Source organism: Palaemon carinicauda, unplaced genomic scaffold, assembly GCF_036898095.1.
Source record: "Palaemon carinicauda isolate YSFRI2023 unplaced genomic scaffold, ASM3689809v2 scaffold272, whole genome shotgun sequence".
Lineage (NCBI taxonomy): Eukaryota > Metazoa > Arthropoda > Malacostraca > Decapoda > Palaemonidae > Palaemon > Palaemon carinicauda.
Genome location: NW_027170373.1, coordinates 25,664 through 97,752, shown reverse-complemented (window position 1 = coordinate 97,752; position 72,089 = coordinate 25,664). Strand labels below are relative to the sequence as shown.

Here is a 72,089-nt window from a genome sequence, read left to right as displayed (position 1 = left end):
ATTGTAAAACCCTGCCAATGAAACTCTCCATCAAGGCCTTTCCCAGCACACACAGAAATCTAATGACTGAACAACCTTGATACATACAGGGGAATTCAAGTACTGTATGTCAGATTCCAAGAACAATCCTCTCTAGGGAATATCGTCTCTGCATACACCCCTCAACAAGGGTGTAGTGAAGAGGAGAAGGAGGAGGAACTCAGAGGGAATTTAGAAGTATGTACAGAAAGAGTTTCGAGAAGTGAACTGCTAGGGATTAAACATGTACAGTGGATCTTTTTGGGCTCAGAATTGTTATTTCTTTTGCATATATTGCATCTTTTGACATTACTTTTTTTAGAATGATTTATTGTTAATTTGTTCTCTTCAGTTATTTATTTCCTTATTTCCTTTCCTCACTGGGCTATTTTTCCCTATTGGAGCCCCTGGGCTTATAGCATCTTGCTTTTCCAATTAGGGTTGTAGCTTGGATAGTAATAATAATAATAATAATCCGTTTCTTATTCTCAAGTCTCTGTCCTTTTAATTAAAAACATATTGTACTTAGCAGTTCTTTTAAAAAATTATGCATTACGGTATAATACTGTTTCTATGATCATTATCAGCTTCTTGCTGAGGTTATAAGGATGGAGGTCCTCTCTTGTGATATGAAATAAGACTACACTCTTTTATAGTACAGTATTATATTGCCTTTTTACTCCAGTATCTACAGCTAATTGAATATTTATGCGTGATGCGCTGATCACCAGGTTATGTTTATGACATTTTCCTTGCTGTGCAATTTACTCTTTAGAAGCCTTGGGTTAGTTATAGACTTAAGAGTATATGGTACTGCACCATCTCTAGCCAAGAAAAGCATTATATGATTCTACCTAATTTTATCCTATTCATTCCTTAATGTGAGCATTTTTATACTTATGATTATAAATCTCATGTACAGTAATGTATACCACAATATATTGTATTTTTCAATATTAAACTTAGCCGGTGATCATATAAGCTGTCAGCTCTGCTGCCCGACAGAAAAACCTAAGGACAAAATACGCCAGCGATCGCTATACAGGTGGGGGTGTACATCAACAGCGCCATCTGTCGAGCAGGTACTCAAGTACTCCATGTAAACACAGAACCAATTTTCTCTCTGTCGTGCCACCGGCAAGACCTACTAAATACGCTGTTGCTTACTGGATTGATTTTCACAGATTTTGGTGAAGTACTCATTTCTAGTTATTAGCTTTCGCTTTGCAGAGGTTATCTTCAATACTTCCTTGCATTCTTTGATTGAATTTTGGATTATTTGTTGACGACTTGGATAGATTTTGAATTCTCCTTTGACTAATTCAAGATGGCTGACCCTTCTCAAGTCCCTAAATACAGGAAGTGTAGTGCTAGGGACTGTTCAAGGCGTCTTCCGAAGGCCTCTATCGATCCGCACACCATTTGTTCCAATTGTCGGGGTAAATCCTGTCAATGGGAAGATCGGTGTGAGGAATGCGTTGGGCTTTCGGAATTCGATTTTCTCGAATTCCTGAAATATTCACGTAGGCTAGAGAGAGATAGAGTCAGGAGGAGTTCATCTCGCTCAGTTGATTTTTCCTCTCCCCATGCCCTACAACCTATTCCTTCCCCTGTAGTGGTTGCTCCTGATCCCCCTTCTAGCACTCAACAACCTTCGATGGCAGATATGATGCGTGCCATCCAGGCTCTGGGTGAGAGAGTCGAGTCATTGGCGAGTGACCGTAACCAACTCATGGCAGACGTCAGGGAGTTGAAGGGTAAGAGTGCAGTGGGTAGTGACCTAGTGAGTGGAAGTGTTGTGAAAAGTGTTAGTGTTGCGCTTGAGGGTGCGTCTGTTCGTGCCTGTCGTCCTCCCAGTCCGGGACCTCTTGCAAGCTCCCAAGCCCAGGGGAGAAGCAATGTCGTACGACCAAAGGGTTCGAGAGGCTTTAATCAGCGGACAGACGTTCCCTCCGTGGTTTCGGACGTATCTTGCCAAGATCGCCCCACCCACAAGAAGACGAGAGAGCCCATTTATTCCTCGTCTGCGGAAGATGTTTCTCGGAAGAAACAATGGACCAAGGTCTCACGACCTCTCAAACGCAAGGTCCCTTCCGCGCAAGTCCAACGGCCCAGTTGTAGCCACTGGGTCAGTTCGGACTCGCTGCAGTCTTCAGATGACTTCACACCTCCTAAGAGAGGCAAAGCGGTACCGCAACAGGCAGTAACACCGTCTGTTGCCGCACCTGCTACTGTAGACCCTAAGTGGGCTTTGCTGCAGACCATGCAGACACAGTTGTCATCGTTAATGCAGGACTTTCGTGCGGAGAAGGTTGACGCTGCACCCGTTAGCCTACAACCAACCACGGTTGTGCGTCCAGTTGACGCTGAGGCTACCTTCTCCCGCACTCCAGCTGTGAGAGTCCCGCCACCCATGCGCACTGCACCCTGCCAGCCGCATGTTGACGTTCGCCGACGCACGGAACCCTCCGTTGACGTTCGCGAGTTACAACAACAACAACCTAAGTTGTTTTGTTTTGACGCGGTGCGTCAACCTCCGCAACCCACTGTGGTTACCCCTACTCGCCCACAGCAGACTAGACAGTCGGGAGTAGACGCTTTGCGCCCCCGCGCAGCTATGGTTGTTGCCTGCTCTCAGACTGACCAACAGTTCCACGAGGTTGCGTCCAGTGCAGTCACGCATGCACCCGTGCTGCCGGACTCAGCTGACCAGCCAATGCCTACTCCTTTGCCGCTTCCTCTTCAGCATTCAGACGATGGACTCTCTGATGATGACGACGCTGCACTCCTTGACGACCCGCACACGGACATCGACGAACCCAAGACCACGCCTCCCTCCTTGGACTTTAGAAAAGTACTTGCACTGTTCAAGGACTTGTATCCAGATCAGTTTGTTTCTGCGGCCTCACGCTCACCTCCATCTGAGTTCGCTTTAGGCACGCAGTCATCCGCGCCTGCCTTTACGAAGCTCGTCCTCGCCCGCTCGTCCAAGAGAGCTTTAAGGGTGTTGGGAGATTGGATGCAGTCCAAAAAGCACCTGGGGAAGACAGCATTCTTGTTTCCCCCTGCGAAACTCGCTTCCAGATCGAGCGTCTGGTATGCCATGGGAGAAGTTCTCGGCTTGGGAGTTCCTGCCTCTGCCCAGGGCGACTTCTCAAGTCTAGTAGACTCTCCCCGCAGGCTGGCCATGAGACGCTCCAAGATTTGTTGGACTCCTTCAGATTTAGATCATCTGATGAAAGGAGTGTTCAGAGCGTTCGAAGTGTTTAACTTTTTGGACTGGTGTTTGGGAGCGTTGAGCAGGAAGACCTCCCCTTCTGACAAGGAAACTTCCATGCTCATTATGTCCTGCATGGACAAGGCCATACGGGACGGTTCCAGTGAGCTTGCGGCTTCGTTCGTTTCCGGGGTCCTCAAGAAACGAGAAAACCTTTGCTCCTTCTTGTCACCTGGAGTAACACAATGTCAGAGGTCGGAGCTTATGTTTGCTCCTCTCTCGAAGTGCCTTTTCCCAGAGAAGTTGATCAAGGAGATTGCTGCCTCCTTGATTCAAAAAGACACGCATGACCTAGTTGCGTCATCTGCACGCAAAGCCACCCCTTTGCCTTCCGTGTCTAGACCCAGGATGGATACTCCAGCGTCAAGATTTATTCCACCCTTTCGTGGCAGAGCCTCCAGCAGAGGAAGTGCTCGTGCCGAAGGGAAACGTGGGAGCAAGAAGAAAGGTACCAAGTCCTTTAGAGGCAGAGTCTGACTGCCACCTTCTTCAGACAGCAGTGGGAGCCAGACTCAAGAACTACTGGCAGTCCTGGGAGAACAGGGGCGCAGATGCACGATCTGTGAAGTTGCTCAGAGAGGGGTACAAGATCCCATTCTTGCGCAAGCCCCCTCTAGCAATGACTCCCATCGACCTCTCTCCCAGGTACAGAGAGGAGGACAAGCGACTAGCTTTGAAGCAAGAGGTGTCTCTCTTACTAGAAAAGGGAGCGGTAGTCAAAGTCCGGGACCATCAATCCCCGGGCTTCTACAACCGTCTCTTCTTAGTGGTAAAGAAGACAGGAGGGTGGAGACCGGTGCTAGACGTCAGTGCTCTGAATGTCTTTGTCACCAAATGTGTAGGCAAAAAAAAAAAAATGAACCATAAACAGAGAGGAATCCAATGTAGTACTCTAGTGTTAGTATTTCAATGGGTGGCTGGTGCCCTGGCCAACCTACTACCTTCGATTCAGTTATTAGCAATTCTTCCCTACTATGTAGGGGCCTATAGCTTCAATTACTCAAAACAACTGGTTAGTGCTTCGAGAACACAAAAACCAGTTGATTACGTCTTTCCTAACGATAAAGCCTATGCAATTGTCAGGCCCAGGTTAAGACCTTCCTGGTGATACAACCCAAGTGATTGTAAGGCCAATGACAGGACACAGCAATTGAGGATAAAAGTAAACTCTGATGAAATATGTTTACTATCTCCATAATGACTTCATGCAGTGGTAAAAGAAGCTATCCTGGATTTAACAATGGCCCCAAACACATAGAGAGTATGAGACCTAGATTAGTTAGTCAAGATTGCTGATTGCCTGGACCAGTTGGTAAGTCATCCACAGTATTAAATGGAATAGGGGATCTGCTGGGGCCTTCTAGATTCTCCAGTTATCCAGGACGGGGAATATACAAAGGAGAAGGCTGACCATAATCCTATGCCAGAGGTCTATAGGTCCTTTAGAATCTTGTCCAACCCCAGGATACAATTCTGGACAAATTTGAGTAAATATACATAATTTCGTATTGGAGTAAGTCATAATAACGATTAAAATACCCCTAAGTAACTTCAAAACTGACCTATTTTTAATCAAACTTAATTTGGCAAGAAGAAGAAGAACTGTGTTATTGTTTTGTTTACATTTAAATTCACTCCAAGTCATCTTATAATCAGTGGAACTGCTCACATTTCCTCAGGCAATAAAGGCTTTGGTTGGGGACTCAGAGTCAGTGTCGCCAAGGCTTTCAAGGAAGTAAGACGTGTTCTGTGATAGCAGATCTACATTGATAAAGTAGCCAGTTTAAAGACTGGAAATTTGTGTGAAATATTTTATCAGTTCTGTGATATAAAATGTCACTTATGCAGATGTAATGAAGTTAATAAAAAAGAATAATTAAAAGGGATGAAATAAGCATCAACAAAAAATATCGAAAGGGTAACTTATTTTACTATTTTGTGATGACACCAAGAACATTAAGAATTCTGAAATGAAAGGTAGGCTAGGCAGTTTTATTTACACACACACACACACACACACACACACATATATATATATATATATATATATATATTTATATATATATATATATATATATATATATATATATATATATATATATATATATATATATATGATAAAGAGATCAAGTATGGGGAGAGAAGTAGTCATACCCTGGTGCGAGAGGTTATAGGGGAGGGGATGGGAAAGGTTGAATCTGTGTGTATGCATATCTATCTAAATATTTACCATCTCTCTCTCTCTCTCTCTCTCTCTCTCTCTCTCTCTCTCTCTCTCTCTCTCTCTCTCTCTCATGACACAGCTGGTTACATAATTACAAAAAAAAATGTCCAATCAATCTTCAAGTTGAGTCCTTTATGATAAATGCTTCTAAATTAAAACCATCCCAACAGGAGACTCTACCAGTGAACATCTTCATCAGTCACTTCATACACACACACACACACAGAAACCTCACCAGCAGCACATCAAATCCATGTAAACTTCCACATCACCTCTCTCTTGCATGTGCCATTGATGTTCCTGACGTCTAGGTCCTTAATTCAATTATGTGGCTCAGTGTTATCTCTCCAGTCCTTTGAAGGAACTCCTCTGCTACTACATCCAAGAATATCTGGATAAAAAGTGTTTTAACCCATTCTTTCCACATGACCATACCACTTCAAAATGCTCTGATTAAATCCTCCAGTTTCGCTGAACTTTTCACTCTTTTCTCGTATGTGGCTCTCCACAGTTTAAGCTCTTTTCGTTCTTCAAACCTTGTATATATTGAGGCAGAATTCATCTTAACAGCTCTACTCTGATTTAGTTCCACACTTCCTGCGAACATATTCCTGCCTTGCCTTCCTCGTGCAACTTGAGTTCCCTGCCAATCGTTTGCTCTCATCTTCCTACCTTCCTCACTTCAACCATTCTTATGTTACCTCTTCTCTCATCTTCCTATCATCAGCTGTACTTACTCCCATATACTTAAATCAATCAACCAATTCCTCTATCATCTATTCTGGTAATCATGACTCCATTTTCATGGAGTCAATTTACCCTTTCTCAAACTTCATCTAAAACAGCTCCTCTTGCAAATGCTTCAAGACTATTTCACCGTCTTTCTCAGTTGATTTTTTCTATCACCAAGCAACAATATAATTTTCTAGTGCCATATCTCTGCTCCAATACATCTTGTTATTTCCCAGACCTCCTCTTGCATCCATAAAGATGTTTGACATATAACACATCCTTTTCTAATGTCCACATTCCTACCAAACTAGCCAGTTTCCTTTCTACAAAGTCCAATACACACACATCTTTCAATTGCTATTTTCTATTTCCTATATCCCCAACACTCCTAATTAAGTCTATAGATTATTCAATAAATCTTAAAACTATATCCATAGATTAGGCAATAAATTCTTAATTTATGTCCATGTATTCCAAAATACATTTCATACTTTCAAACATTTCCGCTCACTGTTCAATGATAAGAACTTGAACCACAGTCTCTAATTAGTCTAAACTTAGCTGTTTCTTCTTTACCAGTCACTTTAAATCACCTATTTTACCATATACGATCCTAACCGGTATGCTATATCATGTCATATACCCAAATCTCTCACTATCCCCCTATTTCTCTTTATGTGTCTGGATAATCTGTATTTCAGTACAAAACTCCAACAAACTTCAAATTAATTGATGGACACAAATAGGCCTATCAGATAATGCAAAGAAATTCCTCATGAGAAATATATCATTTTCTAAATATTCAATGTTGTTTTGTGTATGCAATGTTGCAAACTCTTGGGATAAGACTCTTATTCTTACTTCAAGAAAGGTTTTTGTTGGTAACTTTTGCTAAATCTAGCCGAATTATAGAGGTGATATTTCGTGTTTATTGATAATTTTAGTTTATTAAAGTTTTCTTTTATCTATTTGGTGTTGATTTATTCGTTATATATATTTTAATATCATATGGGATCTTTTATTTAAAGATTTAAAGGAAAATAGATAATTTTGTCACATTAAAATCTCTAAATCAGTCGTATTTTATAAAGCTGGTGCCTTGAAAATTTGATAATAGATAGAATTACGATATTTTTATAATATATTCAACAGATTTTATATAATTTTGTAGTTTAAATCAGTTGAAAATTTGAATTTAGGCATTAAAAAGTAAAATTCAGATTTATCGAAGTCTCCCATAACCCGTTTTCTTTGAAGGACAATACAAGAGAGAAATGACGAAAACTGAAATCTCACAACTAGAGTTTTATTTCAAAGAAAAATCATCTTATTTCGAATATGCTAGAATCTATAGTAAGTTTAATTGCTCCCTTAATACTTGTTTGATATATTAAAGGCATTAGTGTCATCATATAATAAGTTACTTGCTTGAATGAAGCAATTATCCATGGTATACTGGGCACTTGTGTTAGACGTATATATGGTCCCCCTATAACTATATCTTATGGTTATTTAAGTTATTGGGACTTATTAATCCTATATACATGTATGAAATATAACATCTAAAGTGTGTATGTGGGCCAATGTTAGCCATTTAACCTTTATTAAGGACGCTGTCCAAGGTGTATGGGTACAGAGTAGCCTATTGAAGGAAAAGGAGGTAAAATTATAGCTTAGGACAACACAACATTTCTAAAAGAAAAAAAAAGTTTTTCCTTCAGTATCTAATTTGCCTTTAATGAATTTAACCTTTATTTCCACTGCAAATAAACAAAACCGATTTCTTCGTTAGGAAAAGCTTCTGTCCTAAACTATAGTTATAACAAGAGGGTGAATATGTGTCCAAATCCAGACTAACCCCAGCTTAGGCCTTATAGCAATGTTTCAAGCATTATCCCACTCCCGCACTGAAGCCTATAGCATGTTTCTGTAAGCCAATGATCTTGGCCATACATGGGGTATTGTTCGACACAGCCAGACGTAGGTCTGATTAAGAATTGGATTAAATGTTATCAGTTGATGTACTGTTTCACCTGACTCATTTTGCATTGTCTTGACCCAAAATTAAACCTTTTTCATTTGCTGTCCTATACTCGACATCCCTAGGGTGGTGTGAGCGTTGGTTGTGGCGTGCGCTCACAACAAGTTTGCAGCGTTTGATGTATTTAATTGTATTGTTGTATTTCAATTTATAAAATAGAAAGAAACACGATAGTACAGTAATAGAGACAAATAATGGATTTTGCCATAGGAAAAATCTATAATAAGATAAATAAGAATTTTAATGGAATGTTTTCTAACACAAACTACCTTGGAAATGTCGGCAAGGCTTGAAGGGGAAATATATTTCTCATAATTTGCTTTTTGATTTTGCGAGACGGACAAGAGATTTTTTACCATTGGCGGCATTGAAGTTTCCTCCCAGACTCTTAAGGACTTGTCAGGAAACCCATCGCGTCGATGTGCTTATAATGTTTCCTGTCGTACACACAAATCTGTCTTGGATTGGATACCGTTTAATATTATCATTATCTCATTGTTCTTCTAAGGATGGAATCTCTGATGTAGGTTAGTTAGGGTTTGGCAAATATCAAGAACAGTTTCTTTTGGGAGACATCGGTTTCAGCATACCGTGCTTAGCGCAAGTAGGCTATATGTCCTTGGGGCTATTTTACTTAGTTTATCATACAGTGATGCCCCTCTTTACGTCTGTTCGACATAAGTCAGTTCCGACAGATTGCCGCTCATTTTAAATATTTATACAAACATATAATCCAAGTTATGTCGTTTTACCGATCTTACATCGATCTCTTGATTCTTAAAATTATAATTAAGTACTGTACTATACAGTATTGTATTAACTTGGAAGCTTTTTATGGCTGACTACTGTATTACTGTACCTTAAATCAGTCCCCTTTGCTTTCATCCTATTTTGCCCTCCGTCTTTCTCAATTATTTTATACTTCGAGTCTTACCCAATATTCAAGAACAAATCTGATTGATTTAGCAGTTTCTTTATCAATAATTTATAGTTGTATAATACTGGACTGTAAGGTATATATATCCATTATCATTTGATCAATTGGGATTTATGATGTTGAATCCACGTGCACCGAGACTCCATGCTCACCTGGAATCTATTCCACCGAAAATTCTAGAGCATCTGGAATCCATTGCACCTGGGATGCTTACAACACTTGGTCTCCACGATACATGTACGTGAGCATCATTACGTCAACAAGGAGCAGAATGATGCAAGCAGAACAACCGTCTGGTCGGACTTTGTTCTCACCTGTCTTCAGCTGACCGACTTCCATGCGATAGGAACCCTCGCGCCTACACTTCAGGGACTGTAATGTTCAAGTCACAGGGCACCTGCTTTCATTTGTTTGAGTCAAGGCAGGTAATTTCATACAATCTCTCTGAGTCATAGAGATTCGACATCGTTATTCACTTTGGGAAAAAGTGTCGAACAATTTCTGCTCCGTCCAGTTCAGTTCTGAGGCAGAACATATCCTCTCGGGAATAAATCCTTGTACTGTACCTTCTCAAGAGGTTCCGTATCAGGATCGTTTCTTTCCCCAAGATCACGTTTTGGCACGTGTTTGTAACCAAGACATTTCCAGCCACCCTGTCACTCTCCTGCCCCGGAATATTCCCGTTACGTTGCACTGATGCCAATGTGTGGAAAAATGTTTAGGGTAATTGCCTGTATCTATCGGGAATGCATCCTCATGGGAAGACTCTCTTGGTACAAAGAAGTTTCGTATAGTAAAAATTTCCTTCCCAGACCGATTCTCTTCCTCCTATATCAGACCAGTTTTCACTATAGTTTCCTCCGAGAATTGTAAAACCCTGCCAATGAAACTCTCCATCAAGGCCTTTCCCAGCACACACAGAAATCTAATGACTGAACAACCTTGATACATACAGGGGAATTCAAGTACTGTATGTCAGATTCCAAGAACAATCCTCTCTAGGGAATATCGTCTCTGCATACACCCCTCAACAAGGGTGTAGTGAAGAGGAGAAGGAGGAGGAACTCAGAGGGAATTTAGAAGTATGTACAGAAAGAGTTTCGAGAAGTGAACTGCTAGGGATTAAACATGTACAGTGGATCTTTTTGGGCTCAGAATTGTTATTTCTTTTGCATATATTGCATCCGTTTCTTATTCTCAAGTTTCTGTCCTTTTAATTAAAAACATATTGTACTTAGCAGTTCTTTTAAAAAATTATGCATTACGGTATAATACTGTTTCTATGATCATTATCAGCTTCTTGCTGAGGTTATAAGGATGGGGGTCCTCTCTTGTGATATGAAATAAGACTACACTCTTTTATAGTACAGTATTATATTGCCTTTTTACTCCAGTATCTACAGCTAATTGAATATTTATGCGTGATGCACTGATCACCAGGTTATGTTTATGACATTTTCCTTGCTGTGCAATTTACTCTTTAGAAGCCTTGGGTTAGTTATAGACTTAAGAGTATATGGTACTGCACCATCTCTAGCCAAGAAAAGCATTATATGATTCTACCTAATTTTATCCTATTCATTCCTTAATGTGAGCATTTTTATACTTATGATTATAAATCTCATGTACAGTAATGTATACCACAATATATTGTATTTTACGATTATTAATATTTTGTTTATTTGTTATTGTATTTCTAAAGTCAACTTTTTTTTTCCAGGAAGGCCCTACATTCATCCTCACATTAGTCGTCCATCCCGTCCGAGGCAATGCAAAGAGACTGGAATGGGCATATTGACAGCGTACGCTGTGCTACTTCTTCAAGAGGGATGTTGGATTTAAGTCTCTTGTCAGCCATTCCAGTCTTCTCTTTCTTCTTCTTCTGTATTGGACCCAAAGCCCAGCTGTTCTTTTACCTCTTCACTGTTGACTGAGCCGTACTTTTCACAGGAGTTGCATCTTTTATCTCTGATTCCAGCATCATCTCTTGTTCCCATCTTATATCAGTCTCGGCATGATACGTTATCAACGCTGTTGATCAAAATCAGCAAACTTCCCTGGAACGACCCTAAAAGGCCAGCCGCTTTCAAAGCTAGCTTGTTCAGAATAGTATTCCTTGAAAAGAAATGGAGAAAATGGTAAAAAATTGCCAACAAAATTATTTAGTCTTAATCAGGAATACACATCAGAAAAGCGAAGGTATTGTTGAATGGCCCTTTACACCCAAAGAAGCTTCAGTATCAGCATCGCAGTTCAGCAGGGATGGGAGGATGAAAGCCTTCAGGCGGCAAGTAACCTGATTATATGTTGCATCCTGCAGAAGGTGATGTGATGCAAAGAGGGAATCGCTAGTTGAATATTACCAATGGAAGTTGCAATAGTGTGCTAAAGAGATGCCCAAATGGGATACCTTGCTTGGAAAAAGGTTCGTATCTCATGGATGAAGATTTTGGAAACTCTTTTGACCTACCAGAGAGAAGATCAGTTATCCAGAAATGGTGTAACAGAAGATCTTCGGCATGTACCATCATCTCCTGGGATATGGGAAGCAGTAGGAACAAGACCCAACTCTTTGGCTTGGTTTCCAGTGATATGGAAAAAGAAAAAAAAAAAGAATAGTATTATCAGATAGATACTGAATTCAATTCTGTAAGCACAGTACATGCAGTGAATCTTGCAATTAAAATTTTGTTGTAGGAATGTTACTGATTTTGTTGCTGCCATTATCACAATCTCTTTTTAAGCTTACAATTATTCAGTTTCTTTATTTAAGAAGCTGTTTTGCTGTACTATAGAGTACAGTATATACTGTTATCTTATGAAAGCCTTGCTGTTGAGAAAATCAAAGACAATGCATAAATTGATCTCTTCCCAACTAAACTTATCCTTTTATTTCATCAGATCTAAAATGGGCATTTGAAACTCCTTTTTTCAATATTAAACTTAGCCGGTGATCATATAGCTGTCAGCTCTGCTGCCCGACAGAAAAACCTAAGGACAAAATACGCCAGCGATCGCTATACAGGTGGGGGTGTACATCAACAGCGCCATCTGTCGAGCAGGTACTCAAGTACTCCATGTCAACACAGAACCAATTTTCTCTCTGTCGTGCCACTGGCAAGACCTACTAAATACGCTGTTACTAACTGGATTTGTTTTCACAACTATTTGGTGAAGTACACTATTCTAGTTTTGAGCTTTCGCTATGCAGGGGTTTTATCTTCATCTCAAAATCTTGAACTCGTTTTGGATAGATTTAATTATGGTGACAAAGAGAGTATGGACTCTCTTTCACTTTTAAATGGCCGACCCTTCCCTTAGACGGAAGTGTGTTTAGGTTTTTAGTAATTTTGCTTAACACGTTATAGATCTATATATTTTATATCTCTCCGCCTTTATTAGGCCTCTTCGATTAACTTTCCATTTATTATAAACATATAAAAATAAATTTTTATGTTTTGTTTATATGCGACCTTTCCTAATAGTAGGCGGTCCTAACTTGGAACCGAAGTTAATCAACGTTGAGCCCGTTATATCGTATTTAGCCTTTAAAGAATTTAAATTTAATGTTTTATGAAAGAATTTCTTTGATAGTCTTCGTACTGTTTTCAAAGATGAACTAACGTTTAGTTTATTTAACTACGCAGTTGTTGACGTTCAGGACGTTCAACATGCGCTCTATCGTTACGATAGAGAGAGAGTGTATCACGGTTTCACTTTGCAGTAAGAGTAAATCGATTCTGACGTTTCGTTCATTCTTTCTTAACTTAAATGGTTTAAATTCTAAATTAAAGGAACTTTTTATTTGGAAAACCTTTCAGTTTTTTCCTTTAGCCAAATAACATGTTTTTTTGACGATATATAATTGGGCTCTTCTCTCAGGTGCGAAATCAAGAGAGAAAGAGAGAGAGAGATAGAGACGGAGGGAGAGAGAGGAGAAAAAAACGTTCCGTTCAAGCGGGTAACGTTGTTCTCGTGTTACTCTCCTCCCTAGTCGCTGTACGGGGAAGAAGGTAAAACGTTTCTAGGGTTTTATTCTTGTCCCCAGGCTATGTGCGGTGAGAGATTGTAAACGTAGTTTATTTGAACTAGTGTTTAGTCTCTTTCCCAGCCACTGAATTCTTTATCTTTATATGTTTTCTGTTTTTGCTAGTATTAATGAGCTGCATTATACGACTGTTTTCGCAATTACTACCTTTTAATGAAGGGTAGAATTGCGTGTTTCAGGTAGAAATCAGTAAAAGTTTCGATTTCAGTGAAATAAGTGCAAAACAGAAAATCGAAGTGATAAAGTGATATGCGCAAAGTGTTACAGTGTTGCGTCCGAGGGTTCGTCTGTTCGTGCCTGTCGTTCACCTAGTCCGGGACCTCTTGCAAGCTCCCAAGCCCAGGGGAGAAGTAATGTCGAACGACTTATGGGTTCGTCAGGCCTTGATCAACGAACAGACGTTTCCCTCCGTGGTTTCGGGCGTATCTACCCAAGATCGCCCCACCCACACAAAGACGAGAGAGCCCATTTACTTCTCGTCTGCGGAAGAGGTTTCTCGTAAGAAACCATGGACCAAGGTCTCGCAGCTTATTAAGCGCAAGTCGGTCCCTTCCGCGCAAGTCCAACGGCCCAGTTGTAGCCACTGGGTCAGTTCGGACTTGCTGCAGTCTTCCGACGACTGCTTACCTCCTAAGAGAGGCAAAGCGGTACCGCAACAGGCAGTAACACCGTCTGTTGCCGCACCTGCTACTGTAGACCCTAAGTGGTCTTTGCTACAGTCTATGCAGACACAGTTAGCATCTTTTATGCAGGAGTATCGTGCGGAGAAGGTTGACGCTGCACCCGTTAGCCTACAACCAACCAAGGTTGTGCGTACAGTAGACACTGACGCTACCTGCTCCCGCACTCCGCCTGTGAGAGTTCCACCACCCATGCGCAGTGTACCCTGCCAGCCGCACGTTGACGTTCACAGACGCACGCTACCCTCCGTTGACGTTTGCGAGTTACCACAACAACAGGAGGGTGGAGTTAAGTTGCTTTGTTTTGACGCTGTGCGTCAACCTCCGCATTCTAGAGTTGTTTTGACTGCTCAGTATAGACAGTCAAAGCAGTTTCGAGTGAACACTGTATGTCCTCACGCACCTGTTGTGGTTGACAGTTTAGTTGTTGACAGTTCACAGTCTATCAAGCAGTTACATGACGTTACCTTCTGGTCTGCTACTAATGCACCAGTGCTGTATGTCCTCACGCACCTGTTGTGGTTGACAGTTCAGTTGTTGACAGTTCACAGACTGTCAAGCAGTTACATGACGTTGCCTTCTGGTCTGCTACTAATGCACCAGTGAGAGACTCACTGAGATAACCTAGCTTTTATCGGACAAGGTTCCTGTAGATGAGAAAGTGCTGTTCTCCCTCCTTCTGATATTCCTTTGAGGACTCTGTCATTTGGAGAGGAGCCTTAAGCTGCTTAGCCTCCTATGGACTTTAATTAAATCATGATGATTTTTTAAGGATCTTCGTCCGGATCTTGTAACTGCTGCTCCTCGTTCGCCTAAACGTCAGAACTTACACTAGGCCTAGCTACTTCGAAGCCGTTGTTGTTAAGCTAGTGCTCTCTCGCTCTCCTAGAGAGCGTTACGTTGGCTAGGCGACTGGTTTTTGCACCAGGAGGAGTTTTAGGGATACAGCCTTTGATTTCCCTTCTTTTAAACTGGCTTATAGAGCGAGAGTCTGATAGGACACGAGAGAAGTTCTCGGCTTGGAAGTTCATGCCTCTGCCCAAATAGACTTCTCAATTCTGGTAGACTCGCCCTGGCGCCTAGCCAGGAGACGCTCCAAGTTGTTTACAGGTCAACTTCTCAACTTTTGTCGAGCCTTTAAAGTTTTGCTGTACTATTATGTCACACATAACAAGGCTTCCAGGGATGGTAAATGGTTCCGCCTCAGTCGCTAACCCCGTCTGTTGCCACACCTGCTCCCGTAGACCCTTAATGGGCTTTGCTGCAAGACATGCAGTCCAAGCTTGTGTCCTTGATAGAGGACTTAAATGCGGAGAAGAACCTTCTGGCCAACAACCTTCCAACCGGTTGGTTGTGCGCCCTGTTGCGCTGAGGTATCCTACTCGCGTCTGCCAGTTGAGGTGGTTCCTCCACCGATGCGACCCAGTGTGGGTTGCCAGTCGCACGTTGACGTTAAGCGATGCTCGGAGGTGGTTGTTGACGTTCAGTGTGTCACTAGGAAGACGTTCAACAACCAGGAGAGGTGACTTGTTGTGACGCAGTGCGTCAACCTCAGCAACCCGGTAGGGTGTTGACTGCACAACCAGCAGTCTAGACAGTTTCGGGTTGACGCTGTACTTCCTCGCGCACCCATGGTTGTTGACAGTTCACAGACTGTGCAGCAGTGCCATGATATTGCGTCCGGCTCCGTCACGCATCCACCAGTGCGACCGGATTCAGCGAGTCAGACGTTGCCCACTCCGTTGCCGTTTCCTCATCAGTTTTGGATGAGGAACCCTCTGATGAGGACGTTGCTGAACAAGACGATCAGCCCCCAGCCCTGCTATCCATCCAGAAGATGCTGAAGAAGGAACGCTGCCCAGTCAGGCTGTGGATGAGTCTGGTAGGGACACTGTCATCCGTGGATCAATTTGTGTCACTAGGAAGACTACACCTCCGTCCTCTTCTATACAATCTAGCTTTTCACTGGAAAAAGGACAAGACGCTAGAAGCGGTCTCGATCCTGGTTTCCGGAAAGTTAAAGTCTTGTCTGACTTGGTGAAAGGACTATATTAACCTTAGAGAGGGTCTTCCCCTGACTGTTCAGACTACCAACCACGTTCTCTTCTCGGACGCATCGGACGTAGGCTGGGGTGCGACATTAGACGGTAGGGAATGCTCGGGATTATGGAACTCGAGTCAAAGGACAATGCATTTCAACTGCAAGGAGCTACTGGCAGTACGTCTGACCTGGAAAAGCTTCAGGTCTCTCCTTCAAGGCAAAGTGGTGGAGGTGACCTCGGACAACACCACGGCTTTGGCGTACATCTCCAAGCAAGGAGGGACCTACTCTCTGACATTGTACGAGATCGCAAGGGACCTCCTCACCTGGTCAAAAGGTCTAGACATTTCAATAGTAACGAGGTTCATCCAAGGCAACTTGAATGTCATGGCAGATTGTCTCAGTCGGAAGGGACAAATAATTCCAACAGAATGGACCCTCCACAAGGATGTATGCAAGAGACTTTGGGCCACCTGGGGCCAGCCAACCATAGATCTCTTCGCAACCTCGATGACCAAGAGGCTCCCAATATTTTGCTCACCAATCCCTGACCCAGCAGCAGTTCATATAGATGCCTTTCTACTAGATTGGTCACATCTAGATCTATATGCATTCCCTCCGTTCAAGATTGTCAACAAGGTACTGCAGAAGTTCGCCTCTCACGAAGGGACAAGGTTGACGCTAGTTGCTTCCCTCTGGCCCGCGAGAGAATGGCTCACCGAGGTACTTCGATGGCTAGTAGACGTTCCCAGAACTCTTCCCCTAAGGGTGGACCTTCTACGTCAGCCACGCGTAAAGAAGGTACACCAAGGCCTCCACGCTCTTCGTCTGACTGCCTTCAGACTATCGAAAGACTCTCGAGAGCTAGAGACTTTTTGAAGGAGGCAGCCAGAGCGATTGCTAGAGCAAGGAGAACATCCACCCTTAGAGTCTACCAATCGAAGTGGGAAATCTTCCGAAACTGGTGCAAGTCAGTATCCGTATCCTCGACCAGTACCTCTGTAACTCAAATAGGTGACTTTCTCTTATATCTGAGGAAAGAACGATCTCTTTCAGCTCCCACTATCAAGGGTTACAGAAGCATGTTGGCATCAGTCTTCCGTCACAGAGGCTTAGATCTTTCCAACAATAAAGATCTACAGGACCTCCTTAAGTCTTTTGAGACCACGAAGGAGCGTCGTTTGGTTACACCTGGTTGGAATTTAGACGTGGTACTAAGATTCCTTATGTCAGACAGGTTCGAACCGCAACAATCAGCCTCCCTGAAAGATCTCACCTTAAAGACTCTTTTCCTGATATGCTTAGCCACAGCTAAAAGAGTCAGTGAGATTCATGCCTTCAGCAAGAACATCGGATTCTCATCCGAAACGGCTACATGTTCTACAACTTGGTTTTCTAGCCAAACACGAGCTGCCTTCTCGGCCTTGACCAATATCGTTCGATATTCCAAACTTATCGCATGGTTGGAAATGAACTAGAAAGAGTCTTATGTCCTGTAAGAGCTCTTGAGTTCTATTTAAAAACCTTTACGAGGCCCGTCTGAAGCTTTATGGTGTTCAGTTAAGAATCCATCTTTGCCTATTTCAAAGAATGCTTTATCCTATTTTATCAGACTGTTATTACGAGAAGCTCATTCCCATCTGAATGAGGAAGACCAAGCTTTGCTAAAGGTAAGGACACACGAAGTTAGAGCTGTCGCAACTTCCGTGGCCTTTAAACAAAATAGATCTCTGCAAAGTATAATCGACGCAACCTATTGGAAAAGCAAATCAGTGTTCGCGTCTTTTTATCTTAAGAATGTCCAGTCTCTTTACGAGAACTGCTACACTCTGGGACCATTCGTAGCAACGAGTGCAGTAGTGGGTGAGGGCTCAACCACTACAATTCCCTAATTCCATAACCTTTTTAATCTTTCTCTTGAAATGTTTTATTATTGTTTTTGGGTTGTCCGGAAGGCTAAGAAGCCTTTCGCATCCTACTTGATTTGGCGGGTGGTCAAAGTCATTTCTTGAGAAGCGCCTAGATTAGAGGTTTTAATGAGGTCCTTTAGTATGGGTTGCAACCCTTCATACTTCAGCTCCTAGGAGTCGCTCAGCATCCTATGAGGATCGCGAGGCTCAGTAAGGAAGACGTACTTAAAAAGGCAGAGTAATTGTTCAAGTCGACTTCCTTACCAGGTACTTATTGATTTTATGTTTGTTATTTTGAATAACTGCTAAAATGAAATACAAAATACTTAGCTCTTAATGTAACACATAATGCTGGTCTCTACCCACCCCCCTGGGTGTGAATCAGCTATATGATCACCGGCTAAGTTTAATATTGAAAAATGTTATTTTCAATATTAAACTTACCCGATAATCATGTAGCTGTCAACTCCGTTGCCCGACAGAATTCTACGGGAGGGATACGCCAGCTATCACTATACTAGAAGGGGGTGTACTCACCAGCGCCACCTGTGGCCAGGTACTGCAGTACTTCTTGTTGACACCACCTCATTTTTCCTCTGTCGTGCTTCCGGCAAGACGTTCTTGGATACGCTTATGATTTTGGAGTATTGTTCACGGTTTTTGGTGAAGTATTTCTCTAAGATTTCAGCTATTCGCTATACTGGAAACTTTTCTATAGCTTAGATAGCTTTTATTTGGTTTTGATTAATGGTTAACGATCTTTTGCTTGATTTGGAATCCCCCTTGACTAACTCTTTGATTCAAGATGTCTGACCTTTCACAAGCCCCACCCCATAGACGATGTAGGTCTTGTAATAGGCGTATTCCGAAGGCCTCGGTTGATCCTCACACCGCTTGTTCTGACTGTAGGGAAAGACCCTGTCAGTTGGAAGATCGATGTGAGGAATGCGCCGGACTTTCGGAACTTGAATTTGTTCGATTCCTTAAATATTCAACCAAGTTAGAGAGAGAGAGAGTTAGGAGGAGTTCTTCTCGCTCTTCGCTTTTTTCCTCACCTCATGATCCTCAACCTTTTCCTCCCCCTGTAGTGGCTACCCCCGAACCTACTATTTGTGCTCAACCTGATATGTCCGATGTTTTGCGTGCCATTCAGGCTTTAGGTGACAAAGTGGAATCGGTGGTTAGTGACCATAAGTCTCTCTTGGCAGACGTCAAAGAACTTAAGGTCAAAAGTGCAGTGGGAGGTGATAGTGCCAGTGCTGTGCCAAGTGCTAGTGTCAGTGCGGTGCCGAGTGCTAGTGTCAGTGTCAGTGTTGTGCGTGAGGGTACTTCTGTGCGTGCCAGTCGTCCTCCCAGTCCGGGACCTCTTGCAAGCTCCCAAGCCCAGGGGAGAAGCAATGTCGAAGGGCAAAAGGGTTCGGCAGGCCTTGATCGGCGCACAGAAGTATCCTCGGTGGTTGCGGGCGTGTCTTACAGAGACCGTCACTCCCACCCGCAGACGATTGAGCCCTTATTTTGCTCGTCTGCAGAAGAAATGTCGGGGAGAAAACGCTGGACTCAGGTCTCAAGACCTCTTAAACGTAAAGTCCAGACCTCAAGAGTTCTACAACCTGGATGCAGTCATTGGATTAGCTCTGACTCTCCGCAGTCATCAGGTGACTGCACACCTCCTAAGAGAGGTAAGGCGATGCCTCAACAGACCTCATCTTCTGTTAAGGCTTTGCCTCAGCAGACCTTAGCGTCTGTTGACCCCAAGATGACTTTGCTGCAGTCCATGCAGTCACAGCTTGCGGTCTTAATGCGTGAGTTTCAGGCTGAGAAGGTTACACCTCCTCCTGCGAGCGCTCCGCCTCACCGCAGTCCAGTCTGCCAGGCGTACGAAGTTGAGGTTCCTCAGGCTACCTTACCGCGTTCTGAGTTGCCAGTTACCAGCGGTGTGCAGCAACCTCCACCTTCCTTAAGACAACCTCAACAATGGGAGCAGGAGTCTTATGCCTTACTTCCTCCTCTTCCTCTTGCGGTTAGACCATCGAGGCAACAACCTCTTGAGGTACGACAACCTCTTCCATCCATGAGGCAGCCACCTCAGCTCTCGCTGCAGCGACCTCAACTCTCCTCAAGGCGAGAGCCTCAACTCTTAAGGCTAGCACCTCAGGAACCTCAACTCGTGAGACAGGAACTGCGTTCTGCGCAGCCGCTACCTCAACTCTCGCAGCTCACACCTCAGGAACCTCAACTCGTGACTCAGGAACCTGCTACTGCGGATCCGCAACCCTTGCAGCAAGCGCAACTCTTGAGACAGGAAGCTCATGCTAGGAGTCAGCCACCTCAACCCATGCGCCTACCTTCCTCTACTCTTCTTGACCAGTCTTTGCAGCCTGAACCTCAGGTTTTAACTCAGCAACAGAGACTTGAGGATGAAACCACAAGTGTTTATGCACCCGCTTGTTCAGATTCTGCTGTTCAGCATACCGCTGTTACTTTACCTCTCACTTCGCTACACTCTGGTGATGAGGTTTCTGAGGAGGAAGCTGCGCACCTAGATCCCTCTTCAGACGTGGAGGAACCCAAGTCTTCTCCTCTACCCATTGACTTTCGTAAGGTCCTGGCTCTTTTCAGAGAGGTATACCCGGACCATTTTGTTTCTGCTACCCCCCGCTCTCCTCCATCTGAGTTTTCGCTGGGCATGCAACCTGTTAAGTCAGCCTATACTAAGCTCGTCTTTGCTAGATCCTCTAAGAGAGCTTTAAGAATATTAGGGGATTGGTTGCAGTCCAAACAGCAACTAGGGAAGACTTCCTTTATGTTCCCACCTACTAAGCTGACTTCTAAGGCGGGCGTATGGTATGCCACAGGAGAGGAACCAGGCTTGGGAGTCCCTGCCTCTGCCCAGGCTGACTTCTCAAGTTTGGTCGACTCTCCTCGTAGATCAGCGATGAGGCGCTCTAAGGTCTGCTGGACCTTTTCCGACGTAGACCACTTCTTAAAGGGTGTATTTCGTGCCTTTGAGATTTTCAATTTTCTCGACTGGTGCCTGGGGGCCTTGAGCAAGAAAACCTCCCCTGCGGACAAGGACTCAGCCATGCTTTTAATGTCCTGCATGGATAAAGCAATTCGGGATGGGTCCGGCGAGCTTGCATCTATGTTTGTTTCAGGAGTTCTTAAGAAAAGGGAGCAACTTTGCACTTTTCTTTCTTCCAGCATCACACCTTGTCAAAGGTCTCAACTCCTTTTTGCTCCGCTTTCTAAGTTCTTGTTCCCCGAAGAGCTTATCAAGGATTTGTCTGCGGCCCTGATTCAGAAGGACACTCATGATCTTGTGGCCTCTTCAGCTCGTAAGGCTAAGGTTGCTCCCTCAGTTCCCAGGACTTACCGCACCCCAGTGGCTGATACTCCTGCTACAAGGTTTATTCCGCCCTTTCGTGGCAGAGCCCCCAGCCGAGGAAGCTCCCGTCCAGACTCTTCCAGGAGCAGGTCTAGGAAAGGTCCCAAGACTTCAAAAGGCAAACACTGACTCTCCTCCTCTCCAGACAGCAGTAGGAGCCAGACTCAAGACCTTCTGGCAAGCTTGGGAAAGAAGAGGTGCAGACGCCCAGTCTGTCAGGTGGCTAAGGGAGGGTTACAGGATACCATTCTGCCGCAAACCCCCTCTGACCACTTCTCCCATCAACCTCTCTCCCAACTACAAGGAGAAGGACAAGAGGCTAGCGTTACACCAGGAGGTGTCGCTCTTATTACAGAAGAAGGCAGTGGTTATAGTCCGGGACCATCAATCCCCGGGCTTCTACAACCGTCTCTTTCTGGTGGCCAAGAAGACAGGAGGTTGGAGACCGGTGCTGGACGTCAGCGCGCTCAATGCTTATGTCACCAAGCAGACGTTCACTATGGAGACGACGAAGTCGGTCCTAGCAGCGGTCAGGCAGGAGGACTGGATGGTCTCGTTGGATCTGAAAGACGCTTACTTTCACGTTCCTATTCATCCAGACTCCCAACCTTTCCTGAGATTCGTTTTTGGAAAGGTTGTGTACCAATTCCAAGCCCTGTGTTTTGGCCTAAGCACAGCTCCTATGGTGTTTACGCATCTGATGAGGAATATTGCAAAATTCCTCCACTTATCGGACATCAGAGCCTCCCTTTATTTAGACGACTGGCTGTTGAGAGCCTCCACGAGTCGTCGCTGTCTGGAGAGTCTCAACTGGACTTTGGACTTGATCAAAGAACTGGGTCTATTAGTCAACTTAGAAAAGTCCCAGCTCATTCCCTCCCAATCCATAGTTTACCTGGGAATGGAGATTCGGAGTCAGGATTTTCGGGCTTTTCCATCGGCCCCAAGGATAAGCCAAGCCCTAGAATGCATCCTGAGCATGCTGAAGAGGAACAGTTGCTCGGTGAGACAGTGGATGAGTCTAACAGGGACCCTGTCATCGTTAGCCCTGTTCGTCGAGTTAGGGAGACTCCACCTCCGCCCTCTCCAATTCCATCTAGCAGCTCATTGGGACAAGGAATTGACGCTCGAAGCAGTCTCTATTCCTGTCACCAAAGAGATGAAGACCACTCTCTTGTGGTGGAAGACCAACCTCCTTCTCAAGGAGGGCCTATCGTTAGCAATTCAGACCCCCAATCTTCATCTCTTCTCGGATGCATCAGACTCGGGCTGGGGCGCGACCTTGAACGGACAGGAATGCTCGGGAACATGGAACAGGGAACAGGAAACGCTCCACATCAACTGCAAGGAGCTGCTGGCAGTTCATATGGCCCTAATGAACTTCAAGTCCCTCCTGCTAGGCAAGGTGGTGGAGGTGAACTCCGACAACACCACAGCCTTGGCTTACATCTCCAAGCAGGGAGGGACCCATTCGAGGAACCTGTACGAGATAGCAAGGGACCTCCTCATTTGGTCAAGAAGTCTAAACCTCACTCTAGTCACGAGGTTCATTCAGGGCAACATGAACGTCTCAGCAGATCGCCTAAGCAGAAAAGATCAAGTCATCCCCACGGAATGGACCCTTCACAAGAGCGTGTGCAACAGACTTTGGACCTTGTGGGGTCAGCCTACGATAGATCTGTTTGCCACCTCCATGACCAAGAGGCTTCCTTTGTACTGTTCCCCAGTTCCAGACCCAGCAGCAGTTCATGTGGATGCTTTTCTGCTGAATTGGTCCCATCTCGACCTTTACGCATTCCCACCGTTCAAGATCATCAACAGAGTCATTCAGAAGTTCGTCTCGCACGAAGGGACACGGCTGACGCTGGTTGCTCCCCTTTGGCCTGCAAGAGAATGGTTCACAGAGGTACTACAATGGCTGGTCGACGTTCCCAGGACTCTCCCTCTAAGAGTGGACCTTCTACGTCAACCTCACGTAGACAAGGTACACCCAAACCTCCACGCTCTTCGTCTGACTGCCTTCAAACTGTCGAAAGATTCGCTAGAGCTAGAGGCTTTTCGAAGGAGGCAGCCAGAGCGATTGCCAGAGCAAGGAGGGTATCCACTCGTAGAGTCTACCAATCCAAGTGGGAAGTCTTCCGAAGCTGGTGTAGAGCCAATGCAGTTTCCTCTACCAATACCTCTGTAACCCAAATAGCTGACTTCCTATTACATCTAAGGAATGAGAGATCCCTTTCGGCTCCTACGATTAAAGGGTACAGAAGTATGTTGGCTTCAGTTCTCCGTCACAGAGGTTTGGACCTTTCTTCCAACAAGGACCTTCAAGACATCCTTAAATCTTTCGAGACTTCTAAAGAACGTCGTTTATCCACTCCAGGCTGGAATCTAGACGTAGTCTTAAGGTTCCTTATGTCTCCTAGGTTCGAACCTCTCCAGTCAGCTTCCTTCAAGGACCTTACCCTCAAGACTCTTTTCCTCGTCTGCCTTGCAACAGCTAAAAGAGTTAGTGAGGTTCACGCCTTCAGCAAGAACATTGGGTTCACATCCGAATCTGCAACATGTTCTTTACAGCTCGGATTTTTAGCTAAGAATGAACTTCCTTCACGTCCTTGGCCTAGATCGTTTGAAATTCCTAGCCTTTCCAACATGGTGGGTAACGAGCTAGAAAGAGTTCTTTGCCCTGTCAGAGCTCTGAAATATTATCTTAATAGGTCAAAACCTATACGAGGACAGTCAGAAGCCTTATGGTGTGCAATCAAGAAACCTTCGATGCCCATGTCCAAAAACGGAGTTTCGTATTATATAAGGCTTCTGATTAGAGAAGCCCATTCTCACATGAAGGATGAAGACCTTGCTTTGCTGAAGGTAAGGACCCACGAAGTGAGAGCCGTAGCCACTTCGATGGCCTTTAATAAGAACCGTTCTCTGCAGAGCATTATGGATGCAACTTATTGGAGGAGCAAGTCAGTGTTTGCATCATTTTATCTTAAAGATGTCCAGTCTCTTTACGAGAACTGCTACACCCTGGGACCATTCGTAGCAGCGAGTGCAGTAGTAGGTGAGGGCTCAGCCACTACATTCCCTTAATCCCATAACCTTTTTTAACCTTTCTCTTGAATGCTTTTATTGTTGTTTTTTTGGGTTGTTACGGTAGGCTAAGAAGCCTTCCGCATCCTTTTTTGATTTGGCGGGTGGTCAATTCATTCTTGAGAAGCGCCTGGGTTAGAGGTTGTGTAGAGGTCCTTTAGTATGGGTTGCAGCCCTGTATACTTTAGCACCTTAGAGTTGATTCAGCCTCCTAAGAGGAACGCTGCGCTCAGTAAGGAAGACGAACTTATTAAAGGCAGAGTAACGGTTCAAGTCGACTTCCTTACCAGGTACTTATTATTTCATTGTTATTCTGAATAACTGATTATATGAAATACGGGATACTTAGCTATCCTTTAGTCATGTACACTGGTTTTCACCCACCCCCCTGGGTGTGAATCAGCTACATGATTATCGGGTAAGTTTAATATTGAAAAATGTTATTTTCATTAGTAAAATAAATTTTTGAATATACTTACCCGATAATCATGATTTAATTGACCCACCCTTCCTCCCCATAGAGAACCAGTGGACCGAGGAAAAATTGAGGTGGTGTCAACAAGAAGTACTGCAGTACCTGGCCACAGGTGGCACTGGTGAGTACACCCCCTTCTAGTATAGTGATAGCTGGCGTATCCCTCCCGTAGAATTCTGTCGGGCAACGGAGTTGACAGCTACATGATTATCGGGTAAGTATATTCAAAAATTTATTTTACTAATGAAAATAACATTTTTCATTAGTAAAATAAATTTTTGAATATACTTACCCGGTGATCATAAATTAAAGGACCCTCCCTTCCTCCCCAATAGAGACCCAGTGGGCAGAGGAGAAAATTGGTTCTGTGTTGACATGGAGTACTTGAGTACCTGCTCGACAGATGGCGCTGTTGATGTACACCCCCACCTGTATAGCGATAGCTGGCGTATTTTGTTCTTAGGTTTTTCTGTCGGGCAGCAGAGCTGACAGCTATATGATCACCGGGTAAGTATATTCAAAAATTTATTTTTCTAATGAAAATAACATGTTGTGTCTTCTAAGGATATTGGCTATCAAAAAGTTATTAGCTATATTCAAGGTGCTAAAGATTAAAAGCCAATGGATCAGGTTTTCTGCCAATTTGAAGAAGCCCAGAAAGAGAAAGATCGGACCATGAGAGTTGCAGTCAGCATTTGAGTAATCCCCAGGAATGGCCGTAGAAGCATTCCCTGATTTTCCGCATACGACGGAAGATTATCCGGCCTAATGAAAAGCAGATTGAGTGGGACTGGTCAAGCATCAAGAAAAGGAACATCCACAGCAACCATCAACATAAGAAATCTGTACAGTACAGGAGTTGGTCGAGTTGGATAAAGCTGTACTGAAAATGTACTTCTGATGAAGTGAGAAGTATTGCTGGTAAGTTGTTGATTGAATTTTTGGGGGTACCAGAACATATAGTTGAATGAGACTGGAGAACTAATGATAGAAATTGTTTTCCTTACTCATTTTGATCTTCCTATACTGTACATTACTATGGCTTGCCTTACTTTGCTTTTATCTTTCTGTTTGTGTATCCTTTTGGTTGCAGGGAGCTTTGTCTGGAGAGAGAGAGAGAGAGAGAGAGAGAGAGAGAGAGAGAGAGAGAGAGAGAGAGAGAGAGAGAGAGAGAGAGAGAGAGAGAGAGAGAGTGATCCTAACATACTCCTTATTGTCTAGATTGGCACAAGTGGTTCAGATATCTGGACAGTCATGCTAACTCCCAAACAATGATACCTTTGGTCAAGTTTTGAACTTTACATCATGTTAGGAAATAAAGTAATGGAAAAATGTATTTAAATGTTTAGATTGATTAGAAAATGGTAAAAGAAGTCAGACTATCAAACAATTTATGACATCAACTACGATATGGGTAGTGCCATAGCCTCTGTACCATGGTCTTCCACTGTGTTGGGTTAGTTCTCGTGCTTAAGGGTACACTGTGGCTCACTATTATATGTTTCCTTATTTCATTTCCTCGCTGGACTATTTTCCCTGTTGGAGCCCTTTGGCCTATGTCATTCTTCTCTTCCAATTAGGTTTGTAGGTTAGCCAGTAATAATGATAGAGTGTGGGTGATTGAATCATATTAAGTGGAAAGTCTTGGAATCAATTCATGACTCATGTGAGGTCCAGCTGTTTATATCTCTCTCTCTCTCTCTCTCTCTCTCTCTCTCTCTCTCTCTCTCTCTCTCTCGGTAGTATCAACATTGCGGGATATATTTAGGGAAATAATCAGTGAACTCTACTCTACAGTACTTTGCATGTAGTACTTCATTGGGTTTTCATTCCTCATACAATGTACTTATTCCAGATTGAATACTAATGGAGAAGGAAGTTGATAAATTGGACATTCGCATGGAGAAAGCTCAAAGGGAATAGATGGAAAGTTGAGATGTTTAGTGGACCTGTCTTCCCACAGGAGAGGATTTCGGCACCGCAGGTACTGAAGGGGTTGCCCGAGCCATGATAGCCTGATGAAGAAGGGAGTCCTGGGTCGCCTTCCTCCACTTCTCCGTCACTGTCTCTACTTCCTCCAGCTGAAACAAAGTCGGAGACTTGATGGAGGAATTTTTCAGGACGAGAGAATCTTTCCTCGGGTCAGGTGAGTTTATCCATTCTAAGCCACGCTGACAATCTATAAGACAAGACTTTAAACCAAGATATTTGATGGTATAAGTAATAGTACTATAATGAAATTCAAACGTATTACATATGATTTTCTATTATTATTATTATTATTATTATTATTACTTGCTAAGCTACAACCCTAGCTGGAAAAGCAAGATGCTATAAGCCCAGCAGCTCCAACAGGAAAAATAGCCCAGTGAAGAAAGGAAACAGGGAAAAATAAAATATTTTAAGAAGAGTAACATTAAAATAAATTTTTCAATATTAATCTTACCCGATGATCATGTAGCTGTCAACTCCGTTGCCCGACAGAAATCTACGGTCGGGATACGCCAGCGATCGCTATACAGGTGGGGGTGTACACAACAGCGCCATCTGTGAGTAGGTACTCAAGTACTTCTTGTCAACAAGAACTCAATTTTTCCTCTGTCGTGCCGCCGGCAAGACCTACTTGGATACGCTGTTGATTCTGGAGTTATTGTTCACGCTTTGGTGATGTATTCACTCTAGAATTTAGCCTTCGCTATTCAGGAAGCTTTATCATTAGCTTAGCAAGCTTTTGGAATTAATTTGGATTAATTGTTAACGAACTTGGCTAGATTTTGGAATCCCCCCTTGACTACTTCTTCAATTCAAGATGTCTGACCAGTCTCAAGTCCCTAAGTACAGGCAGTGTAGCGTTAGGACTTGTGCTAGGCGTCTTCCGAAGGCCTCTATAGATCCTCACACCGTTTGTTCCAATTGTAGGGGTAAATCCTGTCAATTGGAAGATCGATGTGGGGAATGCGCTGGGCTTTCGGAATTCGATTTTAACGAATTCCTTAAAAATACACGTAGGTTAGAGAAGGAGAGAATCAGGAGGAGTTCTTCTCGCTCTGTGGATTTTTCCTCTCCCCATGCCCCTCAACCTTTTCCTTCCCCTGTAGTGGTGACTCCCGAACCTGCTACTAGTGCTCAGCCATCCATGGCGGATATGTTGCGTGCCATTCAGGCTCTCGGTGACAGAGTGGAGTCTTTGGCTCAAGACCGTAATCAGCTTTTGGCAGATGTCAAAGAGCTGAAAGCGAAAAGTGCAGTGGGAAGTGTTATCAGTGCTAGTGATGTGAAAAGTGTCAGTGTCAGTGTTGCGCATGAGGGTACATCTGTGCGTGCCAGTCGTTCTCCCAGTCCGGGACCTCTTGCAAGCTCCCAAGCCCAAGGGAGAAGCAATGTCGAAGGACCAAAGGGTTCGGCAGGCCTTGATCGGCGCACGGATGTATCCTCAGTGGTTGCGGACGTATCTGTCAAAGATCGTCCCATCCACAAACAGACGAATGAGCCCTTACATTCCTCGTCTGTGGAAGAAGTTTCCAGGAGGAAACGATGGACCAAGGTCTCACGACCGCTCAAACGTAAGGTCCCTTCCGAGCGAGTCCAACGGCCCAGGTGTAGCCACTGGGTCAGTTCGGACTCGCCGCAGTCTTCCGATGACTGCACATCTCCCAAGAGAGGTAGAGTGGTTCCACAACAGGCTACTGCTCCGTCTGTTGCTGCTCCAACCACGGTAGACCCTAAGTGGTCCATGCTGCAGACTATGCAGTCTCAGCTTGCTGCATTCATGCACGAGTATCATGCTGAGAGGGTTGACACTGCGCCTGTTAACCTACAACCCCCCGAGGTTGTGCGCTCAGCAGATACTGCGGCTGCCTGCTCCCACACTCCACCTGTGAGAGCTCCACCACCGATGCGCAGTCCACTCTGCCAGACGCATGTTCTTGCCGCACCATCCGTTGACATGCGTGAGCTACCGCATCAGCAGTGGGAAGGTGCTGTAGAGCTGCCGGGTTCTGACTCTATGCGGCATGCTCCGCAACCCATGCGGCATGCTCTGCATACCATACAGCATGCTCCGCATACCATACAGCATGCTCCGCATACCATACAGCATGCTCCGCAACCCACCGCAACCCCTCCCACGCACCAGTACTCTGCGTTTGTTGTTGCCAGCTCGCAGACTGACCAGCAGCGGCATGAGGTTGGATCCGCAGCAGCTACGCATGCACCCGTACTGCCGGATTCAGCCGTTCAGCTTTCTGCTCTGCCTTTGCCACTTCCTACTCAGCTTTCGGACGATGGAGTATCAGATGACGAAGCTGCACATTTGGATGAACCGCACTCCGACTTTGAAGGGCCCAAGTCTACGCCTCCCTCCTTAGACTTTCGTAAAGTCCTTGCCTTGTTCAGGGACTTGTATCCTGAGCAGTTTGTGTCTGCAACCCCTCGCTCTCCTCCCTCCGAGTTTGCTCTGGGCATGCAGTCTGCTGCTCCTGCCTTCACCAAGCTTGTTCTCGCACGATCTTCTAAGAGAGCTTTGAGGGTTATGGGAGAGTGGTTGCATTCCAAGAAGCAACTGGGAAAGACTACCTTCATCTTTCCTCCTACCAAACTTGCTTCTAAGTCGAGCGTCTGGTATGCCACGGGAGAGGAACCCGGCTTGGGAGTTCCTGCCTCTGCCCAGGGCGACTTCTCAAGTCTGGTTGACTCTCCCCGCAGGTTGGCTATGAGACGATCGAAGATCTGCTGGTCCTTTTCCGACATGGATCATCTGTTGAAGGGAGTCTTTCGTGCCTTCGAGATCTTCAACTTCCTCGATTGGTGTTTGGGAGCCTTAAGCAGGAAGACTTCCCCTTCGGATAAGGACTCTGCCATGCTGATCATGTCTTGCATGGACAAAGCCATTCGGGATGGGTCTGGTGAACTTGCGGCTTCTTACGTTTCGGGTGTGCTTAAGAAGAGAGAACATCTTTGCTCCTTCTTATCGGCTGGTATCACTCCTTGCCAGAAGTCAGAGTTGTTGTTTGCTCCTCTCTCCAAGTTTCTGTTTCCAGAGGAGCTGGTCAAAGGGATGGCTGCCTCCCTTATCCAGAAGGATACCCATGATCTTATGGCATCTTCTGCACGTAAGGCTAAAACCTTACCTTCCGTGCCTAGACCCCTCCGCCCTACAGCAGTAGACACACCTGCTACTAGGTTCATCCCGCCCTTTCGTGTCAGAACCTCCAGCAGAGGAGGTACTCGTGCCGACAGTCACCGTGGCAAATCCAAGAAGGGTTCCAAGTCCGCAAAAGGCAAGTTCTGACTTCCTTCCTCTCCAGACAGCAGTGGGAGCCAGGCTCAAGACCTTCTGGCAAGCTTGGGAGAGCAGAGGTGCAGACGCTCAGTCTGTGAAGTGGCTAAGGGAGGGATACAGAATTCCGTTCTGCCGCAGTCCCCCTCTTGCTACATCTCCCATCAACCTCTCTCCCAACTACAAGGAGAAGGACAAGAGGCTAGCGTTGCATCAAGAGGTGTCGCTCTTGCTACAAAAGGAAGCGGTGGTCATAGTCCGGGATCATCAATCCCCGGGCTTCTACAACCGTCTCTTCCTGGTAGCGAAGAAGACAGGAGGTTGGAGACCGGTGCTGGACGTCAGTGCTCTCAACGCTTTTGTCACCAAGCAGACGTTCACGATGGAGACGACGAAGTCGTTCCTAGCAGCGGTCAGGAAGGAGGACTGGATGGTCTCGTTAGACCTGAAAGACGCGTACTTTCACGTCCCCATCCATCCAGACTCCCAACCTTTCCTAAGGTTCGTCTTTGGAAAGGTTGTGTACCAGTTCCAAGCCCTGTGCTTTGGCCTAAGCACGGCACCTCTTGTGTTTACCAGACTGATGAGGAATATTGCCAAATTCCTTCACTTGGCAGACATCAGAGCCTCCCTCTATTTGGACGACTGGCTTTTAAGAGCTCCTACAAGTCGTCGCTGTCTGGAGAATCTCAGATGGACTATGGATCTGACAGAGGAATTGGGCCTCCTGGTCAATACAGAGAAGTCCCAGCTCGTCCCATCCCAGACCATTGTCTATCTAGGTATGGAGATTCAGAGTCGAGCTTTTCGGGCTTTTCCGGCGGCCCCAAGGATCAAACAAGCCCTAGAATTCATCCAGAGCATGCTGAGAAGGAACCGATGTTCGGTCAGGCAGTGGATGAGTCTAATAGGGACATTATCATCGCTGGCCCAGTTCATCGAGTTAGGGAGACTCCACCTCCGCCCCCTTCAGTATCATCTAGCTGCTCACTGGAGAAAGGACATGACGCTAGAGGCGGTCTCAGTGCCTGTTTCCGAAGAGATGAGGTCTATGCTAACGTGGTGGAAGAACAACATTCTTCTCAAGGAAGGTCTGCCATTAGCTGTTCAGACCCCCGACCACCGTCTCTTCTCGGACGCATCGGACACGGGCTGGGGTGCGACACTGGACGGACAGGAATGCTCGGGCACATGGAATCAGGAGCAAAGGACACTTCACATCAATTGCAAGGAGTTGTTGGCAGTTCATCTGGCCTTGATAAACTTCAAGTCCCTCCAGCTAAACAAGGTGGTGGAGGTGAACTCCGACAACACCACAGCCTTGGCCTACATCTCCAAGCAAGGAGGGACTCATTCGAGGAAGTTGTTCGAGATCGCAAGGGACCTCCTCATTTGGTCAAAAGATCGAAGGCTTTCGCTGGTAACGAGATTCATTCAGGGCGATATGAATGTCATGGCAGATCGCCTCAGCCGGAAGGGTCAGATCATCCCCACAGAGTGGACCCTTCACAAGAATGTTTGCAGCAGACTATGGGCCCTGTGGGGTCAGCCCACCATAGATCTATTCGCTACCTCGATGACCAAGAGGCTCCCGATGTACTGTTCTCCGATTCCAGACCCAGCAGCAGTTCACGTGGATGCCTTTCTGCTGGATTGGTCCCATCTCGACCTGTATGCGTTCCCGCCGTTCAAGATTGTCAACAGGGTACTTCAGAAGTTCGCCTCGCACGAAGGGACACGGTTGACGTTGGTTGCTCCCCTCTGGCCCGCGAGAGAATGGTTCACCGAGGTACTGCAATGGCTAGTGGACGTTCCCAGGACTCTTCCTCTAAGAGTGGACCTTCTGCGTCAACCTCACGTCAAGAAGGTACACATAAACCTCCACGCTCTTCGTCTGACTGCCTTCAGACTATCGAAAGACTCTCAAGAGCTAGAGGCTTTTCGAAGGAGGCAGCCAGAGCGATTGCCAGAGCAAGGAGGACATCCACTCTCAGAGTCTATCAGTCTAAATGGGAAGTCTTCCGAAGCTGGTGCAAGGCGAATGCAGTTTCCTCAACCAGTACCACTGTAACCCAGATTGCTGACTTCCTGTTACATCTAAGGAACGTAAGATCCCTTTCAGCTCCTACAATCAAGGGTTACAGGAGTATGTTGGCAGCGGTGTTCCGCCACAGAGGCTTGGATCTTTCCACCAACAAAGATCTACAGGACCTCCTTAGGTCTTTTGAGACCTCAAAGGAACGTCGGTTGTCCACTCCAGGCTGGAACCTAGACGTGGTTTTAAGGTTCCTAATGTCATCTAGATTTGAACCGCTCCAATCAGCCTCTTTTAAGGACCTCACATTAAAAACTTTTCCTCGTTTGCCTAGCAACAGCTAAAAGAGTCAGTGAGATCCACGCCTTCAGCAGGAACATAGGTTTTACATCTGAAACGGCTACATGTTCCTTGCAGCTCGGTTTTTTGGCTAAAAACGAGCTTCCTTCCCGTCCTTGGCCTAAGTCGTTCGAGATCCCAAGCCTGTCCAACTTGGTGGGGAACGAACTAGAGAGAGTACTTTGCCCAGTAAGAGCCCTCAAGTACTATTTAAGACGGTCAAAGCCATTACGAGGACAGTCAGAAGCCTTATGGTGTTCTATCAAGAAGCCTTCTCTACCGATGTCTAAGAACGCAGTTTCTTACTACATCAGGCTTCTGATTAGAGAAGCTCATTCTCATCTGAAGGAAGAAGATCTTGCTTTGCTGAAGGTAAGGACACATGAAGTTAGAGCTGTTGCTACTTCAGTGGCCTTCAAACAGAACCGTTCTCTGCAGAGTGTTATGGATGCAACCTATTGGAGAAGCAAGTCAGTGTTCGCATCATTCTATCTCAAAGATATCCAGTCTCTTTACGAGAACTGCTACACCCTGGGACCATTCGTAGCAGCGAGTGCAGTAGTAGGGGAGGGCTCAGCCACTACATTCCCATAATCCCATAACCTTTTTAATCTTTCTCTTGAATACTTTTTATTGTTGTTTTATTGGGTTGTACGGAAGGCTAAGAAGCCTTCCGCATCCTGGTTGATTTGGCGGGTGGTCAAATTCTTTCTTGAGAAGCGCCTAGGTTAGAGGTTGTGATGAGGTCCTTTAGTATGGGTTGCAGCCCTTTATACTTCAGCACCTAGGAGTCGTTCAGCATCCTAAGAGGACCGCTAGGCTCAGTAAGGAAGACGTACTTAAAAAAGGCAGAGTAATAGTTCAAGTCGACTTCCTTACCAGGTACTTATTTATTTTATGTTTGTTATTTTGAATAACTGCTAAAATGAAATACGGGATACTTAGCTTCTTTGTTAACATGTATGCTGGTCTCCACCCACCACCCTGGGTGTGAATCAGCTACATGATCATCGGGTAAGATTAATATTGAAAAATGTTATTTTCATTAGTAAAATAAATTTTTGAATATACTTACCCGATGATCATGAATTTAAGGACCCTCCCTTCCTCCCCATAGAGAACCAGTGGACCGAGGAGAAAATTGAGTTCTTGTTGACAAGAAGTACTTGAGTACCTACTCACAGATGGCGCTGTTGTGTACACCCCCACCTGTATAGCGATCGCTGGCGTATCCCGACCGTAGATTTCTGTCGGGCAACGGAGTTGACAGCTACATGATCATCGGGTAAGTATATTCAAAAATTTATTTTACTAATGAAAATAACATATCTCCTATATAAACTATATAAACTTTAACAAAACAGGTGGAAAAGAAACTAGATAGAACAGTGTGCCCGAGTGTACCCTCAAACAAGAGAACTCTAACCCAAGACAGTAGAAGACCATGGCACAGAGACTATGGCACTACCAAAGACTAGTGAACAATGGTTTGATTTTGGAGTGTCCTTCTCCTAGAAGAGCTGCTGACCATAGCTAAAGAATCTCTTCTATCCTTAGAAAGGGGAAAGTGGCCACTGAACAATTACAGTCCATTAACCCCTTGGGTGAAGAAGAATTGTTTAGTAATCTCTGTGTTGTCAGGTGTTTGAGGACAGAGGAGAATATGTAAAGAATATACCAGACTATTCTGTGTTTTTGTAGGCAAATGGAAAATTAACCGTAACCAGAGAGAAGGATCCAATATAGTACTGTGTGGCCAGTCAAAAAAGGCCATAACTCTCAAGTGGTAGTATCTCAACGGGTGGCTGGTGCCCTGGCCAATTGACATAAGTCTCATTTCATAGTTCATATATGACTGATCTATTTTAATGTTTTTAATATTCTCACTATATTTTATTTATTATATATCATTTATAGTGTATTCAATACTTCTCTGTTTCCTTTTCTCACAGGGCTGCTTTCCCTTGTGGAGCCCTTGGGCTTGTAGTAATCTGCTTTATTTTATTAGGGTTGTAACTTGACTAGTAATGATGATAATGATATAGGTGCTGTAATGATAGTAAATATTGAAGCTACTGAACATGAATGAAAAGAATTTGAGCAATAATTTTCCATTTAATAACATCTCAACTCCTTATCTTGAGAGAGAGAGAGAGAGAGAGAGAGAGAGAGAGAGAGAGAGATCCCAAGCACTTTTCGTGTTACTTTCTTTGTCGTTGATTATTATAATAAACATCAAAAGAGTTTTGTGATTGTTTGATTTTTCTCTTACAGGAAATTAATTGTTGCCACATCAGCATCACAAACGCTTACAGTAGACATCTTCCTTGATGCTACATGGAAAGAAATATTTATCCTGAGGCTCTGAGACCTGGATTCCATCTCCACCTCATCTAATTAGTTCTTAGTTTTGTCTGAGTGAAAATGGAAACCTATTTGACTAAAGTCTTAACTTTAGTCAATCAACAGTGTCAGACCAGTCGAGATTATTGATATTCTCCAAATTTAGATTTTCTTTAAGGTTTCTTTTATATAGGGTGATCTTATTTATATAATTAAGGAAATTTTAATACATTTACTTAACTACTGACTTTGGAAATAATGTCTGTTTGGATATTTTTTCCATAGGTTACACAGCTTCTGAATTCCAGTGGGTCTTTAACCAAAGGTGTCATATTGGCTTCCCCTGGAAGGCTTCAGTTCTCTGATGATGAAGCAAGACTCATGATTTTCTGAAGAGAAGTCTGATGAAGGAAAGAAAACTGTAGCATTGTATCATTAATATGAAAGATGTGATATTCATTAACCATATAATGAAGTTACCAGATCAAGTTTGGAGAGCTCTTATAGAATTTATGAAAATCAATTGGTAAATACTAAGACCCTTACAACCTGAGACGTTGATGTATCGAGTCAATTTCTTTTGGTAGGATATACCTCTAAGTAGCACAAAATGGGTTCTATTGAATGAAAAAAGGGATTTTGACGTAGGAAAAATCTATTTCTGGGCGAAGGACCTGTGCCGCCCAGTGAATAAGCTCCATTTAGCACTTATTCTTAGGTAATTTACTGCTAAATATACCAGAGAAAAAATGTAAAGGAGTGCTAGGTTAACTAGCTCGCTCACCTATTGGTGTCGGTATAAAATTGGGCGTATAATCCAGAGGTCCCGCACTATTTAGATTCATCCACGACAGAAACCCCAAAGAGGAGAGCCGTTCAACCTCACTCGGTACTACTAACAATGCATCCGCTCAGAACCCAACTCCTTAGCACCCAAAGTTTGGGGACTCCAAGGGAGAGGAGCTGGGAGGGTTCACTGGGCGGCACAGGTCCTTCGCCCAGAAATAGATTTTTCCTACGTCAAAATCCCTTTTCTGGGCTCGAACCTGTGCCGCCCAGTGAATCTATACAAGAGAAAATGTCACCAAACTTGCAAAATAAAGGAAAAAACATAAGCGTAAGGGAAATACAGGATGCTTTTAATCAGAGATGAGTACCAAAAAACAATTATAAGGGTATCTTAAATATGAACATAAATCCAATAAGGTAGGTATAATAATGCTGTGAGTGATAATATATATGGATACTCAGGAGTATAAAAATTTACAAATATAATAACAGTATTCAGGTGCGAGACCAACAAATACAATAGGGTATAAATGAGGCAGGTAAGAGGGAGAGATAAAGAGACAAGGCATTAACCTGTGAGTTACCTGGGAGTAACTACACTCCCTGCGGCTACTGTAGAAAATTTTAGGGCTTCCAAATGTTTAAGGTAGTGTTTCTTGAACACTGACGGTGATTTCCACCCTGTATACCTGGAAAGGTCTGTAAAATTCATGTGGTGAAAGAAGTTCACCGAGGTAGCAACCGCCCTGATATCATGTGCAAGAGGAAAAGAGTCAGGGTTAGCTTGTTTAATAAAATACAAAATTTGTTGCCTGATCCCTTTAATAGTAATGGTACCGCCTTGTTCTCTAACGAATAGAGGCCCCGAGGAGTTAGAGGAGGTCCGGGATAAATAAGACCTAAGAGTAGTAACAGGGCACAGAGACGGATCTTGCGTGAGGGGAACAATTTTCCAGGAGGACCATCTGTTTTGAGGGTCTTCGTTCTTAGCCAAAAAGAATTTGTTAGGAGAAAGAAGGACCTCTCCCGAAGGCAGGAAGTCAATATGACCCGGGTCTCTCGACAAGGCTGCCAATTCAGAAATTCTTGCCCCGGAAGCCAAGCTCACCAGGAAAAGTGTTTTCCTGAGAAGGGGAATGTAATCACAAGAACTGTTAATGGTATCAGAAGCCAATTTGAGTACGTCATTAAGGAACCAGGTCACCGGGGTAGGACGAGTAACCGGTTTCAGTCTGGCACAGGCTTTCGGAATTGAAGCTAACAAAGAGTCGGTTAAGTCTATGTTAAAACCCACTAGGAAGATCTTTTTCAGAGCCGATTTAATAGTGGTGATAGTATTGGCTGCCAGACCTGATTCTAATAACGATCTAAAGAAAGTGACTGTAAGGTTCAAGTTCATACAGTTCACGTCTGAGTCTATTAAAAATTTTGCCAACTTTTTAACTGCAGAGTCATACTGGCGGATGGTGGAATCCTGTTTATCCGATTCTAGGAACAAGGTGTTTTGAGGATCAATATTGGCACCATGCATAGCCGCAAACTTCATAAAGTCCATAAAGTTAGGGCGCTCTGAATGTTTGAGAAAGTGTACACAACGCGTGTTTGTACTATCTGAGACAGAACCGGATTGGGTATCGGGTGAGGGTATAGTCTCAACTCTCGCAGGAGAGGATACCAGTTGCTCTTGGGCCAGTTGGGTGCGACCAAGGCTACTTGTCCCTTGAAGGATCTCAGTTTGTCTAGAACTTTCAGCAAAAGATTCACCGGGGGAAAGAGATAAATCTTTTCCCAGGTGTCCCAATTCTGTGACATGGCGTCTGTGGCGTAAGCCTGAGGGTCTAGATTGGGAGCCACATATACTCTCAATTTGTGGTTGGATTCCGTGGCGAAGAGGTCCACTTGGAGACCGGGAACCTGAGAGAGAATCCACCGAAATGACTTTAGATCGAGTGACCATTCCGATTCTAGAGGGGAGGTCCGGGACAGGGCGTCTGCCACTACATTCCGGACTCCCGCCAGGTGGACAGCTGAAAGATGCCAACGGTTCAAGGCTGCTAGGGAGAATATGGCTACTAGAACATGGTTCAGAGGCCCTGACTTTGATCCGCCTCTGTTGAGGCAGCGGACCACCACTTCGCTGTCGAGGACCAGACGAAGGTGTTGTTTCTTGGGAAGAGCGAGACGTTTCAGGGTTAGAAGAACTGCCATGGCCTCTAGCACATTGATGTGAAATTGGCGGAACAAGGGAGTCCAAAGACCTTGAACTTTCTTGAGCTGAGAATAGCCGCCCCAACCTGATAAGGATGCGTCCGTGTGAATGATTAATTTCGGAGGCGGAAATCGAAGGGGAACTGACTTTGACAGACTGTTTGCTCTTGTCCAAGGAAGAAGTCTTTCCCGTAGAATGGGAGGAAGGCGGACTTTCCTGTCCCGGAGCTTCCGGTTCGCCCTCGAACGCCAGACACGATTGATATCTTTCAATTTTGCCTTCAGAAGAAGATCCGTCACTGAGGCAAACTGAAGGGACCCCAGAATCCTCTCTTGGAGTCGTCTGGAACTTAATTTGTCTTTGAGAAAGCGTTTGGTGTTCCTTGCAATCTCTAACCTCTTGGGTCTGGGAAGACACAGAGTATGAGATATAAGATCCCATTGCAGGCCGAGCCATTGGAACTTCGATTTTGGAAGAAGACGGGACTTCTTGAAGTTGATCTGGAAGCCTAGAGATTGAAGATAATGGATGACTTTGTGAGTGGCTTTTAGGCAATTTTGGGAGGTGTCTGACCAAATGAGCCAGTCGTCCAGATAGGCTACTACTTGAATCCCTTGATTCCTGAGTTCCTGAACAGCGACTTCTGCTAACTTTGTGAAGATCCTTGGGGCGATGTTGAGCCCGAAGGGCATCACCTTGAAGGAGTAACTTTTGTCCCCTAAGCGAAAGCCTAGGTACGGACGGAAGTGTCTCGCTATCGGGACGTGATAATAGGCGTCTGTAAGATCGATAGAGGTGGTGACGGCCCCATGGGGAAGTAAGGTCCGCACCTGCGAGACGGTAAGCATTCGAAACTTGTCGCATTGAATGGACAAGTTGAGAAGGGATAGGTCTAGAATCACTCTTCTCTTGTCCGAATCTTTCTTCGGGACACTGAACAGCCGACCTTGAAACTTCAGGTGTTTCGTTTCTTGTATGGCGTTCTTTTGTAAAAGATCCTGGACAAATTCGACCAGGTCCGGAGTGGAATGTTGACGAAATTTGTTCGGAGGAGGAGGTCCTTGAATCCAACTCCAACCCAGTCCCTTGGAGATGATACTGAACGCCCAGGGACTGAACCTCCATTTGTTGCGGAAGGCATAGAGCCTCCCCCCTACCTGCTGCACCTCAGTATTGGTTTGAGGAGTTGCCTCCACGTCCGCCTCGGAAATTCTTTCCTCTGCGAAAGGCTCTTCCCCTGCCTTTGTTCTGGTTAGATCCCCGGTGGTAGCCTCTACCTCTACCATAACTCTGGGAAGAGCTATGAGCCTCGTAAGACTGGTTAAAGGCAGGAGAAGTGGCGGAGGCACCAGAAAGCTGGCTCTTAGGGAGCAGAACGGTGACATAGTCGTCCGAAGGAGCCTGAGAGGTGGAAGGCTGTGCAGGGACAACAGGAGATGGAGGAAGAGGCAGCCGGAAGTTGGACGAAGCACTCTGCTGTTGCCTGAACTGGGTGGAGGTATATGGTCGAAGCTTCTTCCTACCCCGGGCTTGATAATTTGCGGGGTCATATTTGCGTTTAGGGGTCAAACCCCAATGGGCTTTAAGGCTCTGATTAACCCTAGTGGCCTCCGCCAAGACTTCCTCTACGAGATCCTCGGGGAAGAGATTTGAACCCCAACAGGAGGACCGGATGAGCTTATTAGGTTCATGCCTAATCGTCGCCTCAGCTAGGACATGCTTGCGACATCTGCGTTTAGCAGTAGCGAAGTCATACAAGTCATAATATAAAGACTGTAACGTAGCCTTGTTGAGAGACTTAAAAATACTCTCCGTATCGTAAGTCAAGGCTATCGACTCCGTGGATGTGGCCAAGTTTAGAGTACGGCCCACACGTAGGCGGGAATCATATTCCTGTTTAATGAGGGATTCCGGGAGACGGGGAAGCCTCTCACTAAACAAAACTGAGGCACAGTCTGCTGCTAGCTTGCCAGAGGTAAAGGTGGTATGGATGTTGTCCCAACACTCAATGCCTGAAGGAAGAAGGAGGGAGATTGGATCCACCTCTCGGATGGGAGGCAAGGGCTTCTCCTCCAGAGCATATTGGAAGGCAAGCTCTGCCACCTTATTGACGCATGGAGTCAAGGTGTTCTTGTCCATTAAGAACATCGTAAAGGAGCTTTTATAAGGCGTCAGCATGGTGTTAGTGCAGCCGATGTCGTTCAAAAATCTGGCCCAAACAGATTGGGCTTGCTCCTTCGGGAAGATGACCGTCTCTTTGGGGACCTTGTCTAATCGAACTAAAGCTTCCTCGGTAAGCCTGGCATAACCATGAAATGGAAATGCCAGACCAGGAGGAAAGAATTCAAAGTCCTCTAGAGGACGAGTGCCAAGGCCCTCCAAAGTCAACATTCCGTCTGAGAACGGGGAATGAAGAGCCATACGCCAAGGGTTGTTCTTGGCAAACGGCGGGAGCTTAGAGGCATCCGGGATGAGAGAGCTTTGGACTCTCTCCGGAGCTCCTTGCTCTAAAGCCCCAAGTCTCTGACCGATGTTAGAGAACATCGTGTCCATCTTAGACTGCATCTCCGAAACCAACTTTGCCTGCATCTCCGACACGATGCGAAGCATGGCTGATTCGGAAAGGCCCGGGCTAGCAGCAGGAGGGGCGGAATGAACTCCCGGGTCGTGAGACTTAGAGGAGGAACCAGAGGCCTTTGATGACAGGTTCGTACTTTGTTTAGAGCCATGGGAAGTCTTGTGAGGCTTGCGAGCTTTGGGTAAGGTTCTTGATGTAGACTTATCCTTAGGGGGGACCGGGTATGATCGTTGAGACGAATCACGGTCCCCAGAAAATCCATGAAAAGAAGAGCGATCAGAAGAAGAAGAAAGAGCGGGGCTGAGGATAAGAATCTCAGCGCCGGACACACCTGCCTCACTTACCACCCTACCTGTATCCGGCTCGTCTAGTAACATTGGTTCGACGTCCAGGTTCATGGAGGCAACATTGTCCTCCAGACCTCCGGGGGCGTCCGATGGATCTTGCTCTGGGTCGATGAGACCCGTTATAGTGGCATCAATGTGGGCAATGATGGGAGCTGCCACATGCCTAGCCACAGCAGCTGAAGACTTGGCGTTGGGGTAAACCATGGTGCAGTAGTCCTCAGATAGGACGTACGGCCGCTTAGACTTCACATTCCGGGCAAACCCACCAACCCACACCTTCAGTGTGGCCCGAGCCGCAGACTTTTGCTCCGGGGATGCCTGAAATAATAGTGGGAATTATAAAAGGGAAGACTCCCAATGGTCCTTCAAGACCATAGATATCTTACTAATAGTAAAATAAATAAGAAGGCAACATAGCCAACGGGACTCACCGAGTCAGATCCAAGGGTAGTGATGAGGTCGAAGCAAATCACACAGTTATCCGGGTGCCATACCACAACGTCTTCCAGTTGAACCCCACAAGGGGCGTGAGATCGGCAGACTGAGTGGCCACAAGGCTGGTGCAGAACAGCTGCACAGGCCGGCGTCAGACAATGCACCATCTATAAAAAGAATAGTATATGAGAAACTGTAATTCCCTTAAGTAGGGGCGGGTCCGGAGGACCCGGGCCTAACATAGGTCTAACACAAGAATAGAGCTTAACTGTAATATTCTTTAAGTAGGGGCGGGTCCGGAGGACCCGGGCCTAACATAGGTCTAACACAAGATTAGAGCTTAACTGTAATATTCTTAGGTAGGGGCGGGTCCGGAGGACCCGGGCCTAACATAGGTCTAACACAAGGTTAGAGCTTAACTGTAATATTCTTACGTAGGGGCGGGACCGGAGGACCCGGGCCTAAACATAAGTCTAACTTGAAACTAAAGTATAGCAATCCATTCCGGTCGAGCCGGGAGCATAAAAAAGGATGCAATAACAAGGAATTAAGACACATGGTGTCTGATTTCCCGGGGCGGGGTAGGCCCCGGGCCGGGAAATAAAAGTATATCCAATACCAATTCATTTAGGGACTCCGGGGTAGTGATCTGTCATATATAATCATCATATATAATCATAGGAAATGTTATAAAATAATAGGGGGGCGGAACTGTAGCTAAGAACCGCCAACCGAACCCGGAGGGTTTCGTATAACATAAGCCAGAATGAAAAGTGAATATAAAATAGGGTGCACCGGGATCCAACTCTGTTGACCGGTGGCCAACCAGACTAGACAGAGACGAACCCGCCGGGACACCCGGAGGACAAAGTCCATAAACACTGAACTACCCCCTCTAAAAGGAGGGAAGGCAACGGTCCCCTAGTGGAGGGGGGAGAAGCCTAGCCGCCCACCTAGCGAGAGGGGAGCGTGGGGGAGGATCACGTGATACGAGGCAGCAGGGCTACCAACTGACGATCCCCAACCAGACAGATCAAACGGAGTAATGGCACAAATATTCATTATAATAATAATAGCGTTAAAAATTATATGAATAAACACATAGAAATTTTGGGCAAGGCATGCAACATAATAATTAAATCACAAAAGACACACCTGATGGCTAAAAATAACATTGCCGCCTAGCAACGGAGGTCGGCAGCCATAACGATACGTAAATGATATCGGCCCTAAAATTGAACCACGAGGATTCTAAACGCTAAATAATGAATATTCACAATAACAAATAATATTTAATAATAAAAATAATACACATAGTAACACCGCGAGTGAAACTTAAAAGCTCTCAAAAACAGGAGTACCAACTGTAGTGAAATCAAGCAAGATCGATATGAACGAAGAGAATAAACTCCTATAATATAAATATTAAACGATCTAGGTTGCTCAAAACACAGTAAAACCAAGTTTGGTACTTAACTTAGACGGTGTCTCCTGGGAAACCGACGAAGAAGCCATAATTCAATGGAAAATAAACCAAAAACGAGAGCACAACAAAAATGCGGGTTACTATACTAGTCGTGCTAAAAGGAGTTGGGTTCTGAGCGGATGCATTGTTAGTAGTACCGAGTGAGGTTGAACGGCTCTCCTCTATTGGGGTTTCTGTCGTGGATGAATCTAAATAGTGCGGGACCTCTGGATTATACGCCCAATTTTATACCGACACCAATAGGTGAGCGAGCTAGTTAACCTAGCACTCCTTTACATTTTTTCTCTGGTATATTTAGCAGTAAATTACCTAAGAATAAGTGCTAAATGGAGCTTATTCACTGGGCGGCACAGGTTCGAGCCCAGAAAGATTATTTTTTTTTTTCAAGCAATTCTTCAGTTTACAAAGGAGAACTTTGATAAGTTTATGTGATTCTGAGAGAGACAAAGAAGTCTGGTTAATATGTTTTGTTTGAAAAACTCAAATGCACAATTAAATCAATTGAATCTCCTAATGTAAATAGTATTAATGTTGAAGTAGAAAATCTCAGCTTTTTTAAACATTGAGGGAATTCATGGTGAGAAATCATTAGACCTTTGAATCCAGTAATTGGTTGATATTGTTAAGACCCATCATCTTATATAAATGGCTAACCTGAAGGGAGAGTGAACCAGAAGTTATAGCAGAATAAATCCTGCCTGGGATTGAGTCTTTCCTAAAGTTACATCCTGACCTCATCTTTGAATTTTTGATGCTTGTTAAACCAATTCACTTTTTTTAATTAGCTTAAATGATCCGATCCTGTAAAGACAGAGACTGCTGCTCAGCCCATAGAGTTAAATTCTTGTGAATGTTCCAATTTGAATCAGTTGTTGATATCAATGTTTAGTTACAATTGAGTTTAAGGAATTCTTCCAGAATATTCATCATTATTACAATTAATTCTTATAGAATTAAATTTTGATTGTTAGAATTATTTTATAATTTGTTTTTAGTATAAATTCTCCTGGGGAATCCTATAAAACTTGTGATCTGTTGTAATTTAAACGTCAAACATTTAACCGTATTTGGCTCATATTTTGTTATTATTATTATTGTTATTGTTATTGTTATTACTATTATTATTTATTATGTTGTTACTAAGCTTACTCAGGACTCGCTCCCCCATTTCTTGATTGGTCTGTCACTGTTGGAAGTCATCTGTTAAGGCCTTTTGCAAACCACTGGTCTGTTATGAAACATCAAAATTGTAAAAGTGTTGAGGTTTTTGTATCGCTGCACATTTACTCTTGAGGCAATATCTTCTAGTTAGGGACCTCCTTCTCTCGCAAATCTCTCTTAGTTTGTGTTCCCTCATTGGGTCTATACAATGAAAGGATCTTTAGCCAATACTGAGCCTTTCTGAGTGGCTATTCCTTACTTGGTGAAAGAGTTGTGTATCGCCATGATCAGCAAAGCTGTACTAGTCAGGGTTGCCTATACTAGGTTGGTTTGCTTTGAGCAATCAGACAAAAGTCTCCCTGGATCACTAATCCGCAGTTGGCTGGTGTGGTGATGAAAACTGGCCAAACCCCAGACATGAATAAAGATATATCTGAGGCCTTTGTTATGCATTGGACTAGAAACGGTGCATTTGTTGTTGTTGAGCCTAGAGGAAGTGTTGCAGTGTATTGCCTCAAGAGTAAATGGATAAAATTTTATCAGTGGTATATTAGAGTCAAGTCTAGTTTAGTGATGTAGCATTTGATCCCTTAAAATGAATTTGCTTTGTATTTAAAGGTGCAGTAAAAGCAAACCACAGTTTTAAATACAGTGAGAGAGAGAGAGAGAGAGAGAGAGAGAGAGAGAGAGAGAGAGAGAGAGAGAGAGAGAGAGAGAGTGTGTGTGTGTGTGTGTGCGTGTGTGAATCCCTTTTGGGCAAGAAATGATGTAGATAATGTTGAAGATGAGTGAGAGCGGCTCTTGTTCGTCTCAGAGTTAAAAACTGCTGGAGGCATTGATGAGGAACAAACCCACAAACCTTAACCTTTGAGAATTGTCCTTAATCTTTCACTTGGTTATTTTATAGACTCTCATTCTGTCACATTGCTATTCCAAAGACAGTCAAGGTCTGATGGCAGTGATCCTCCTTTTTGGTTGTCTGGCTCTTTAGTCTTCCATTTGTTGATCATTAGGGGTCCAACTTGCCCTGTCTGTCTCCCTTAATGATATTAAAAACTTCTGTTGTAATTCAGTGACAGGAATTTCTTGCAATCAAATTGTGTCATGCTCTGAATACATTCAAGTCCTCCAATTGAGTTTAGCAGTTAGCCTCCTTTCGTAACTGAATAATTGATAAATTAGTTTTATTTTGTAATTTTTAGTTAATGAATATCTGCTGGAATTGATTTTCCATTGCTGTGTATCTGCTTGGGTTTAATCTTTAACCAGTTCTGTCAAAAAGGTCTTGTTTAAAACTGTGGTTTGTTTTCATTGAATGCTGAGATAAGAAACTTTAATATTTTGAGAGAAACTTCCTATTATCTTCACTTAATTTGAACTGATATGGGAATAGTAGAGTGTAAAAGATTGAAGGACTTTTGGTATGTGTTGTTAGGTAAGTTAGTCCTTTTCTTATATCTATTATTGAGTCTTTAAGTCTGAAAATTCACCTTTCTGTAACGTATGTAGTATTCAAAAGCTCTGATTGGAAAATTGTTATTTCTAGATAATTCAGATGTTCAGATATTATTAAAAGTTAAATGATAAATAATATACAGTAGAGAATGTTCCTTAATGTAAAGCAAGAGGTAGAATAGGTTTCATTTCATTTTAGATCCAGACTTGACAACCCAAACTACAAGTAAAGAGAAGCAGTAGAATCATCTGTAGATGACTGTCTGTGTTCTTATTCATCTTCTTCCATCTTCAGGGCAAGAAGTTGGTTTCTCCCATCTGTTTCTGTGTTCTTATACACTATTTCAGTTTGTTAAAAGATAACTTCATAATCTGGGTAGTCTTTTCAAGTGTGTAAGCAAGATTTGTATCGTCATTTTATCAAGAGGTTGTTATTGAAAAAAAAGTGTCCTATTTTTCCTAAAAAGCATTGGATTGTTGTAAGGTTAGCATTGCTGTCTGTTTCTATTATTGTATTTGGCTGGTTATTTCTCAAGTAAGTTAAGGAAATAGTTATGTGCTGAGACTTTCAGTTTTGTTTCAAACTAAATTGAAGTAGGTCATTCATTGTGGCCTTTTCCCTTGAATTTCCTTTTTTAAATTGGGTCAATATGTTTATTAGGTTATGTCTGTCTGTGTTTTCTCGTTTGGTTTATGAAGAGAACTGGTAGAAGATAGTACTGCCCCTCATTATTTTCATGGCAAAGGAAATGGTTAAGAATTGATCATACTTTAAACTATAATAGTTTCTGTGTAGGTAAAGGTGTTGCCCTGACCCTATAGATAAAAAATGCTGCTGTTGTGGTTACCCATGAAAGAATTAAAACATGCAGGTGTTCTCAGTTACAGTTTCAGGTTTCCAAGTAGATTTTTATGGTCAAAGAAAATATGTTATGTATAATTCTTTTTATTACTGCTTCGGTCAGGGAGATAGAATCACTTAAAGCGAGTGTCAGTCACAAATAGTTTTGAATACCAAAATAGATTATTGTATCATAATTTTAATTATCATATTATATATTTTTAATCACTTTGAACCCGTTTATATTTAGTGTCATTTGATAGTTCATGTTATACTTCTAACTTCTTAAGTATCAGAACCACTGGGTTGGTGAGTTATAACTGAGCGAGTGATAGACTGGAGTGGTAGTTGACTGTCCAAGGTTTACGATGCTCACCTTCTATTGTATTTGTTTCATAATTCCAACTCATCGCTTATTTCTTTGAATCATTTCTTATTTTAAGGACTCATTATTTTCTGTGCTTCTGCACGCTGCTAGAAGTTTAGGTACTTTTTTATGTTGCTGTCAGTATTTACTGCTCCTGCACGTTTTCATTTTTAGTCTTACGCGGATACTAACTGCTAGTCATGTTTTCTACAACCGGCCAATCAAAGAAAAGGGATTTTGACAAAGGAAAAATCTATTTCTGGGAAGATACCTGTGATGCCCGGTGAAAAGTGTCCTTCCTTACACTTTTCTGATAAAAATACTTCCAAATATACCAGAGAAAGTTAAAGTATGGAATGCAGAGGTTACTACCCTCGCGCGAGCACCCAGTGGGTGTCCTGTATAAAGCAGGGGCGTGTGAAAACCACTATTCACAGGCTGTCTTCCATTGAGATAATTCCTTCATCAAAGGGAAGGGCCGTAACAGAGGCCCTAGCTACCTTCCCTGAGCCACTCTACAGACGCCCGACGCTAGCGACATCTGTACTACATCGCTTACGAGTCCATAGTCTAGTCGAACCAAGAATAGCGTTCGGGGCTTTATTATAGTTGAGTTATTCCGTTTGGCGTTATCATAATTTTGCCATTTTTCACTCGTGTTCGTTCTCGTTTTGCTATTCTTCGTTCTTCTACGACCGGCCAATAAAGAAAATTGGTTTGATTGCACCATGCTTCATTGCTAGGAAACCATAGCGCATGAAGCAAGAGGACTCTTGCTCGCATCACCTCCTCACAACACTGTTAGTTGTGAAGTGAAGAGGTTATGCTCTCACCTCCTCTATACGATCGAGCCTCTTGCATTTAATTTGCTTACCCTGTTAGTGTTTAGTGGTCATGACTAGTGTCTTTTCTTTATTCGCAGTCACTGGCATTACTACTTATTATCTCTGAGTTACCAGTGAGGGTTTTATGTCTAGTAAATCTCTGTATTTACGTTCTTGCCCAGGATGGGATAGCGGGATAGCGACCATTATGGCATCTTTATGAGCCGTACAGACATAGACACACATCTTTTTTGTCCCTCTTGTCTAGACAAGAAATGTTCAAGGGAATTTCCATGTAAGTACTGTAGGCAGTGGACTTGGACTTCCTCCCAATGGGAAAGAGATTTTTCTCGTAGCAGGAAACTTAACAAGATTTTTACAGTACTCTACTGCGTCTCCCAAGAGGAGTTAGAGACGAATCTCCTTCTGTGCGGCGAGAGCCTCCCTTTAGTTTTTCATGTGAATTCCCTGAAACTTTACCTACAGAGCAAGACCTTGAGCCGGCACTTGTTAAAGATTAGTGCCGTGAGCCAGGTCTCATCACAATAACCATGATTATGAAGAATGAACAGGCTGTTCAGGGAGACATTCCCGTTGGAGGGACTCTAGAGTTGAGAAAGCTTTTCCCCTTATTCTTGAAGCAACCTTGTTGGAAGATGAAATTTTTCCATCCCCAACACATTCTCACGAACTAGGTTTGCCGTGTAACTATAGGGATCCTATGCTTAGGTTTCCTCTACAGAGTATTTAAGAAATCTTTAGAGGCTTTTGATAAGGGTGGTTGGACCGCTTTGGCTCTGTCCACACCCCAAAGCTTACTTAAACTATGCATTCATTTTAATTAACCCTCTCCTTCCATGCCTATTAAAGTAAAAAAGTCGAGTTGAACAAAAACAGAAACTACGACTTTCCAGAGGAAGCTTTATACGCCGCCATTACTGTGTGTGATGATGTCATCACAGGCAGTTTTCTGCACGTGATGAAATTTTTTCACACGCAGGATAAGTTTACAACTCATCCCAGGTTATCATTCGCCTCCGCAATGATGACAGATCATATGCTAACAGCTTAATGTGTGCAAACTTTTCTCCGCAATCCAACCAGGTTGAGACATTCTCCCTGAAGAATCCCGGGGGTGGCGGGAAGTGACCGTATGCGCATGAATCATGAGCTTGAGATTCCTGATATCTCGAGTAAAGTGCTCTCCTTAGAGCATAGAATGGTTTTCTGCTCAGGGGATATCCCTTCATGAACATTGCGAGGTAAAGAAAGACAAAAATATTTCTACCCCCAGTCTGACTTTAGAGTCAAGTTTACTAAGAAGCGTAAACAAGACCCGCGTCGAAAGTGACGCAGAGGTCTCCCGGTAGAGGAGTCTATCTCACTTAATAGGCTGAATCCGGGAAAGGAAGTTCATACTTCTGTCCACTGCCCCTTGTAGAGGTTTTAAATCTGAGAAACTCTGGTGTAGTGAATTCTTCCTATCTGTTCTCTCAGACTGAAGTAGAGACAGCAATAGAAAAGATAGCAAGGCTGAAACAAACTCTCAGGGAGGAGAGAGACAACTGAAATACCTGGCTCTCAGTGGTCGAATTTTGATAACTTTTTCTTTCCTTGTAAACTAAGCTCCGATGGAAACTTCACTTCTCCCACCTCACACTGAGTTGCTGGAGGTGAACATTCTTATCATGGGAGAGAGCTGGATTCCTCCCTTTCCCATCATAATATAAATGCATAATGGAAAGGAAGGATGTCTGAGGAAGAGTTAAGAACTCAGTTACCGTTAAAATGTAATAACCAAATTATGACATTATCACAATTGATGTGTCTCCGGAGAATTTCTATGCCCGCGAGTACTAGATTCAGAAGCCTAGCACTTTATTAAGATTAAGAGCATCATCTGTCGTTTGGATGGATTGGATGAGCCTCCTCGTGCGCAAACTGCTAATAGACGGTACGCTATTGACTCTATCGCCCCATAGTCTCAAAGCCCCAGACACAAGTTTGATGTGATGCTTTAAAACCAGACTAGAGATATGTTAGACTTTCTGAGTACACAAGTCTCACAAAACTCACTCAAGGCCGGTAGGTCCTCAAAGCTACCACCTTTACCACTGACACGCCAGAGATGTTTTTAACTGTTGGCATAGATTACATCACTACTAACTATTTTGATGATGATTGCAATCTAATGCAATAAGCCTCTAGTTTTAGACCTCTTCTTTCTCAGGAGTATCCTAATACTGATTGGAGGCAGGGAAGGAACCTGGTTTGAGCCTCCGATTCCCTCAGCATGTACTTCAGTATTGGTAGAACCTTACTGTACCTCTTTACAAGCCAGCTACACTGTTCATTAATGATTCACATTGATCTCTTGCTATTACTTACAATAATTATATCTTTCACAGAGGAAAGGTATACCTTTTAACTTCATGGAGACTTCCTACCTCCTAAGGATGACTATTCCCATATAAATGGCTTAGAAGTTTGTATTCACATAGAAATAAACTACAAATTTTAATACAATCTGTATTTTTCCTAGCTATACAAACCTGAGTCTATGATCAAAGTTCCCTCCTCAACTGTCCCACAAGTCTTTGACCAGGCGAGTGTTGAGAGGAGTCCTCTTTCTACATGCGCATGCTCTATGGTTGCCTAGCAACAAAGCATGGTGCAGGCAAATCAATTTTCTTTGATTGACCGATCGTAGAAAACATGACAAGCAGTTCCCCATATAAATGACCAGGTTTGTATAGCTAGGAAAATAGAAATTGTTTTGAAATTGAACAACTTAGGATTACTGTACAAATCTTTTTTTACTTTAGGCTGAATCTTCTAGAATTTTTCAAGAATCAATTTTAGTATTTATAGGTAAGAGACAAACAGTCTCTTTGCAAAGTTTTGACCATGATATTGTTATCAAGTTATAAGAAATCAAAAGTCCATCAAATTGCTAAGCTCCTTTAAAACATCTTTGAGAGCCTGCATGTTTTAATCTTGGGTTATGGCTACCCATTAGGAATATTTTAGCTACTTTGTTATGCCCGGAATATGTCGTCTGTTGCGATAGATTTGGAGTCTTAACTGTAACCATTTTTTTCCCAACAGAATTTGGAAAGATTAACTTATTACTTTGCCTTCTGGCACCTCTTGGGTTGCATGGGGCAGGGAGTGCAGTGTGGCCACCCACCTGAAGAGGAGGAAAAAGGAAAGAAGATGAAGAAGAGTTGGTGGGGAGGAGGTATGGGATCCCAGACACTTCTTTTTCATTCCCCCTTCTCTCTCTCTCTCTCTCTCTCTCTCTCATTCTCCCTCCCCCTTTCCTTGGTGACTTTGTGAGTTTCTCTAATTCTTTTCCTCAGTGTCTCGCTCTCTCTCTCTCTTTCTTACCCAAGTCTGTTTCAACTATTTTCCTCCAGATGTTCAGTTCTGTAACTTTGGTCTGAAATATGATGACTTAGTATTTGCCTCATCAGTTAAATTGACCTGAAGGAATATTTTATTTATGAGTGACCCTTAAATAGTTCTTGCCAGTAATTTTGTTCATTTATAAAGGGACTTTTAATGTTCTTTATAAAAATAAGTGGTTCACTGAAGTCTGTATTGCATTTGTCAAAATCATTTGCCTGTTACTCATTGTGTGCTGTTATTTTGATCAAATCATTTTAGTGCCTAACTTTTCTAATGAATACATATCAGTTTTTCCCTGTGTGATATTTCTGTTTTTTAAGCAAATGTAGAAATGATTATGTATATTATTTGATGTATATTGTATGAGAAAATATGACTTAACGTGTAGTGCTTAACACTTTCATGGTTATATTTTAAATACTTCTTGTTTTCATTTAGGAATATGGAAACCAATTACTGTCTCATATAACTGGGTAGCAAGATTGTAATTACGGTTCGCATTCTGACATACGATAGCTGGTTGACAATATTTACAAGTCTTGTAAAATTCTTAACTCTTAAATTTAAAAAATGAAATAGCATTGTGAAATTCCTAATTTCTTTAGCTGTTATAAATGTCACTTATTTTCAGTTGAATTGAGATGCAGAATGAAATGTAAAGTATCATTCAAGTAAGAGTCACATGAAATGTAAAAGTCACTTTTATATAATGGTCTTAAAAGACTGTGTATAGCATTCTTATGCTGCAGTAATTGAATTGAAGTTCTGTTAAATTGTCATTAGGATTACACGTCAACTGTATTCACCATTTGTGCAGACAGACGCATTGATATTGCGGGTGCGTTTAGATCTCTTGGTCCAAAGGGGATCGTACAGAGAGGGCCACAGTCAGAGTAGTGCCGTTTAGACCTTTGGCGACCCTGTAGGAAATTCTGGATAGGGGTGTCATGTTGTCGTCTTGTTCTTGTCTTTGCTATGTCACTGAAAAGGTGGGTTTCCAGATGTCTGGAAATCTTGGAAGCATTGTTGGATGATTATGGACCTTGGGAAGAATCATAGGGATCGCTGGTTTTGTTCTGTGTATCCCAAAAAAGGGTTTTGTCCTTCTTTTCTTGTTTTTATTCCAGGAACGTTTAAAGTTCTGGATGTTTTTCTCATTCTTGTTTTTTGCAGTTGAAGAATTTGGTGCTCTACTACCAGATTTCTGGGAGATAATTGGTGATATTACTCACAAAGAAGCTAGCCGTAAGTCCTTTATCTTTCCACCACATATGTCCTGAAATTAATAAAGACTAAAGGTTAGGAATAAACTACAGATGGAAATGTTGAATAAACATACATATTTTGTAAGCAGAACACACGTTTGGCTCAATTTGAGCCGTGAAGTTAACTTGGTCCATTGTAAAAGTTCCTTCAATTTACTTTTCCATGTTTTAAACAAGTGTGGAGAATGGTAATGGACAAAATAAAAAGCAGTTTTCACTGCTGTAAAAATTGTACCTCTTATTAACTCTGGCTCACTGTTTGAGTTTGGCCTTAGAAACATTTATTCATCTCCTGATATTGTGTAAAAGAGATTTCCACAAGATTCTTGTTTTTAATAATGTGGTGATAGTGCTGGATGACTTTACTGATCCTAGTGCCTTGTCTGTAGGCTAAGTTTTGTTACATTCAGAAGCCTATGATGACTTGTGTCCCTTTTACGGTTGGTAGAAATAAGAAGTGAGCACTGGAAAAATGCGGAGTTGGAGAAGGTACACAGCTATGTGGAAATGCAATTAAATAGGATGAAGAGAGCAAAAGTCCATTCAAAACCGAGGGTTCAAATTTGTGCTTCAAAGAGGCTTATGTACCCAGGACTGGGAAAAGGAAAGGCAACCATTATATACATATATTACCCCATTTGAGGGTCATCCCTCACTTTTCTTGAAGAGTAAATTTTGTTTGGCTTCAATTCTCAGTCAGCTGAGCACCATCAAGAAATGACCCATTGGACTAAAAAATGCAGATTTAAATTTTGCAATAAAAGGGTAAACAATTAAGTTTATGGAAATGAAAATACTTGGAGATTGTGATAAGACATTTTCAGGAAACATTTTGGACAGATCCTATTTCATGTTGATGACTTGAGGATGTCTTTGTTAAACTGAATTTTGAAGACTTGTGTTTCAGGATAGAAAATAAGTGAGAACCTCAAGTTTTACAATCCATATCCCAAAAAGCTTTACCAGTCACATCCCAACTGTGGAATGTGGTTTGAGTTGCCTCCAAGAATATGCTCAGTGGGTTGTCTGTTTTTTAACTTTAGAAGTACTGCAGATCATTTTAGGTTATCCATGCAGTTCCACTGAATAATGTCTTTCTTCGAGATGGAATCTTCAAAATAGAATGTCTTAATTTAAAAAAGAGAAAGGAATATTTTCATACCCATTTGACAAAAATGGAGAAATCTTCAAGCCAAATGGCACAACACCTCAAAATAGGATACTGCACTGTACAACGAATATTTTTAATATTTCTCTGATACTTCTGAAGTTCAACTTTTGAAATTGTCACAAACTACTTAAAGGACAATGTTATCCTTAAAACAGTATGTCAATGGAAGCTTTGAAATCTACCTAGAAGATCTTTTTAATAGATTGTAGTTGCTCGTATGATCTCTCTCCTGTTTCTTGTGCCTGGTCGTATTTCAAGACAAATACAAGTATGGCATTCTCTCTCGTGTTTTTCCTAACATATTACTATTAATAGCTCGGATGCTATAAGCTCAAGTGCTCCAACAGTGATCAGCAACAATGTTATACAAGATCTGTCATATGATATATGAAAAGAGATTTAAGTCAACCTGTTTTAACAGAAAAACATTTGCAACAAGTTTGAGCTTCTGAAGTTCCGCCGATTCAACTGTGTGATTAGGAAGATTATTCCACAGTCTGTCACAGCTGGAATAAAAGTCTAAGAATACTGTGTAGCATTAAGCCTTATAATGAAGAAGGCAAGACTAATAATTGATTGCATACCTAGTGCAACGTACATTATGGTACAGTCTTGGAACATCTGAATGCAAAGGATGGTCAGAATCATAAGACATCTTATGCCACATGCATAAAGAACCAAGTGACTGACAGTGCCAGAGATGAATATTTATATCAGGAATAAGAAAATGAATCGATTGCAAGTTTTTTTCCAATAGATTAAGATGGGAATTAGCGTCTGAAGACCAGGCATGAGAACAGTGAAAATCATTAAAGATTCAATAAGCAATTTTTTTGTGAAATTGAGGAAGAGACAGACCTAATGTGTTTCTCAAAAGTAAATTTGGAATAAAATTCACATAGAATTTTAAATGAATTCTATATTGTTTAAGAGACATTATTAATGCAATGATCCAGATATTGAGGAGCCACTGTCCTCGACCAACTTAAAATTAAAATCATACTTTGAGATTTGTTAGGGTTCACCTTCATCCCAGGTAAAATGACTGGATACAACACATGCATTCACTGCACAACCTCTACAACTTTTACAACTCTTCCAGAAGGCTAAAATCAGTGCCATATCTTTGCTCAGACATCCTCTCTAAAGTTTACAATGTTTCCAGAAGTTTAAAATGACTGGCTACACCACCATGATTTGTACCTTGCACAAATTTTAGCTAGATCTCTATTAAGGGATTCTGCAATCCCAGATCTACATTTAGGAGGTGAAATTGATGTCAAGAGACTAAAGCCTTCCTTCCTTTAAGAGGTAAAAACGTCTGTCTTATCATTAATGGTTAAGTTACCTTAACCTTTCATTCTTTCTTTTCATTTTTCTTGTTTTCTTTGGGTCCGAGCTCTGAAAGGTTATGATTTCCATTAACCTTTGAAATTGAGGGAAAAAAAGGTGGTTTGCAATAAAGCCCCTGTTTTTTTTTTTCCTTTCCATCTTGTTTCTGAAGACCTAAATTTAGGTAAACGTCTTGCAGCATGATGAGTCATATCTTGAAAGACAGTTGGCACAAGAATCTAATCTTGTTCAACTTTTTAATCTAAAAAGAAACATTAGACATCTTCAAAGAAGAATCAAACAGTTGTTTGAGAAAACTTTATCCTATTGTTCTCTTACTGTTCCAAAATCCTTACGAAGAGGCTCATCTGTCATCACTGAGAATGAGAGTTTTTTCAATATTAATCTTACCCGATAATCATGTAGCTGTCAACTCTGTTGCCGACAGAAATCTACGGTCGGGATACGCCAGCGATCGCTATACAGGTGGGGGTGAACACCACAGCGCCATCTGTGGTCAGGTACTCCAGTACTTCTTGTCAACACCACCTCAATTTTTCCTCTGTCGTGCCTCCGGCTAGACCTACATGGATACGCTGTTGATTCTGGAGTTATTGCTCACGATTTGGTGATGTATTTGCTCTAGAGTTTAGCCTTCGCTATTCAGGAAGCTATATCATTAGCTTAGCAAGTTTTTGGAATTAATTTGATTTAATTTTTGATTTAATTTTGGTACGAAGAGAGTATGAACTCTCTTTCACTTTTAAATGGCCGACCCTTCCCTTAGACGGAAGTGTTGGTGTCGAAGAGAGTATAGACTCTCTTAATTTTGCTTAACAAAGTTAGAGATTTATTTTATATCTCTCCGCCTTTTATAGGCCTCTTTGATTAACTTCCTTTTATTATAAACTTATTAAAATTAATTTTTATATTTGTTTATATTCGACCTTTCCTAATAGTAGGCGGTCTTTTCTTGGAACCGAAGTTAATTAACATTGAGCCCGTCATTTCGTTTTTACCTGTTAACATATTATGCTATTTTAATGTTTTTGAAAGAATTTCTTTGATAGTCTTGTACTGTTTTCAAAGTTGAACTAACGTTTTGTTTTGTCTCTGCAGTTGTTGACGTTCAGAACGTTCAACTTGCGCTCTATCGTTACGATAGAGAGAGAGTCTTTCACGGTGTCACGTTGCAGTAAGAGTAAACCGATTCTAGCGTTTTGTTCATTCTTTCTTAGCTTAAATGGTTTTAATTCTAATAAAGGAACTTTTTATTTGGGAAACCTTTCAGTTTTTTTCCTTTAACAATAATATGTTTTAACGATATATATAATTGGGCTCTTCTCTCAGGTGCTAAGTCAAGAGAGAGAGAGAGAGAGATAGAGACGGAGGGAGAGAGAGGAGGATAAACGTTTCGTTCAAGCGGGTAACGTTGTTATCGTTTTTGCTCTTCTCCCTAGTCTCTTTAGGGGAAGAAGGTAAACGTTTCTAGAGTTTTATTCTTGTTCTCAGGCTTTATGCGGTGAGAGATTTTAAACGTAGTTTATTTGATCTAGTGTTTAGTCTCTTTTCCAGCCACTGAATTATTTATCTTTCATTATGTTTTTCTGTTACATTGTAATACTGTTTTCGCAATTACTAACTTTTAATGAAGGATAGAATTGCGTGTTTCAGGTACAAACCACTTAAAGTTTCGAGTTCAGTGAAATAAGTGCAAACAGAAAATCAAAAGTGATAAAGTGATAAGCGCAAAGTGTTACAGTGTTGCGTTCGAGGGTTCGTCTGTTCGTGCCAGTTGTTCGCCTAGTCTGGGACCTCTTACAAGCTCCCAAGCCCAGGGGAGAAGTAATGTCGAAGGACTTATGGGTTCAGCAGGCCTTGATCGACGAACAGACGTTTCCCTCCGTGGTTTCGGGTGTAACCAACTCACGTAGCCGACGTGATCACCCCACCCACACAAAGACGAGAGAGCCCATTTATTCCTCGTCTACGGAAGAGGTTTCTCGCAGAAACCATGGACCAAATCTTGCAGCTTTTAAGTGCAAGTCGGTCCCTTCCGCGCAAGTCCAACTCCTAGGTGGTGCCATTAGCACTGGGTCAGTTCGGACTTGCTGCAGTACGACAACTGCACACCTCCCAGAGAGGCAAGGTGGTATCGCAACAGACAGTAACTCCGTCTGTTGCCGCACCAGCTGTTTTAGACCCTCAGTTTCAACGGACAGTAGCTCCGTTTGTTGTTGTCTTTCTTAAACTCTAGTGGTCTATGCTGCTGACAATGCAGTCTCAGCTTGCGGTGTTGATGCAGGAGTTTCAGGCAGAGAAGGTTAACACACCTCCTCCTGCGAGCGCTCCTCCACCTCTACGCAGTCCAGCCTGCCAGACGTATGATGTTGAGGTTCCTCAAGCTACCTCCATGCGTGAGCTGCCGCATTGGGAGTTGCCAGATACCAGCTCTGTGCAGCAACCTCCACTTTCCTTGAGGCAGGAGCCTCTTGCCACGCGGCAACCTCCTCAACACTTGAGGCAGGAGCCTTATGCTTTGCAGCAACCTCCTCTACCCTTGAGGTAGGAGCCTCATGCGTTGCGACTACCTCCTCCATCCTCGAGGCAGCAACCTCTTGCGGTGCGACAACCTCCACCATCCTCGAGGCAGCAACCTCAACTCCACCTCTGCGCAGTCCACCCTGCCAGACGTATGATGTTGAGGTTCCTCAACCTACCTCCACGCGTGAGCTGCCGCATTGGGAGTTGCCAGATACCAGCGCTATGCAGCAACCTCTTGCGTTGCGGCAACCTCCACCATCCTTGAGGCAGCAACCTCAACTCTTGCGGCAGCCACCTCCACTCTTGAGGCAAGAACCTCAACTCTTGAGGCAAGAGCCTCAACTCTTGAGGAACCTCATGCTATGAGGCAGCCGCCTCAACGCATGCAGCAACCGCATTCTTCACAGCATGAGCCTCTCTCTGCGCAGCTACCTCCTCAACCCTTGAGGCAGACGCAACTCTTGAGGCAGGAACCTCACAGGAGCCTCATGCTATGCGGCATCCTCCTCAAACCATGAGGCAGGAGCCTCATGCTATGCGGCATCCTCCTCAACCCTTGAGGCAGGAGCCTCATGCTATGCGACATCCTCCTCTACCCATGAGGCAGCCTCATGCTTATGAGGAGCCTCATGCTATGCGGCATCCTCCTCAAACCATGAGGCAGGAGCCTCATGCTATGCGGCAACCGCCTCAACCCATGAGGCAGGAGCCTCATACTATGCGGCATCCTCCTCAACGCATGCGGCATAAGCCTCATCCCTTGCAGCTTGAGCCTCATCCCATGCAGCATGAGTCTCATACCATGCAGCATGAGCCTCATCCCATGCAGCATGAGCCTCATCCCATGCAGCATAAGCCGCATGCCATGCAACATGCTCTGCTTACCTTACAGCATGCTCTACATACAGCATGCTCTGCATACAGCATGCTCTGCATACCTTACCGCATGCTTCTCAGTCACACATCTTTGGTTGTTGCCAACTCACTAGACTGTCAAGCAGTTTCATAACGTTGCCTTCTAGTCTGCTGCTTTTGCACCAGTGAAACCCTCACTGAGAGAACTTAGCTTTTCTCGGATATGGTTCCTGTAGATGAGAAAGTGCTATTCTCCCTCCTTCTGATTTTCCCTTGAGGACTCTGTCATTTGGAGAGGAGCCTTTAGCTGCTTAGCCTCCTATGGACTTTTATTTAAGCATAGCATGCTTCCAGGGAGGGTAATGGTTCCACTTCAGTCGCTAACCCCGTCTGTTACCACACCTGCTCCCATAGACCTTGAGCTGTGTTGCAAGACATGCAGTCCAAGCTTAGTCCTTGTTAGAGGATTTTTTGTTTACGGAGTCAGTGTGTCACTGGGAAGACGTTCAACAACCAGCAGAAGTGACTTGTTGTGACGCAGTGCGGCAACCTCAGCAACCCGATAAGGAGTTGTCTGTACGACCCAGACAGTCTAGACAGCTTCGGGTTGTCACTGTACTTCCTCGCTTCCCCATGGTTGACAGTTCACAGACTGTGCAGCAGTACCATGATCTTGTGTCTGGCTCCGTCAGACGACTAGCTTTTAAGAGCTCCCACAAGTCGTCGCTGTCTGGAGATTCTCAGATGGACTATGGATCTGACCAAGGAACTGGGCCTCCTGGTCAATTTTGAGGAGTCCCAGCTCGTCCCATCCCAGACCATTGTCTACCTGGGTATGGATCTTCAGAGTCGAGCTTTTCGGGCTTTTCCGTCGGCCCCAAAGATATACTAAGCCCTAGATTGCATCCAGAGCATGCTGAGAAGGAACCGATGCTCAGTCAGGTAGTGGATGAGTCTAACAGGGACACTTTCATCGCTGGCCCTGTTCATCGTGTTAGGGAGACCCCACCTCCCCCCCTTCAGTATCATCTAGCGGCTCACTGGATAAAGGACATGACGCTAGAGACGATCTCAGTTCCTGTTTCCGAAGAGAGGAGGTCTACTCTCACGTGGTGAAAGAACAGCTTTCTTCTCAAGGAAGTCTACCTTTGGCTGTTCAGAAACCCGACCGCCGTCTCTTCTCTGACGCATCAGACACGGGCTGGGGTGCGACTTTGGACGGACAGGAATGCTCGGGAACATGGAATCAGGAGCTAAGGACACTTCACATCTATTGCAAGGAGCTGTTGGCGGTTCATCTGGCCTTGATAAACTTCAAGTCCCTCCAGCTTAACAAGGTGGTGGAGGTGGACTCTGACAACACCACAGCCTTGGCTTACATCTCCAAGCAGGGAGGGACTCATTCGTGGAAGTTGTTCTAGATCGCAAGGGACCTCCTCATCTGGTTAAAAGATCGAAAGCTCACGCTGGTAACGAGGTTCATTCAGGGCGATATGAATGTCGTGGCAGATCGCCTTAGCCGGAAGGGTCAGGTCATCCCCACAGAGTGGACCCTTCACAAGAATGTTTGCAGCAGACTTTGGGCCCTGTGGGGTCAGCCAACCATAGATCTGTTCGCTACCTCGATAACCTAGAGGCTCCCGTTGTATTGTTCTCCGATTCCAGACCCAGCAGCAGTTCACGTGGATGCTTTTCTGCTGGATTGGTCCCATCTCGACCTGTATGCATTCCCGCCGTTCAAGATTGTCAACAGGGTACTTCAGAAGTTCGCCTCTCGCAAAGGGACACGGCTGACGTTGGTTGGCTCCGCTCTGGCCCGCGAGAGAATGGTTCATAGAGGTACTGCAATGGCTGGTCGACATTCCCAGGACTCTTCCTCTAGGAGTGGACCTTCTACGTCTACCTCACGTAAAGAAGGTACATCCAAACCTCCACGCTCTTCGTCTGACTGCCTTCAGACTTTTGAAAGACTCTCAAGAGCTAGGGGCTTTTCGAAGGAGGCAGCCAGAGCGATTGCCAGAGCAAGGAGGACATCCACTCTCAGAGTCTATCAGTCTAAAGGGGAAGTCTTCCGAAGCTGGTACAAGGCCAATGCAGTTTCCTCTTCCAGTACCACTGTAACCCAGATTGCTGACTTCCTGTTACATCTAAGGAACGTAAGATCCCTTTCAGCTCCTACGATTAAGGGTTACAGAAGTATGTTGGCAGCGGTTTTCCGCCACAGAGGCTTGGATCTTTCCACCAACAAAGATCTACAGGACCTCCTTAGGTCTTTTAAGACCTCAAAGGAACGTCGGTTATCCACTCCAGGCTGGAATCTAGACGTGGTCCTAAGGTTCCTTATGTCATCAAGATTTGAACCTCTCCAATCAGCCTCTTTTAAGGACCTCACATTAAAAACTCTTTTCCTCGTGTGCTTGACAACAGCTAAAAGAGTAAGTGAGATCCACGCCTTCAGCAGGAACATAGTTTTCACATCTGAAACGGCTACATGTTCCTTGCAGCTCGGTTTTTTGCTAAAACGAGCTTCCTTCACGTCCTTGGCCTAAGTCGTTCGAGATCCCAAGCCTGTCCAACTTGGTGGGGGACGAACTGGAGAGAGTACTTTGCCCAGTTAGAGCTCTTAGGTACTATCTAAAAAGGTCATAACCTTTACGAGGACAATCAGAAGCCTTATGGTGTGCTATCAAGAAGCCTTCTCTTCCAAGGTCTAAGAACTCAGTTTCTTACCTATTCAGGCTCCTGATTAGGGAAGCACATTCTCATCTGAAGGAAGAAGACCTTGCTTTGCTGAAGGTAAGGACACATGAAGTGAGAGCTGTGGCTACTTCAGTGGCCCTCAAACAGAACCGTTCTCTGCAGAGTGTTATGGATGCAACCTATTGGAGAAGCAAGTCAGTGTTCGCATCATTCTATCTCAAAGATGTCCAGTCTCTTTACGAGAACTGCTACACCCTGGGACCATTCGTAGCAACGAATGCAGTAGTAGGCGGGGGCTCAGCCACTACATTCCCATAATCCCATAACCTTTTTAACCTTTCTCTTGAATACTTTTTATGGGTTGTACGGTCGGCTAAGAAGCCTTCCACATCCTTGTTGATTTGGCGGGTGGTCAATTCTTTCTTGAGAAGCGCCGAGGTTAAAGGTTGTGATGAGGTCCTTTAGTATGGGTTGCAGCCCTTTATACTTCAGCACCTAAGAGTCGTTCAGCATCCTAAGAGGACCGCTACGCTCAGTAAGAAAGACGTACTTAATAAAGGCAGAGTAATGGTTCAAGTCGTCTTCCTTACCAGGTACTTATTTATTTTATGTTATTTTTGAATAACTAATAAAATAAAATACGGGATACTTAGCTTCTTTGTTAACATGTATGCTTGTGTCCACCCACCACCCTGGGTGTGAATCAGCTACATGATTATCGGGTAAGATTAATATTGAAAAATGTTATTTTCATTAGTAAAATAAATTTTTGAATATACTTACCCGATAATCATGATTTAATTGACCCACCCTGCCTCCCTATAGAGAACCAGTGGACCGAGGAAAAAATTGAGGTGGTGTTGACAAGAAGTACTGGAGTACCTGACCACAGATGGCGCTGTGGTGTTCACCCCCACCTGTATAGCGATCGCTGGCGTATCCCGACCGTAGATTTCTGTCGGCAACAGAGTTGACAGCTACATGATTATCGGGTAAGTATATTCAAAAATTTATTTTACTAATGAAAATAACATATTTAAACACTCATCTTGATTTTACAATATAGAGAGAACATTTTCTCTCTCTCTCTCTCTCTCTCTCTCTCTCTCTCTCTCTCTCTCTCTCTCTCTCTCTCTCTCTCTCTCTCTCTCTCTCTCTCTCTCTCTCTCTCTCTCTCAAGAATCCACTAGTGTACAGTATTCCAATTGCCATCTGAATGAAGTTGATAAGCCAGAATCAAATAATAGATTTGCATGAATTGTCACCAGAACATTATCTTCAAGAATCTTAGACTCAAATGAAGTGACCACATACCTATTTCTTGTCACCATTTGGACTTAACAGATTTGAATTATGTACTCTTGGAGGTGTACATAAACTAAAAAGTCTATTAGGTTAATAAATAAACCTTTTTTTTTGTGATAAGTTTGCAGGAACAGCAAAAGGTTAATGAAAATACCTAGAGAAAGCAATCAGTGAACCAGAATTCACTGAAATGAACTTCTGACTTTGGAAGGTGTCTACTGTATACAGTAAATACAAAGGCAGAGGTTTTTAGCTCTTTGTAAAAAGGTATTATATGGTTCTTTATTTTGTATGATGGTACCTTTTCATGTCACACCTCTAATATGCAATCTGGTCAAGTGTACAGTACTCGGTATTCAGGTCCACGTACTATCCGCTACCTCACTTTGGCAATTGTATCTTATGCTGGCTTTTCAAACCTTCTAGGGTCTCTCTTAAAAGCTTCTGAGTATTGATTTATGAGACGGGGTTGCTTCGCCTATGCCTCATGAACTCAAAGAAATCCTCTAGGTGTCTTACGTTATCCTTTTCTCTTCAATAATAGTTTCTGGTTTCAGAAATGTTGCATAGTCCTTTGAGACAGGCTTGTGCCAGTCAGTATTACGAGAGAAAGGGATCTCTTTTCTCTGTTTGAGAGTTTCCTCTAAAAGAACTTTGCTCATCTGAGTGTTTCTATTACCATGACCAATGTATTGGGCTCCAATCAAAAAACAATTTTATTTTTATCCAATCAAGTTAAGGTCAAAAACTGCCTTCAGTGATTTTAATTTGAAATGGAACCAAATAATGGTTATGAGTCTTGTCTATTGACTACAATTGTAATCTGAAGATTGGTGGCGATCTTCTGCCTTCCACCCTTTGGTTGAAGCTGGTTAAAAATCCTTCTTTCTCTCGGCTGTAGTGGAGCAGCATTTGTTCTTTATTGAGAGATGAAATCTATTGCAAGAAAAGACTGGTCATTGGATAGCCTTGTGTACAAAGGGCAGAAGGAAATGATGAAATTCTATTTATATCTGAATGTTAAGAACATAATCTTTGAATGCTGTTCATTTTAGTTCTCTTTGATGGAATTACCTTCCTTGTTGGCACTTTTCCTAAATGGATTCTGTTGACAGACAGCATTTTGTGTTGAGCTTCTGACAATAAGATTAATCTCATCTTCATTTTTTCTTTGTGGTAACATATTGGAAATGTCCCTGCTTGGCAATCTCCCGGGCTGGGGTTCAAGTTCCTCTTAAGCTTAATAGTTTCTTGTAGTGTCTGCAACCTCACCACCCATGTGAGCTAGGGATGGGAGGTTTTGGGGAGCCTATAGGCATACTTACTGGGTTATCATCAGCCATTGCTTGGGTCTCCCTGGTCCTAGCTTGGGTGGAGAGGGGGCTTGGGCACTGGTTATATGTATATTAGGTCAGTCTTTAGTGCATTGTCACTGCTATTCATGAGCGGACTTTAAACCTTTGAATTAGTTCTGTGTCTGGTTTCCTGCTGTTTAGAATTGGTCCCGAACATTGAGCCCTGAAAAGGAAGTAATGAAAGTGGAAGTGTCTTTGTAGATCTTTTTGATCAAGAAGATAATCTGTAATGAATTGTTTTTCATGTTGAAAAGGAAGCTGAGAAACCGGGTGTTGTTGGTTGACATCTGTGTTCAAATCCCCAATAATGATGAGGGGATTCACATCCTCTGGAAATTATTTTATGGTCATCTGTTCCTTTGATTTGCATCTGGAACCTTAAGGATACCAAATGCTCCATAGTTAAAGTTTTGGATGATAAGAATGCAGCGAGAGGAGACAATAGATGTGATATTTATGCTTGTATGTTGATGGAATCATTTTAGTTTGTGGATAGTTGAAGGTACTGGAAGACCTTCAGGTCATTTCAGGCTTTTGGGGGAACTTGAGTCATATTTATCCAAGTTGACCGCATTTGCCAGGTTCAGTGATGGGAGGTTGGTAGTCTTCATCCAGTTTGGTACATTGTTGGCATTGTATATTAGTTTGTAATTTGAGAAGTTGAGAATTACTGCTCTTTGCTTTTTGTATTTTTTGCCCTTTCCTAACAAAGTGTTAGGAGAATATGAATGGATAACGACATAGTGATAGATTATGACTCTGAGAAAGTGTTGTTCCTATATATCCAGGTACAATTTTTGCCCTCAATCGTCCTCATATTCTTGTGGGATTATCTCAGAAAACCTCTTTGGTATTATCTCTACATTTTTCTTTACTTTAATTTGGATTTGACATTCTATCTTCTTTATGATCTAACTCCTGCTTTTGCTGCAATGAGATGTCAAGAAGTTTTTCACTAAACGATGCTTTTTGTCCCGAATGCGATTTCATGAACTTTCTTTCAGTGTAATAATGGAAAGATTATTTCTAATCTGGAAGGAAGGTCACATCTTATACAAGTTTTACATGAAGCCTTTTCTCTGCTGGGCAGATACTCTTATGAAAATACTTGTTCTAATAGATATTATTTCATGTGTCGTTCATAAGGACTTTTTGTCAATATTGGTTGTCTATGACTGTGTTTTGCAGTCAAGTTTCTTTGTTACAGTTATCTCCTAGATTTTGGACTTGTCCACCTTGGAGTAATAGATTTTTTGTCCAGATTTCAGTAGAGAGGCAACTGAATACCATTGAAGTATGGTACTTTATAATGAAACTACTTATCGTGAAATTTTTGAAGCAGAGCTTCTGTTTTGTGATCAAACATTTGAGTTGTTACAGTAGCTGTCTGGACTGATGAAATGACTATGCATTATTGTACCTTCAGGTACTGTACTGTATTTTTCTTCTTTGGAATATACTTTCTGTTGTTGACATTCCCAAAAGTATTGTATTCTAATGATAATCCAAAAAAAATTTGATTGATTTATCATGAATTCATTTGGTGCATTGATACTTGTAAGTGTGTTTCTTAGGGTGGTTCAGAAACATGTCACTGGTTGAAGGGAGGCGACTCAAATACTCTGGACATCAGCATTCCAGTTTAAAGGACTGGAAGACAGTTTAGATGCTGATTAACTGTACCAAACCTACGCAAGTGTTCCATATTCAGCCGATAATGTTTTCCTCACACAGCTCTGACAAGCGCTTGGGGATACCATGGTTCTTCTATTCAGGATTTGTTACAAGTCTAGTGTAAGAGGTTCGCATAGGATTCGGTCGACTACAGGCTGTGGTTTTCTTTGGAAAATTCTCTTTGGCTCAAGAGATGGAAGCGTGTGACCCATGAAGTATTCTGTGTCTTTGGCTGCACAATTTGGTGTTTATGGTTCCCGTTTAATTTTTTAATGGAATTTTAATAGAAATATTTCCGCAATTATTGCCGATGCGAGAATGGCCTTGTCTTTTGATACTGTTTTATTGAAGTGACTTTTACTTGCATTTGACCGAAGATGATATTTTAGATAAAGAATTGTGTATCTCATCTCGTCTGAATGTATTGTGGCGTTTTAGCGACCAAAGAAATTTTTAGACTTAAATAAATATAAAAATTGTAATTTGTCTTGTTAAAGAGGTTCTCATAAGATTGTTCAACCAGGGAGATTGAAGGTCAGAATGTAAACAGTAAAATAAGCAGTTTAATCTTATATATTAATGTGAAACTGTATATGAAAATAAATTGCAAAAAAAAAAAAGATGAAAAGAGAAAATGAAAACATTCAAGGACTTAGTAACACCTTTCTTTAAAGAATAGAAACTGCTTTAATCCTTTGTTACTAGGTGGGACTTGGGGAGGGCCTTGGTTGAGTTTTCATTTTCTCTTTTTATCTAAAAGAAAATCTTGCAAAGTTTTTGAGACGGTGAATTCCTGTTCCTTGGGGAAAGGAGAAGCATTTTAAGTAATTCGTTATCCATGTAAAGTCTTTTAAGAGTTATTTTCTCATACAAATATACATCAAATCATGTACTTGTGTTTCAGTCACTCACCATTTCTAGATTTGCATTTGAACAATCTACAGAAATAACATCACAGGTTAATTAATGTTTATTTATTAAGAAACTTCTGTATCAAAAATAGGTGATATTTTCTCATACAAAACACATCAAATGATGTACTAAATCATTTCTAAATTTGCTTAAAAAAACAGAAATACCACTCAGGGAAAAAGTGATATGTATTCATTAGAAAAGTTTGCTACCAATTGGATCAAAATAACAGCACACAATGAGTAACAGACAAATGATTTTGACAAATGCAATACTAACTTCAGTGAACCACTTATTTTTCATCAAGAACATTAAAAGTCCCTTTACAAATGAACAAAATTACTGGCGAGAACTATTTAAGTGTCACTCATAAAGGAAATATTCCTTCAGGTCAATTTGACTGATGAGGCAAATACTAAGAAGTCATCATATTTCAGACCAAAGTTACAGAACTGAACATCTGGAGGAAAATGGTTGAAACAGAGACTTGGGTGAGAGAGAAGGGGAGAGTGAGACACTGAGGAAAAGAATCTGACTCTCTCAAAGTCACCAAGGAAAGGGGTAGGGAGAATGAGGGAGAGGGGGGGGGGTGAATGAAGAAGTGTCTGGGATCCCATACCTCCTCCCCACCAACTCTTCTTCTTCTTTCATTTTTCCTCCTCTTCAGGTGGGTGGCCACACTGCACTCCCTGCCTCATGCAACCCAAGAGGTCCTTTTAGGCATTTTGACTTGTATAAAAGTATTTAGGGTTAATAAAATTGCTGTCTACTTATGAATTTTTATTGTATCCTCCTCTATCTATACATTTTCAATTATATTGTATCTTTTTACTCACAATTCATTACTCTACCCCTGGAAAACTATTGTAAAAGCATTTTGTAGCAAAGTTTGCTCCAATCTGTATGATTTTTTTCCTACACTATCTTCCAAATCAACTTTGAAAAGCCTCAACAATTAATTTATTTTGCAATAAACTTCTTGCACTAAATGCTTCATCATAGCTGGCTGCAATGATATCTTTATGGGTATTCAGTAAACTATACCATTATCAACTGGTAGTGTCTTAACTGCTTTGAAAATGACCAACATAGATGACTTTTATTATTTCAACTCTACACATCCAGGGTATATTGGATGACGGAACATTACCTAATTGTGTCTGGGCAGTTAGTCTGAGAGGTGAGGAGGCACTATTTACAATTGAATAGCTTTGTTCGTTTGTTTAAGAATGCCTTGCTTTATGCAATACATGGGGTCTTGCATTGACAGCCTGTAAAAAATAGCTCCAAAATTATTGGAGAAAGAGTAACTGTGTTACAGGAACGGATGAAGATGTATGAAGAGAGAGAATCACTTTGACAAACATCTCTCCAACATTGTTCATTTGATCAATGTGGTAGTGTTAAGACATTTGCCATAGTTGCAACAAAGGGGACAACACTGCAGTTGCACTACAGAGTAAAGGTCAAGAGGTTGGACACTCCAACGGAAGAAAAGTGACAAAAACAGAAGTGTAGCAACAAGGCTACAAATTCCAGCGATCATTTTTAACATCTCTGAAATAGTTAACAGATAAAGTGAGCCACAGGAGAAAAATCAGGCAATTACAAGTCATTACTGGGGAAAGCAGACTGCTACAAGACTTAGGGCCGCAGATTGATTTAAAGTTTTCAGGCATAGGGCCGCAGAAAAATAGTTTGAGTTATAAAGAATAAACTTAAAAAGATATAAAAATCAGTAGAATTTAAAACTATCTCTTTTACCAATTCATCAACCAAATTATGGCCATCAGAATTAATTTGTTCCTCAACAAGGACCAATATTGTATCGGGACAGAAATAGAAAAACAAATTTCAATGGAAATAATGCGAAGGATCAAGTTGGGCAAATTAGATGCAAAGGGTAAAGAAGAACAATATTTCTTGCTTATCAAATGCAATGCAGAGAACACAATGCAGACAGCAAGAACCAATATTGTGGGGTTGTAACAAAACAGAAAAACAGATCACAATGAAATTAATGCAAAGGAATATGTTGTGCTGATCAGGTCAAAAGGGTAAAGTACAACATTTCTTGCTTATCAAATGCAATGCAGACAGCAAGATAACAAGTCTCATCCAACTGGATACTTCAAAGGTTTTCAAGTTCAGAAACTGGAACTGATTTCCAGCTGAAACAGAAAGTATTTTCACTAAAAGTGTTTCCCACCTTTGACTCGTGGAACATCATGTTGGTATCCTACCAGCTACTTTATACTGCTTCTTTGAAATGAGCAGGAGATTTTCTGTGGAAAAACCAGAAGAGCAATTTCCCAACAAAGAGTTAAAAGAACAGAATCTTATGGATACAAATAATGATATCATCAGCCTTCCTCAAAAGAGATGGATTGGCATAACGACAATTAAATTCTGTTGGAGGCAACAAAAGACAACAGGAAACGTCAACAGCTAAAGTACGTGACCAGAAGTTTCCTATGTTTGTGGTACGGCCATTTTACATCAGGAAAATCTCATGGAAAAGTCCAGAATATCATGAAACAACAAAGCAGTTGCACTTGAAGAGAAGCAATGAATACAATCTCTCCCAAAGAACAGGAAGTAGATAGAAATGTTAGTGAATAGGGAAAAGTTCATTATATTAAATTTTAAAGGAAATCTACAAAAACTTTATATACAAATTATAATTTAAGACTTGAGATGATCTTGAAAAGACCACCTAGAACTACAGTACTTTAAATATTCAATAGATTACACAGGAATTCCCCTGGGGACAGTTGACTTCTAAGCCATGTAATAAATAATTGAAATTATGGGGAAATCCAAAAGAAAGAAAACTTTGGAAAGTATTCCAGGTACTGTACAGGATCCTCTTCAGAACAACAGGACATAAACACGTTGAATAAGTTGGCACAAAGAACCCGAAACTTTGACTGTAATAATGTTAGTTGTTGACAAAAGACAGTTTCAACATTCAAACATTTGGCTCAATATAAAAGATTGTCATTACTGAGAAAAAAAGCAAGACAAACAAAGGTAGGATCAAACCAGTTCAGATGTACACATTAGACACCCAGGTCTTATCAGTGGATTGAAAGTGGTCAAGAAAAACAAGACCATGAAAACCATTGTACAAAATCTAAAGGAAAATATTAGATATAATCTAAAAGGCCAAACAAAACTGCATAAACATTATTAAACTGTTTTTGAGAATCAAATGAACTGGACAATTAATTTCAACTTGAACCAGCGACCAATATCAAGGACTTGCAATACGGCCCAGAGGAACAGTCAATAATAGTTGGGTTAGATCAAGTCTCTTATCAGCTTACAAAATCAATATTCTGGCCGTACACAAAAGCCAACAAAACAATTATTTCTTGGTATATTATTATAACCTCAAGACTAACTGCTTCCAGATACAATCATCCATTAAATCTTTCCTTCCCAAAAGACACAAAAATATTATCTTGAAATCTTTCTTCTGCCATTTGATTTGACTAACCATGAAACTCCTTCAAGAGACAAAAATGTAACACTTCGAGCCAAAAGTATAATAAAAATAACTGACACTACGAGCATAACTAAACATCTGAACAGTATAATAAACTAATTCACACTCAAAGAAATGCTAATTGCTTTAAAACTATCAATGGATTTATCTATGCTGTTAATATTACAGATTTCTTAACTCCAGACTAAAATTTGATTCCCCTAAGTACAAGTATTTTGACCAATGTTCTGTCAAGCTACAAATAAACCAAGTCAGCGATGGAAAGAAGTTTGGTAAGAGATGAAATGATTACTTTATATTTCAGAAATGTCTAAGAAATTTATATAATACCTGTAGATATGGAAATAACAGGATGAGGACCTGTAAGAAGGACCAAGAAATATTTGGAAAAAAAATTACTGTTAACACATATCTACAACTACAATGAATTCATGCACAAATCACACAAGTAAATGAAGCTCTCATATCAAGTCTAATCCCATAAGATGCTTTTATATAGAATGTGACTTGAAAACCAGGTTACAGAAATTCGTCGAATGACAATACCTTGACCAACGACATTATTATAAATTCATAAACAAAGATGGTTTCAAAATGTGATAGGCACAGGAGGAACAAAAAGTCCCACATTAACTAGTAGGAAAAAGTCCCGTACAATCACAGGAAAGTAAAAGAATGTAACAAAGGCCAATAGTGAACCAAAGAGTTTTACAGTACACTAGATGGATACAAAGCTCATATGTGAAAAAAAAAATAGATGAGAACTTGTACGTCTATAAAAAAGTCGATGATAATGGTATAATTTTGTAGTAGTATTCAGGTGAAAGAATTTTAGGAAAACAAAGAGAAGAGTTTTGTGACTTAACAGAGGGGGAGACAGTTATGAAAAAAACTAAGTAATTTCCTTTTTAGTCTGACAGAACATTAGACAAAACATTTCCCTCCAAGTTATCAATAATACTTCTTGGGATTTTAACTTCCTGTTTAACTTATTGTAATAAAGAAAGGTTTTAGAATCTAGTCTCTATTTAACAATGCTCACTTACACTAACATACCAAAAATCTAAAATTGGATTCTAATAGAAATACGGAGATACAAAATTTAAAATCCTAAAACAATCAATTTACTCCTCTAAAAGAAATCCTATTAAAACATGACTCCCATACAGAGGCAATTCTAGAAACAGCACTTTTACCTGATATTCCTGAACATACCTAAAATGGTTCTTGCATCATATCATAAAATCAATAGAGATTCTTCCCACAGACTCAAAAGATGAGTTACAATGCATAAAATAACAATGTCTCTCTGTCTATCATTAACCGGAAAATTAAAACCTCTTCAGTTCAAAGCAAACCTAAATCACAGAACAACATCTCATTTCACAAAACCTCTCTCGGTCAAACATAAGAGTTTCACGATTTTGTCATGGCAGAGTAAAAATAAATTTCTTCACTGTAAAGGTTAAAAAACATTAAAGCAATCTTTTATTTACATCACAACTTCAAAATCAATACTCTTATTCTTCGCTTCATAACACCGTTTGCAAAACGGGATTCAGCTGAGCAGAAGTTTCAGAAAAATAACGTACAAATACTTTGACATAATTCTAAAAATCTGTTGAAAGTGTTACAAACAAATCTCTGATGTTGCTATTGAAAACATGTGGTTGTTAGGTTATTTTGAAGCCTTAAATATATGACTGACATCTATATTTCAAAGTTCATCTGAAGTGAATGTTGGACTATAAAGCAAGCAAAGTTTAAAAGTGGTTATCAGCAAACAAACACAATTAAAAGACCATAAGAAAGATTTAAAAGTTCTAAAGAAAAGGGTCTTATGCATACAATCAAATAAAAATATCTTCAGCAATTCATTAGAAAGTGACAAAAAATTATAGAAATTTTTTAAGAATTGAATTAAGAGGGAAGTGACATGACAACGTAAGTCCATGAAATGGAAAATACCAAAGAGGGAAGTTTTATTACATTATATAAGTTGTGTAGAATAATGTTTATCCTTCATTATACACAATAATGAATGAAAGGTTTACCGATTTACTGATTTTGTAGATAATAAGACATAATATATGACACTATGTTGATATTTTGGGGGACAAAAAGTCTGTTCTTATGGTAATCTGGTTTGAAGTTTGGAGCTGACAAACCCTGTTAAAATGGTTTATGTATTTTATCCTTTGTGCTTTTTTAAGTACACAATATACACACAAGTGACCTGTCTATACTATATACATCATAAACCTCCCCACAAGGTATTGACTGTAGTTGGCCCTGCAAAGAAAACTGTATGCAACCTAAAGCTTCTGTCTAGTAACCCTTTCATGACTTGCCTTCTCTTATCTATATCCTTCAGTCAATGCTCAGTTAGCTGTCCAACTCCTTTGACATAAACTTAGTTTCACATTATAATCAATGATCAAGGTTAGCTAAGTAACCAGCCTCAACACTGAGAGCCAATTGGCCGAGCGATTCACATGTTGGGAACAACGGTCAAGACGACTCTGTTCAACTAAAGGTTTACAATAAGTAGTAACCTACAAGAGAATTTCACTGAAATATTTACAATGTTTATGATGATGTTTACCATTTATAATAAGCTTGGCCGATTAGTGACGGAATTTGGAAGTGTGTGAGAGAAGGAAGTTGAGAGTTAATGTGGGTAAGAGTAAGGTTATGAGATGTACGAGAAGG

General features: G+C 42.4%; 2 long non-coding RNA genes across 2 annotated transcripts in view; one reads left to right on the top strand and one right to left on the bottom strand.

Moving 5' to 3' along the window:
• Positions 1 to 25,409: 25,409 nt before the first annotated feature.
• LOC137636330 (uncharacterized) lies at positions 25,410 to 35,449 on the top strand. Its single transcript, XR_011043067.1, has 3 exons — positions 25,410 to 25,776; positions 26,711 to 27,001; positions 34,782 to 35,449. It is a non-coding gene; the product is annotated as an uncharacterized lncRNA (long non-coding RNA).
• A 35,326-nt stretch (positions 35,450 to 70,775) lies between these two features.
• The window catches only part of LOC137636328 (uncharacterized), a 26,965-nt gene continuing 25,651 nt past the window's right edge, over positions 70,776 to 72,089 (bottom strand). Inside the window, exon 3 of the long non-coding RNA XR_011043066.1 lies at positions 70,776 to 72,089. This exon is cut by the window's right edge and continues 1,959 nt beyond it. This is a non-coding gene — a long non-coding RNA (uncharacterized lncRNA).